This window comes from Candoia aspera, chromosome 1 (assembly GCF_035149785.1).
Source record: "Candoia aspera isolate rCanAsp1 chromosome 1, rCanAsp1.hap2, whole genome shotgun sequence".
NCBI classification, from domain to species: Eukaryota; Metazoa; Chordata; class Lepidosauria; order Squamata; family Boidae; genus Candoia; species Candoia aspera.
In genome coordinates this window covers 117,402,779-117,474,867 of record NC_086153.1, presented here as the reverse complement: position 1 = coordinate 117,474,867, position 72,089 = coordinate 117,402,779, and positions in this window count along the sequence as shown.

Genomic DNA, 72,089 nt, shown 5'->3' with positions numbered 1-72,089 from the left:
TTGTGATAGCTCTAACAAATTAAAAGCAATTGTTAACTGATCTTCCAGTGTGGCTACTAGTGACAGAGAAATACGCTATGAACTGATGCTTAAAATATAAAAAAGCATCAAAATGAATCCATCGTCAAATAAAATGCATAGGTCTTGCACGTTTTCTTAGATTTGTTAAGCATTGTATTTTATGTTTGACTATAATAGCAATACTATGGTACTTCATTAAAAAAAGTCCCTATGCTTATTTTTTAAAATATTTTATTACTAGAATTGTATTCAGCCCAAATTACAATGCTTTAAAACTGTGGGAAATTAGGGACAATAAGAGTTTGGCTAAAGCATCTGATTAGATTTCAGTATTTCAGGACTGAACTTGCCAATATGGGAAACAAGAGAGTATGATAATAAATTGTTGGCCATTTTCAAAGTGATTTTTTTTTTAACGCTAGAAACTTTATACAAGATGAAAAGCAAACAAACAGCAGTAAATGGAGAATTTTCCTTAAACGATCTCTATTCATAGCCAATGCTACTACTTCCTTACATGGCTGTGCAGTAAAAATAACACACAGCAGCTGCACCCAAAAAAAGCAGAGGAGGAGGAATAGGAGAAAAAGACTTGCTTAGCACACATGGTCAAGTTGTACAGAGCTCAGAATTTCCATTCGTTTTCTGGAAGACGTTCATTTTTTTATAAACAGCGGGGAAAATATGGAAATTCAATAAATTTTATTGGTGCAACTTAACTTTGACTTTCAAAGTGGAAGAGAGTAATGTAGGGTAAAGGAGCTTGTCCAAAAAGGAAATGCACCGCGCAGGACATGTTGGAATGAACTAACATCACACCTCTTCCTTACTATAAGAAGAAAATAAGTCCTCGACTGTTCCAGGACATCTGGCAATTCAATCGCTGAACCATCTGTATTGAGGTCAGCCTGGTATAAATGTTTTGCTCCTGAATTTGGTTAAATTTTCAGACTTTGATTTTGAATACATACAGAGCAAGGTATCATTAATATCTGTAAACACAGATCAGTATATCTGAGCAGTATTGTTGACCTATCCAGGACATTGAAAAATTAAAGATGAACAATTCCAGCCATTTCCTGAAAATCGTAGTTACTTAAAAAGAGAAAAACACTACAGGGAGCAAATATTGTTCATTAATTCTCAAGGGGAGTTTAAATGATCATTGTTATGCTATATTGTAGTATTTCAACCTAATAATCATCTAATGGGCTGAGATACAGTCCTCCTTTTATTCAAACAGAAAGTACTTCTGCTGGCTTCTAATGGAGGGAGGTAACCTTTTTTTCTGGTGATAGTTCCTCAGCCTCACGGAGGCCTGACCTTTTGGTGGGGAAGGAGACTTCAGAAATGTAGGAGGAATAGCGTTGGTATCTATCAGGATTCAAGTAGGGTGCACAACTCTCTTTACTACTTTTCTTGCACCCTCCTCAGATACAACGACAGGGAAGAAGCTACAGTCTCTGAAGAGCTCCACTGAGGAGTAACTTTAACCCACAGCACTCCTGGCATACACAGTAAATATATGAAAATATATATGGAGCAGAACGCCTTCTTGGAGCCCCAACATGTGCATTCCAGAGATGTTAGCTATTTGTTCTAGTCTATCAAAGCATGTATGCATGGTAACATTCTTTGAGGTTTCTGTGTGTTGCATTGCCTAGCAAGTATCAAGGCAAACCAGTCGATTGTGAACAAGAGTCAGCATGCAAATGCTCAAAAAGAGCAAATGCTCAAAAAGTAACACTGGTGGGCCATTACACATATCCTTTTTGAGTGGTGACTAGGCCATGACTGAGAAGGAGTTCCATTGAATTCAGCATGGTGCTTTAAAGGAGATTGTTTAGTGACACTGGATGGAAAACTGCTTCCTGAAAAAAAATCCTCTCAGCTCTTTTGCCGTCTTCTCTAGCCTGTTTCCTCACTATGCCAGTATCAAAGCTTGTCTGCTCTCATCTTTTAAATGAACTTGCTTCAAAATGCTGGCAGAAGTTTCAGTCATCCATTTCAGAGTCTTGCTTGGTTATTTTTAATCCTTCTGAAGCCTGGGAAATCAGAAATATAACTACTTTGAACAGACAAAAGAGCCAACTATAGCACAGGCTCTGAATTTGATTAGATAAAACAACAAAGAGGTTCTGTTAGGGCAGAGGCAGGAAGAACTGAGGTGGGTGGCAATATCTGTAATAACTCAAGGGAAATGTAGCCTCAAAGCACTCAAAAGTGGGTGTAAAAATAACATAAGCAATAGGCAACTTTCCCACATCTTGAGGTCCCTCTTCAGTCTAAAAAAATTCTTTGCTCTCACTCACTCACTCACTTTTGTTTGGGTACCTTTAAAGTATAATAAACAGCAGATGAATGAAAGTTTCTTCTGAAGATCTTTGGGAAGAGATTCTCACCAGTGTTCTGAAATCCATGTCTTAGGAAACAAGAATTTTTTTACAAGAGCACTTTTGGAACTGAAGTTCCAGAATCAAGATTATGTACAAGTTGTCACATGATTTAAATTGAATCAACCATTTAAAATTTGATATTTGCTTAGATATATGGAACAGGCAATATCTGGGTTTCAGGCCCATCATAGCTGAAGAATTTTTGGCTGATGAAAGCCAGTTGAAGAGAAGAATATCAGAGTGTCATGACCATGGTGGAGTTCTCATCTAGGAATATCTTGCCCTTTTCAGTGCTGGATTGGGAATCTTACTCTCATGCCAACTGATTAATCTGAGGAGGACTTTTGAGACCTACATAGGTAGTTCTTTAATTGTTGGAGAAGTTCTTTAACAGTGGGGAAGGTATATCTCTTTTTGCTACTGAATTACAACTTCCAGCAGCCTCAGTCAGCATGTTGGATGGTGAGGGATGCTGTGATGTTCAGCGACATCTAGAAGACAAAACTGTAGATATTTTTCTTTCACATTTGTTGATAGTTTAACGGGATCAAAGCTGAGTTTAATTTCTAAACTTCCCCCCCCCCCGCTAAGTGTGATTAGGAAAAATTGTGGCTGTCCACAAAGACATTTTAGATCTCTTTTTGATGGCTTTTATTCTGCGATTAATGTCCACCAATAGCTAACAATAACACAAAAATTACTTTTCTGTAAAAACTGTCAACTTCTGCAAACCTCAATGTTCAGCTGAGCAGCAAGACTGCTACCTTCTGAACACTAACTGAGGAGTAAGTTCTACTGAATGCCTTGCCCCTTATTTCTGAGCCCACACATACAGGATTGTGCTACCAGGGCAACCTTTCTACCTCAGGTGACTGGAAAAACAGTAAAATGGTGTACTCCTAGGCATATTTAAAAATAAACAGCAAGGATAATAGAAAAAATAAAGAATATCTACTATGCTAGGGGGTGGAACTGGGTAGAAAGAAGAGAATATATATTTTGAAGTGCTTGTTGTATTATCACCACACATCTTCAGTGCAAAAACAGTACTGTATTTGCCAGGACAGTATATTCCTGGGAGCTTGCTTAATCATTCTACAGTTTTCCTGATCTCTGTTGTAACTGGTACTAAATGACTTTCTATTAATACGTCTTGGTATATTAAGAAAAAAAAGTCAGAGTTTACTTCCGGCTTTATGGAGAGATGCCAAACTCAGTTGATTCCAATTCTTTCCCTCTCTCCTAACTAGTTTTACTTGAACTATCCCTTGTTCCCATTATTTTTTTCTTGAAACAGGGACTAAGTGTGATATTCTTATAAGGATCATACCTATGTTTTTAGGAGAAATCCAAATTAACGATTAAATAGCAATAGCAGGCATGGGGTACAAAAGTACAGTACTATGAATCACTGAAAATGGGAGATACTTTTCAATAGTCCCATGAAAGAGCATAAAAAGCATAAAACAAGGTGAATTATTTGGGCTATTTAATTTCCTTCCTTTCTCCCTTCCCTTCTTCCATGCTTTTAAAGATTTTTCTCCATATGATCAGTATTAATTCAGATTGCTTAGAACATTTGTCAGGTTTAATTGATTATACATTGCTTTATTGAAATTCCTTGAGCTATATCCCCAAATAGTTCTGTAATTTGCTCCAAAGCATAGAAAAACGTACATATGATTCTTATGCTTTTAAAAGTTGGGTTTTCTGGCCATTTGATATTTGATCTGACTCAGATACAGATTTCCCAGGACGTGCCTTTGAAAAATTAAGCATTCCTCACCATTGAAGACTCTGCACCTTTGAAGCTTTCTGGAGCACTGCTTTTGCTGAGTTGATGGATAAGGATAAATACCCTACACTTTTGTATGAAAATATGCACAGTAATTATTGTGGCCCTGATTGGCTGTCTGACTCATCCCTGGTGGTTTGGATGGCATGTGTGGGATTGTGTTTTGGACAGAGTACTCCAGAATAGTAACACTCCATCAAAAAATGCAGCAGCCCACCTGTACTGCAAATGGTTGCATAAGGTAAAACATATGTTGTCCAGCAGACCAAGTGCAGGGGGAAAGGCAAGGGCCATAACATGGCATGTGTGAGGATCTGTTTCTCTCCCCAGCTCTCTAGGATGATTTATTCATTACTAAATCATGTTTGATTTTATTTGATGCCAACAAAATCACTGCAACCAGATATTGTGGGAATAACACTAGAGGATATTTGATCTGAATAGAAAAATTATAATAGCAGGCATAATTTATAATGAAAAGCTAATGTTGCTTCTCCTTCTAATGTGTGATGTGGTTCAAAGTTTTAGACCTGATTTTTATTAACACAAAGTCGTCTCTGCACAATGCAGAGAAGATCTTCAAATGTGAGGGGTAGAAACGTTTCATTTTTTAAATTGCCACCTTTCCTCACAGTGATATGCAAGGTGTCCCATTTTCATCCTGTCAGAGCTGAAGGTTTGAATCTGGTAACTTTAGTTTAACTCTGACATTCATATATTTTGCACTAGCTTTCATATATACTGCAAACAAAATAACAACAACAACAACAACCACCACCACCTTTAATCTATTCATCCTAAATTACTAACAGAAAAGAAAAGCTTATAAAGCAGGAAAAGATTATCTTTTTAGACTTCCAAAATATACTCTAAAGTTTAGTGGCCACATCTTCCTAGAAAGGAAATATGGCATCGTATTTCTGGGAAAACTCTATATGCAGCAGGTAAACTCTTACAACTATTTTTTAAAAACCTATATTGGTTTTTGGTTCTCACCTTTAAAGCCCTACATGGCATGGGGCCAGGTTACCTGAGGGACCGCCTCTTCCCCATTACATCAGCCCGTCCCACCCAATTGTGCAGAGAGGGCATGCTGCGGACCCCGTCTCTAAGACAACTTTGGTTGGTGGGGTCCAGGAAGCGGGCCTTCTCTGCAGTAGCTCCCGCCTGTGGAACATGTTGCCCCCAAGGGTGAGATTGGCCCCTTTGCTCCTGGCCTTTCAGAGGAGTCTGAAGACCTGGTTCTGCCGCCTTGCTTGGGGCGGAGAGGGGAATAGATCTACATGGGGATGGCTGCTATAGACCACTCCTCCCACACTTGGACTGCTTTAGATTCTTGTGCCACTTGGACTTTTTTATTTTTTACTCTTATTTATATTATTTATTATTGTAATTTTATATTGTGGATTTTATGATCATTGTTTTAATTGATTACTGTAAACCGCCTGGAGTCCCCCGAAGGGAGGAGATGGGCGGGGACAAATTGGATAAATAAATAAATAAAATAAAATAAAATAAATATTCCCCAGTGTGAATGGATTGTAATTCAGTTTAGAGCATAATCCAACCGTCCTGATAAGATGCAATGAAGTGCAGTCACATTTTTCTTCCTGTAATTATCCCATGAAAGAACATTGGCTGCCATGGAGGTTAGCAGTGTTTCCTAATAGTACTAGTGAGACCACTGATCTAACCCTGGGTTTTGCAAGCAGCTTTGCACCTCTACTTATATTGGCTGGGCCACATGCACCAGTGGTTAGAATTTTATTAAAGGTCCCTGCTGAAGCACCTGCTGACCCAAAGGACTGTGTTGCATAAATGCCAATGTACTTTACAGTACCATTGTAGTACCAGGGATGTGCTGCATATCCCTGATCAAATTCCAAATATCTTCGGATAAAGAACCCCATGTAGCACAGCTACAAAGGATCTCAGCTGGAGACCTGGATCAATATCCTGTTTTAGCATAAGACAGTTTCACATATGTTCACATATTTACATTTACATTTCCATTTTATTTGTTTGTAAGGTTATATAGAGAATGTTTGAACAGGGACAACATCACAAAGTCCCATTATGTCCATTACTCAAGAATAATCCCCTTTTATATATATCCACGCAATATCTCACTCTCTGGAATATACTAGGATCACCATACACCTAATCCTTTTTTTCCTTCTATATTAAGAGAGGAATATACGTTAGCTGCAAGTACATAAGCCATGCACAATGCAAAGCACATCATGTTTGATTAGAAGGAACTTAAACTGAAACCCTTGCTGGGACTGGAATCTGGAACTAAAAACGTTGGAGAAGGATTGAGGTTCTTCAAGAATAAGTGAGAGAGTAAGTAAATTGGGCCAATTAAACCACTAAATGAAAAATCAGGAAGGACATTCACTCATAAAGCCCATTTGTGGCTGATGTAGTAATGCTTTAAATGTATAGGAAGCAAACAAGAGGAGCTTGATTGCTTACCACAGGAAGGCAACTTGGTTTTAATAGGTGTATCTGAGACCTGGCAGAACGATGCTTATGCAACCACTGAAGGATACAATTTGTTCTGGAGGTACAGAAAGAGTGAAAGAGAGAAGTGGTGGGGAGAGGGGATGGTGGGAAATCAATATAGGAGAAATGCACCAGAAGGCCATTGATGAACATAGGAAGAAAGGGATCTGTTTTCTGGCAATTGCAGAACGGACAAACTATTTGGCTGCCTACAAAGAGAGGATGCTAGAGATTTACAGGGCACTCCCATCCCTCCCACAACTTTTGGGTGGCTTGCTTTGAACCTCCTCTGCTTTACTGGGCAGCCTCCCATACCCCTGTACATGATCTGCAAGTTCAGTGCCTGATCTTGGGTGCCCAGTAAAGCAGGAGAGGCCACTTTATCATGCAGAGTCCCCATCCCAAGGATCAGCTGTTTTGCAGGTGGGAAGGTACTAGTTTTTGACCAGTGGTTCAACTCATGGGCTCGCCCACCTATCAAACCCATCTGCTAATTGTGATTGGTGGATGGTTTCTTGGTGACTGGTAACTTCAGGAAAAGGGGAGGGCAGGAGGGCCAGAGGGTTTAACTTAACATTTCCTGCACACCCTAAATGGGAACTTTGGTTGTTCAAGGATGGGCAGACAGTCCTTTAATTGAGCTGTTAAAGTTTAACTCCTCAAGCTTATGAACAGAAGGTGAGTACTGTGAATGCATGTTTTGGTGTGAGAAAAGACAACAAAGAGGGTATTATGGTACTTTTTAGTTGTCTGAAGGGGTCAGGTTCCATTTTCCATCATCCCAGAGACAAGACACAGAATCATGGGTTTACCTTACAGAAAGGTGGATTCAAAGTGACTTTTAGGAAAAGCTCCTAATAGTAAGAGCAGTTTGACAGTGGAGGGACACTGTTGGTGCTGTATTGTTGGATGTGTTCAAGCAGAGGCCATTGCAGCAATCTGTTGTGGATTTCTTAGTTTGGATTCCTGCACTGAAGAGTGGGTTGGACTGCATAGCCTGAATAATCCCTTCCAACTCTCTTCTGATAAACCCTTGATGAAATTTTTGTAGTGCTTAGGAACAATGGTATACTTTTTTTTGGTGTCTTTGAGTCAGTGTTGACTCCTGGGGACTGATTGGACAAGTCCCTGCAGTTTTCTTGGCAAGGTTCTTCAGAAGTGGTTTGCCCTTGCCTCCTTCCTAGGGCTGAAAGAGAAGGACTGGCTCAAGGTCGCCCAGCTGGCTTTGTGCCTAAGGCAGGACTGGAACTCACGGTCTCCCGGTTTCTAGCCTGATGCCTTAACTACTACACCAGACTGGCTCTCTAATAGTATTATAGAGCTCTAAAGTATACAGCTCTATAATATTAACACAGTAAAACATGAAATGGCTCTTTAGTTTCTGCCCATTTAGTTTACTTTAAGCTAAACATTTGCCAGTTTTAATATTATTCCTATTGATCTGTATATCTTATAATTTCTGATGTTCTTGTTCCGACTTGTCACACACTGCCCTTGTGTAGAAAAACTGGATTGCTGAGGATTATTCTCACATACATTTTCTTCTAATACTGTGACATGAAAAAAATTGTATTAGAAAACTCAAAACTATCTCTTCCCTTGAATGCTCACATACACATATGTTGTCTAAAGACTGATGCATGTTTGAATGTTTTATCAGTGAGTAATGGTATTAATTAATGTTATTAATAAGGGATGCGGTGGTGCTGCGGGTTAAACTGCTGAGCTTGCCAATTGGAAGGTCAGCGGTTCGAATCCGCGTGACAGAGTGAGCTCCCGTTGCTAGTCCCAGCTCCTGCCAACCTAGCAGTTCAAAAACATGCAAATGTGAGTAGATTAATAGGTACCGCTTCGGCGGGCAGGTAACGGCGTTCCGTTCAGTCATGCCGGCCACATGACCACGGAAGTGTCTACGGACAAACGCCGGCTCTTCGGCTTTGAAACAGAGATGAGCACCGCCCCCTAGAGTCGGACATGACTGGACTTAATGTCAAGGGAAACCTTTACCTTTACCTTTACCTAATGTTATTAATATTGTTACGTTTTCTCACCCCCTCCCCATAAAGTTGAATATTTCCAGTTTCACTGCGAAGCTCATCTACCACTATGCTAAATGGAAATGTCCTATAGGAATATGTCATTGTATTGAGCCAAGAAGCCAGCAGTATGAACGCACATATGGTATTGTTTGTACTCTGAAGTACGAAAGAACAAAACAAGTTAACAAATACAGATGGTTAAAATCAATAAGGGTGTTTAACAAAAACAAACAAAAATAGTTGTATGTAAACCAAACCCATTTGCCTTTTGCTCCTTTTGACCAGCAGAAAAGTACTGTTTTCTGAAGCTACAGCAGCTGCTTTCTTGTGGCAAATGTCCTGTGCGGGGGTCCTTCTGGGTGTTCAAGTCTCCACAGATGCTGATGGTTGTTCCTTCTTTTATTCTTACTTGCCTAATGATTTAATTTTTAAAAAAAGGCTGGATGCATCTTGGATCTGTGATTAATGGTTTGTACAGGACAAGAGAACTAGATTAGAGAAGTTTGAAAAAACACATTTCATCAGTGACTATAGTTTACAATTCATTTTTCAGTGAATTATATGTAATTTTTCACTACACTTTATAATCTACTGTGCAGTCCAAAGAGCTCCAAACAGTTTTCACAGAGTCTCTAGGATATCTCCATTACGTGAGGACATTTTCCCACCTTTATTTTAACAGGCTGAAAACCAACAGTGTAAGTCAGACTTCCCACTATCTCATGGGTACAAAGAAAGCATGGAGTGGGAGTCCATACTGTATTTTGTAACTTCACCATGCAGTTTTGGAGCATATGTGACTCCTGTTATTGAAAAGAAAAAAGAACACAACCAAGGGCTACCCTGGATCAGACTAAAGATCTGTTTAGCTCATCATTGTGTTTTCTATACTGAGTAACAAAATATCTAGAGGGAACTCACAAGCAAGGCGTAAGTGGAAAAGGCCTTCCTTCAGGTACTTCTCAGCGACTGATAGTCAAACAGATGGTCTTGATCTTTTTGCCACAAACAAAAAATAATTCCAGCTATTGGCTATGCAAGTGATTTCTTCTTTTAAAAGAAACTGGCTACCTGCCAGTCTGTGCACTGATGATTGTTAACAGCTCTTTTTGGATCAAGAGATATAGGAAAAAGAAATACTGATTTCTGAAATGATCATTTCTCCTTTTTAAATGTGATCATTGTGTGGTGCTCCATGGCCAAGATCTGGTTAAAGTTCTGCCTTGTCAACTACATGTGCATTATCCTCCAGACTGTAAATTGCTGGCATGCTAATGCTTTAGGTTAAAGGAACAATGGCCCAATTTAAGACTGAGCCTTGGGAAATTCCACTAAGGTAAGATTTAAGAAACACACATACCCACCCACCCCATACATACAGTGTTATGTTAGATGTCTATGATAATATATTTACATTCATACCCCACTGTAAGAAGAAAATTTAGAATAAATTGTCAAACCTGTATTGTCCATCTTAAGCAAAGATTGGGTTTCTAAGATTTATATAAACTTAATGTTCTGTTTGGTCCTAAGCCTGGGAAATCTGTAAACCAATATCTAGTAGCAATGTCATACTGTTCCAGAAGGCTTAAAAGAAAAATGTAGAAATAAATATCAGGGATTTTTTTTTATTGAGACATTAATCATATCACTTTGGGGTTAATCTCTTGAGCTGCACTGGGGTGGATGAGGTAATATTTGCACATGTTGAGGATAAGATAGAATAGAAATGGATGGGTGGGAGAATGGGATAGTAACATACCGTGAAGATTATGAGCCTGTTGGCTGAAGTCAGTATGAGCTGTGACTGACTAGTAATGTGTGAAAATGCCAGATTAGAATGGTTTTAATAGAGAATGTGATGCCCTTGGCGACTCCGGTTTTGCGTAGACTGTGCTGCAAAGAGGAGTGCTTGCAGAAATACTATGATAAGTAATTGAGGGTTTGATATAATGCTGAAAAACACTTACGGAGCCAGCACATATAAGGGATAAACTTTCAGCCTTGTCTCTATTGATTTACTTAGGAGTGTCAGCAAAAGTCCATGGAAGTGAGATGAAGATAAAGTGCCGTTAATCCAGTTTGCATGCATGTGGTACCGTGTTCCACCATTACAACATCATCTGTTCTTGATATTATGGAAACTGTGCATTTGCTTCAATGCACAGTTTAGCTCTATTAAACTCACATATCCTAAAGTGCTGATTTCACTGATGAACATTTAGCAAGCTGCAGTTCAACCAGATACTTGGCTATAATTTGCTTTGGGCTGAGGTCAACATTCAGTGGGTGTGCAAATATAACTGACAAAAAGGAATTTTGACTTTTAGATATGAAGGAGCAAATCCCATTTTCTTTTTAATGTCACGTCCTTCAAAACTGCTAATTCATTAGATGACAGTTACTGCTACTACAATGACTACTCATTGGTGTGTACCCATTAGAAAGTAACTTACAGATGTCAAATTTATGGACAAAGACTGACATTCCAGGACAATGCTTATCGGAAACACAGGAATGTGAATGACTTCTCAGATAATATTTCAAAATATACTCCACATTTACTTAGAGTTATAAAGAAGTAACTGAAAAAAAAAATTGGCGGGCCCTTTTTTGTGTGTGTGTTTGAGGTATCGCTGCTTTGTGATGGAGGAATAAGATATGTGATTTCAAAAAATACTTTGAGATATGTCTGTGTAGTTTGATTGCAAGAGTAGAAGGCATACATGTAACCACCTGGCATGAGCAAGCAGATACTAGTTCAGCGCATCCAGGTGCTTCCCAGCAGTGTAAACAATGCCTGTGGTCAAGCTCTCCTCATATTATAAATATGATACCTGAAACAGCATCTCTACTAGATTCTATCATATTGGCTGTATCTGATATTCTGTATAGGACTGGGTGAGAGGTAGCTCATAATCTGTTCAGACTTTTCTCTTCTGTGGGGACAGAGGACTTTATTCAATAGATGGATGGATTCCAGAGACCTCTTTGAAGTTCTTGTGGAATTATTCCACAGCATTTGCCAACTGTCCTGCTGAGGCTCAAGTCTCTGGCTGGAACAAAAAGATGACTCAGATGACCAAACTGCAAAGTTGTATCAGGCCCTTAGTATTCCATCCCAGCTGTGGAATTTCCTCTAAAAGGCCTTAGACTTGCCCTATCAGTACTTGCATTTAATTGGTTGTTGAATAATTTTTTTTCAATGCAGCCCTTAATTGAGATCAAGGGAGAATCTACATTGGAGTCTTCATTTGTTTAAAAGGTGCTACAGTACATGTGCATATGCATATGCCTTTCTCATATGCATTTACTGTTTTGTGGTTGCACAATGGTGCAGAACCTGTTGCAGTCCATGCTGCCAAGCGTGCTGTATTTTGAGTGTGGGAGTAACCGGCAGAGTTTGAAAGATCAGATATGCTTTATAATTTGTATTTACAGCTGGATCACATGCCATATGGCATAAATATAGTGTTACGATTGTGGACGAAGTAGAAGATTATGCAGTCATTTCAGGCTCCTTAAAAATATTCCAGTAAATATATAGAAATTGCTGCATGCAGAAATACTTAACGTAGATAAATGAATGAATAAATAACACAAAACAGTCTGTGGATTGGCACATTAATTGGAATGAGGGTTGATATACTAATAAGGCATGCTCTGGATGGCCACAACTAAGGATAATAAGATCCCATGCAAATGGAGCTTCTTGTTTTCTTTCTGTAACAGTAGCTGCTACTTACTAGCTTGGGAGTTGCTTTGAAAAACCACCCAAGTTGCCATACCAGCTCTGGAGATGACACCCATTCCTTTTTCATCCAAGTGCAAATGAGGCAGTGGATATTTTGAGCTGGTGCCAGTATGGCAAAGCACTGACGGAAGCTTAATTAACAGACTGAATCCAGACAAGGCAGAAATAGTTCATGGGCTGTTCATTTGCTCAGCTAATTGGTATTAAATCTGTTTTAAATCAGGGAATTGCACTTTCTGAAAGAACCAGGTTAGTATTTGGGGAGTGGTTTTAAATCCACCATATGGCTTGAAGCCTCAAAGCATCTTTTGTCAGCTTTAGTTGATACAGTAGCTGTGATCAGACATAGCCTTTTGAGAATTATCCTGGTAAGGTTCTCAGCCCAATGACGGAAATTTGTTTTATAACAATTTGAAAATTGTTCAGGGCAGTGAGCATATTCGTTCATAGGTAATGTTCCATGGATCCCAGTCATCCCATAAATGCTTTGCCATCTGCAGTGGCCCCAGTTCAAAGTTCTGTCACTAACTTTTGAAATTCTAAATTGCTTAGCCAGATTACCTGAAGATTGATACTGCTCCTTCCTTAAGCTTTTCATGGAGGCCCTTTTCCAGGTTGGGCTAGCTAAAAAAATAAGACAGGTAGCTACTAGGGAGAGGTCTTGTAAGTTGCGACACCCTGGTTATGTAACACGCTTTCCAAAGAGACTTCCAGGATATGGCCTTTTTATTATCAGATCTAAGATTTTCCCCTGAATTTTCTAAGCTTGTTAATTATGTATTTAGTGCATTTTTAAAAATCTTAGCATTAATTATTTTTTGTCCTATGTTGGTTTTAGGCTGGTTTTTAAAAATGTTTGTGTCAATTTCTGCAAGTTGTGAAACATAAGAAAATAATTATTTATCGCATGAAGCAGATTGTGAAAATTCCACATGGAATAGTGTGATAGAATCTATCATGTGTAATTTCAGATCGAAATGGTTTTATTTTCCAATACTTTTTCCTAGCTCCAGATGCAGCTCCTCGTGCTTCAGCTCTTTATATCTTCTTCAGCTCTTTACATCTTATTGACTACTAGGGTCTTCGTTTCTGCTCTGCTTTTCTTTCATCAGAATAATTATATTCTTATTTTCTCTTCTTCAGCCCAATTCCCACAGGAGGAATAGAGTACCTGCTCCTTTTCCTTACCTTGAGGACAGTAAGGTCAGAGATAATGGCTTTTTATCAATCAGAAGGAGTCTGGTAGCACCTTTTCTGACTAACACATTTAATTAAAAGGCATACACTTTTGTCAGCTGCAGTTCACTTCATCATATGCAGTCTGATACTTTTAATGGCTTGGGTCTATTCTCACAGGTATGCTATGCTAAAAACAGACCATAATGAATTAACTAAAACACTTCAAGCAGGGCTGTTGCACTATTTCCCCTTCAGCTTTAAATATATACTTCAATCAATATATGAACTACCAAATGTAACTTTCAAGCTGAAGTGTTTCATTTTCAAATTCTCTTCAGTAGGGTGACTTCTGTAGATCATTCTAATGTAACATTTCATGATGCTACCAATGATTAATTGGTATTCATTGCCATTAAAAGGTATTGTGTCTTCATTAGGATTTGAACTTCCTTCATTTAACATATTTTTCTTCCAAGATAATACTGATAAATGATGGTTATTCTTGTAGCTTTTACTATTTGTTTGTCTCTTTGTTTACTTTGTGCTGTCATTGGTAGAATAAAGATTACTTGACTTAATGCTTATTGAAATCAAAATCAGTAGTGTGCCGGGTAACATGAGATTTGCATAATAAAGGTTTTTTTTTAAAAGCTTGACTCAAGTGAGTGAAAGATTAGGAAGGCAGTTTCGACCCCTCAAAATTTATCTAAATATACTGCAGTCTGTCCTTCAGAGTTGCAGAGATTTCTTGAAGGATGTAATTTAAAGCAATTACAAATGTTACATATAGCATTTTACTATCTGAGTAAACCAAGTAACTAGGAGCTGGCCATTGAAACTTATTCTGGTGATGAAACAATATTCTTCATTTCACCTGAGGCCATCAAAACAGCCTTGGGGGGATCTGGGGCAGGTGTCATGGCATGCACAGAAATGCCCTATGGAGAGGCATAAGAGTAGCCAGCATGTTCTGCTCCCTTTATCCTTCCATCAAGTGGCTGAAGCAGTCTTTCTCTGTCTTCCTAAAAGTTTCTCTGCTTGAACAAAGCTCCTATTTGCAGGGATTCAGGTTTTTATCGTTTTTAATATTTGTGTACTGCTGTCCTTCTGCCACAATTTCACGTGCCTATTTCTAAGGTCTTAATATAAAAATATAAATAATCATGAAATATGTCGATCTTAGTTAGGTACTTATGTTTAATTACAGCTCTAATAGGACTGCTACGTAATACAACATTTACCCAAATTACTACTTAGGTTGATATCTAGGAGAACCAGTAAATACAGTTCTCTTTGTAAATGAAAAGACTATAAGGGGGAAAAAAGACTTCTTGATTTTTGTCATAGGGAATCAGGTCTGCCAACAAAAAGTTTCCACATTGAACTTCTGAATTTGTGAATGTATTGATAAGTAGTTTTAGAGTTTCAGAGTTCTTCCTTTTATTTGTCTTGTGGAAGAGGTGATGTATATACATGGATCATCTAATCCATTGACGTAGGCAGGGATCTTCCTAGAAGGCAAATGCTGGCATAGATAAATGACAGGAGTTATAGCTCAAATAATACACTAAAAATCTGATTAGAATAATAGAATCAGGTAATCTCATGGACTGCGATTATCAGTAAAGTTTAAGATCATGATAAATGGCAAGATGAGGATCAGCATAATCAAAATAGTTTGTTGTTGTTGTTGTTTATTCATTTAGTCGCTTCCAACTCTTTGTGACTTCATGGACCAGCCCACACCAGAGCTTCCTGTCAGTCGTCAACACCCCCAGCTCCCCCAGGGACGAGTCTGTCACCTCTAGAATATCATCCATCCACCTTGCCCTTGGTCAGCCCCTCTTCCTTTTGCCTTCCACTCTCCCTAGAAGATCAGCATCTTCTCCAGGGTGTCCTGTCTTCTCATTATGTGGCCAAAGTATTTCATTTTTGCCTTTAATACCATTCCCTCAAGTGAGCAGTCTGGCTTTATTTCCTGGAGCATGGACTGGTTTGATCTTCTTGCAGTCCAAGGCACTCTCAGAATTTTCCTCCAACACCACAGTTCCAAAGCATCTATCTTCCTTCTCTCAGCCTTCCTTATGGTCCAGCTCTCGCAGCCATATGTTACTACGGGGAACACCATTGCTTTAACTATGCGGACCTTTGTTGTCAGTGTATTTCTCTGCTCTTAACTATTTTATTGAGATTTGTCATTGCTCTTCTCCCAAGGATTAAGCGTCTTCTGATTTCCTGACTGCAGTCAGCATCTGCAGTAATCTTCGCACCTAGGAATACAAAGTCTTTCACTGCTTCTACATTTTCTCCCTCTATTTGCCAGTTATCAATCAAGCTGGTTGCCATAATCTTGGTTTTTTTGAGGTTTAGCTGCAAGCCAGCTTTTGCACTTTCTTCTTTCACCTTCATCATAAGGCTCCTCAATTCCTCTTCGCTTTCAGCCATCAAAGTGGTATCATCTGCATATCTGAGATTGTTAATGTTTCTTCCAGCGATTTTAACTCCAGCCTTGGATTCCTCAAGCCCAGCATGTCACATGATGTGTTCTGTGTACAAGTTGAATAGGTAGGGTCAGAGTATACAGCCCTGCCGTACTCCTTTCCCAATCTTAAACCAGTCCGTTGTTCCGTGGTCTGTTCTTACTGTTGCTACTTGGTCGTTATACAGATTCTTCAGGAGGCAGACAAGATGACTTGGTATCCCCATACCACTAAGAACTTGCCACAATTTGTTATGGTCCACACAGTCAAAGGCTTTAGAATAGTCAATAAAACAGAAATAGATGTTTTTCTGAAACTCCCTGGCTTTTTCCATTATCCATCGGATATTGGCAATTTGGTCCCTAGTTCCTCTGCCTTTTCTAAACCCAGCTTGTACATCTGGCAATTCTCGCTCCATGAATTGCTGAAGTCTACCTTGCAGGATCTTGAGCATTACATTACTGGCATGTGAAATGAGTGCCACTGTTCGATAGTTTGAACATTCTTTAGTGTTTCCCTTTTTTGGTATTGGGATATAAGTTGATTTTTTCCAATCTGATGGCCATTCTTGTGTTTTCCAAATTTGCTGGCATATAGCCTGCATTACCTTGACAGCATCATCTTGCAAGATTTTGAACAGTTCAGCTGGGATGCCGTCGTCTCCTGCTGCCTTGTTATTAGCAATGCTTCTTAAGGCCCATTCAACCTCACTCTTCAGGATGTCTGGCTCTAGCTCACTGACCACACCGTCAAAGCTATCCCCGATATTGTTGTCCTTCCTATACAGGTCTTCCGTATATTCTTGCCACCTTTTCTTGATCTCTCCTTCTTCTGTTAGGTCCTTGCCATCTTTGTTTTTGATCATACCCATTTTTGCCTGGAATTTACCTCCGATGTTTCTAATTGTCTGGAAGAGGTCTCTTGTCCTTCCTATTCTATTGTCTTCTTCCACTTCCATGCATTGCTTGTTGAAAAATAATTCCTTATCTCTTCTGGCTACCCTCTGGAATTCTGCATTTAATTGGGCATATCTCCCCCTATCACGGTTGCCTTTTGCTTTCCTTCTTTCTTGAGCTACTTCTAGTGTCTCAGCAGACAGCCATTTTGCCTTCTTGGTTTTCTCTTTCTTTGGGATGTATTTTGTTGCCGCTTCTTGAACAATGTTGCGAACTTCTGTCCAGAGTTCTTCTGGGACCCTATCTACTAAGTCCAGTCCCTTAAATCTATTCTTCACCTCCACTGCATATTCCTTAGGAATATTAGTGAGCTCATATCTAGCTGATCTGTGGGTCTTTCCCTAATCTCTTTAGTCTGATCCTAAATTGTGCAAGAAGAAGTTCGTGATCTGAACTACAGTCAGCTCCAGGCCTTGTTTTTACCGACTGTACAGATGTCCGCCACCTTTGGCTGCAAAGGATGTAGTCAATCTGGTTTCGGTGTTGTCCATCTGGGGAAGTCGATGTATAAAGCTGTCTCTTAGGTTGCTGGAAGAGAGTGTTTGTTATGCAGAGTGAATTGTCTTGGCAAAATTCTATCAGCCTATGTCCTGCTTCATTTTGTTCTCCCAGGCCATACTTACCTGTAATTCCAGGTGTCATTTGACTGCCCACCTTAGCATTCCAGTCTCCCGTGATGAAAATAACATCTCTTTTAGGCGTGTTGTCCAGTAGGTGCTGCAGATCCTCATAGAACTGCTCTACTTCAGCTTCTTCAGCATCTGTGGTTGGGGCATATATTTGGATCACTGTGATGTTAGATGGCTTGCCCTGAATTCGAATTGAGATCATTCTGTCGTTTTTTGGATTGTATCCGAGCACTGCTTTAGCCACTTTACTATTAATTATGAAGGCTACTCCATTTCTTCTGTGGTCCTCTTGTCCACAGTAGTAGATCTGGTGGTCATTTGATGTGAAGTGGCCCATTCCAGTCCATTTCAGTTCACTGACGCCCAGAATGTCTATCTTTAATCTTGACATCTCACCAATAACCACATCCAATTTGCCCTGGCTCATAGATCTTACATTCCAGGTTCCAATGGTGTGTTGATCCTTCCAACATCGGATTCGCCGTTCACCACCAGCACCGTTGGCCGCTAGCCGTCCTTTCGGCTTTGAGCTAGCTGCGTCATCACGTCTGGGGCTAGTTGAACTCATCCTCTGTTCCTCCCCAGTAGCATTTTGACCATCTTCCGACCTGGGAGTCTCATCTTCCGATGGTATACCGACATATCTCCGGTTGTGCTGATCCATTTAGTTTTCACGGCAAGAATACTGGGGTGGGTTGCCATTACCTTCCCCAGGGATCGCATTTAGTCTGACCTCTCTGTCATGACCTTCCCGTCTTGGGTGGCCCTTCACAGTTTAGCTCATGGCATCATTGAGGTGCTCAAGCTCCAGCACCACGACAAGGTAACGATCCTTTGCTGAAGCAAAATAGTTTACCTGAAGATTTTTTTTTAAAGCTTATTCAAGGTATATGTTTAAGGATGCATTGTTATCTGCATCCCGTCTGACTGATGGAAGGTTTCAGGAGTGCTGGAGTTTACTAAACATTTAATTTACTTGAAGGGAGATCACTGGAGACTGATGGTGTTTCTTAAATATAAGGCTTATTGGTATATATGCACAGGCCCGCTATTCAGTTCCATGTTCTACACATACTCTAAGTAGTCAGCTTGGTTAGCCCCTGCCCCTTAGGAGTTTGGGAAAAAAGGCACATCTTCTCTGATCTTCACAGCTTACCCTACCCTCCTAACTTTTGAAAACCTATTAACAGAGCCTTTTAATTCTTCTGTGCCCATGTTTTTAATTCTTCTTTGTCAGGCATGATCTCAGGGTATACAAGGTAATGTCCTACTCCTAGAAATCTGATTCAAGAATGACCAAATTGTAGAGTCCTCTGCTATTATTTACCAACCTTCCAACAATCTTTAAGTCTGCAGTGCTGATCAGGGTTACGGAGAAATAAGCCCCACTGCAATCAATTTAACTTATCAATTTAACATATGAATAAACAAGGCAGAATCAATGAGATTTAAAAATGTTTCCCATATGGCATTAAATCATTCCCAGGGTATATACTGCAGGATCAGAAAGAGATGCAAGAGTTATGTGGAGTATCTACTATCACCTAATAAAGGTATGTCAAAAATTCAAACCAATTGATGGGATTGATTGGTTTGATTAATAGATGATGGTAATTCTCAGAAGCCATCCCCTCAGACAAGCAAAAGTACCATTTTTTTAGGGGCCAGGGTCTGAATCTTAACAGGTCAACCACTGGACATGTGCAATTATATTTTATTTTCCTCTGCACAAACAATTAATTAAAAAGGATCTAGAATGCAGTATTCTCAAAAGTAAAGCCAATCAGATTAGGACTTTGTTTCTAGTATATGTGCATGAAATTGCCGCCTGAATGCCAATCCACGTTTAGTGGTAACAGATGAATTGCTCATTTTTAGTGGGTATCAGATGGCATAATCTTATGTAACATTCCTTTTCTCACTACATTATTCCATATTTCAATGTACAGCTGGTGACCTGTGCTAAACAAATGTTTAGGTTGATGCAGTAGTTTCCCAAAGTGTGCTGAGTGCAGTTAAGCTGCAGAGCTCTTCTGCTGTAATAAAAAATGCCCACCCACTCTGTTGCTTGTACAGAGGAAAATAAAATATAATTGCACATGATTGGCTTTTGAAGTATGCAAGATCTGGTTTAGAATAGCTCTCTTCACTTCTCCTGGCAACTTGTGCATTTGTATGGCAAAGTGGGATCTCCTACTACTTCGCTGCACTATCCTGCCACCTGTTTTTGCAGATGGCAGGAGAATAGAGACCACTGTATTTAAGTATAGATCTTCCACAAGAATGCTAAACCCATGCTTACAAATAGCTTGAAAAAGAGATTGACAGACATATGGTGGACCATGTGATGAAACAGGGGCTCTTCCCACCCACAGTGCCTGTCAGCTCTTTTCCTGGCTGTGGCAAGGTGTCAACTTTTTCTCCATTGGCTGTCCAATCACATGGGTTAGCTCCATGTCATTGAGACCTGGGGGGAAAACAGCCCTCTCTCTCCATTTCTCCTGTTAAAAGAAATCCAATCTCATGGATCAGCTAGCAGTTGGAGTATTGGTGAGGAAGTCTGCTTCTACACCACTTCTCTTGCTCCTCTTCTGAGCCCTTGCAGAGAGGTGGGAGCAGTTCTTTCATTACCCAGTTCTGATCCCATGTATCATGGGTTTGGAAACCCAGCAGGTCCAGGGGAAGAGCCAAGCTGTAAAAAATTGGACTCCATTGCTGCCAAAAGCAGAACGGCCTTGGAAAACAGTGCCCACTGCACCAGCCCAAGTGGCCAATAGAAGCTGGGCAGGTTCTGGTTCCCAATGTGTCATATTCAGCTTCATGTTAAGCAGGCATCATAAATCATTTGTAATGCAAGATTTGCATCAGATGAAGGAAGCAAACACTACTCCTAAACTGGAACTAAAGATGAATGTAGGCTGTTCTCACAATAGGATGGGGATGAGACAAAGATGATATCATGAAAACCATTAATGAGACATCTTCATGCCACAGACACTGGGCCGTGAGGATGAGACCACTGTCTCACTTTCCAAGTAATTTTTAAAGTGTAAAATGTAGTTTGGGATTTTTTGTTGATTTTACTGTTAGTAAACAGGGAGGAGGAGGAGGGGGAGGAATGAAATAGACTACATGTAATCACTCAGCTAGGAAAAGGGCATCATTTGTGTGGGGATCTATTCAGTTGGAAAACAAGAGAAGTCACATGTCTGTAGCGGTCTTAAACTCCTGACAGCTGCAAAAAACATTACAGTTCCTGTAAAGTACATTTCCAGGGAAGACTTTAACAATCTTCTACCCTACTTTTAACCAACAAACAATTAGTTTTAGCAAATGGTCTAGGCAATTGCTGGAATCCCATATGATTTCTATTCAAGAAAGACAAAAATCTTATTCAAACCAGATCTGTAAGCTCGACACAAGACTTAAAAGGATGACTCTGAAGTAGTCTCTATCCTTCATTTTCTAAAAATGAAACAAACATGGTCATATTTATTTGAAAAAAAGTTCCCCTTCTTTTTTGTCTGTCATCTGGAAATGAAAAGTTGAGCCTGGACATGCCCTTCATTCTAAAAATCATAATTCATTTTGTCTTTATGAATCTACTGTCTCTCCACTGGTAATCCACTGATTATCTTATACCATGTTGTAGCTCTACTTTAATACTAGCTGATTTTTATTGTAACTTATTAACAAAACTATGTACCCAGGGATGGAAGAGCATGCTAAAATGCAAGATACACTGATTTTAGGTACGCATTTTCATTCTTCAAAATCAATACAGGAACAAAGATTATTATTTAAAAAATACACAGGCTGTTTTTATAGAGTATCAAAGATCTGTTTTGATTTCTTTTGCACAGCAAGCTTAAAAACATAGTTCCTTCCTTTGCTACATATTTTACAATCTAAGGAAGGGGAAAATACATAGTGCTTAGGTCTGAGAAAAAAATGACACTTGACTTTTCTATTCTCATATGAAAGGGACCTGTGAATCTATTATTTGGCTGGCTGTAGCATTTAAAGTGTTTGTTTTTAAGACTGCAGTTATAGGGCTACTGTATCCAGGCTACAGATCTCCAGGCTGGCAGTAGATGGCAGCAAAGGGTTTTTTCAGCATCTGTTTTATGCCATGTACTGGTTGTCCAGTTTCACAGCCCACATATTAAAGCCCTGCAGATCAGAATGCACAAGTACTTTAGGCAACCTATTATAGCAAACTTCCTAAACTTCTTTTCAAAACCTGGCAAGATTTGGACAAGGAGTAAACTAGAGTAGCCATAAAACAGTCAGTTACAGCTGAACAAAGTCTTAATGCCATGAATCAGACCATAGCATTTCATCAGTGTTGGAAGGGCTAGGCAGAAGCAGCAACCAGGATTCCAATCAGCAGTCTGACATCAGAGTTTCAAGAGGAGGTACAAGTCTAGAAGTTAAGGAATCAGTGAAACATACACAAGATGTTCTTGATACCAAAGAAAGACAAATCCTTCAGAGCAACCTTATTTTATTTGTTTATTTATTTACATTAGATTTATATGGCCGTCCATCTTGTTGTAGTGACTCTGGGCATCTAACAACCGATAAAGATACCATACAAATAATAAAAAACAACCAATATATAAAACCTTTCATGCTCCCCAAGGTAAAAACAAATTGGCAATGCCCCAAGCACCAGTCTCCTAAGCCTCACCCAGGTATACCTGAAGCTGTTACAAAGCAGAGGAAGGATCTTTCTCTCTCTCCCTCTCTCCCTCCATCCATTCATTTCCAGCTAGCAATTTCAACTGTGAAAAAAAAATGGTTAAGAAATGGATGTTACATGGAACTGTTGATGAAGAAGCAAGTTTTGGAAGACCAAGAAAAGTCTTTGCTGGAACCCACAAATCATTGCAAATGACCTGCTGAAAAGTGTAGCTGACACTAGAATGTTTGTGCACAAATCCACAGTACTGCATTACTTATTCAACAATGATCTGCAGAGTTGTATTCCAAACTTAGGACAAAAGTCATTGTTTAAAGTATGCAAACAAAAACCTCGATAAGCTTGAAATGTTTGGAACAAAGTAGTTTGGAGTGAGGAATCAAAAACTGAACTGTTTGGCCACAACCTCACAAGATACATCTGGAGAAAAAAAAGTGTGAAGCATTTGAAGAAAATAATACCTTACCAACTGTTAAGCATAGGGCTGGATCTATTATATTTTGTGGCTGTGGTGCAGGAAATATCATGTTTGTAGAATGAATGGTAGACTCAACTGAATATCAACATATCCAAAAAGCTAATCTCCCTCAGTCAGTGAAGACATTGAAGCTGAAAATAGACTGAATACTTTAGCAACACAATTATCTGAAAGGTACCTCCAAATCATCTATGAAGTACTTACTGGAAAGAAAAATAAAGCTTTGGAATTGCGTTCATATTCTCCAGACTTGAATATTACTGAAATTCTGTGGGAGATCTCAAACATATGACGTATGCAATGTTACCTAAGAACATTTCTGATCTAGAAAAGTTTTGCAAGTAAGAGTGGGAAAAAAATCCACAAGCTGTAATAGACTCTGAGCTGGCTGTAGGGCTGGTTTATTTTAGTGGGGATTGAATCATGACTTGGGAGGCCAAGAAAAATTTAATGGAGTTACTATATGTACATGGTTTCATAGCAATTACTTTTTGTTTCTGATTCTGATATGCTTGCACTGTTACTGCAGATATGACCTTCAAGATATAAATTGCCATTGTGTCTTTGGTTTGGAACAACAGTGATCTTTAGGGGATTAATTGAAGCATTGACCAGAGAAACATTTGAACTATCTATACTTGTTCTTAGGTAATAGGCCGAGAAGTCTGACTATCTGATCTAAAATTAATACTTAACTTTAACTTTTAATTTAACTTTAAGTCTTGAGTGGAGGTCATGATGGGCAGTAGAGGTCAATTATCTATTGACCATTTTGGAAAACTGCAACTTGGAAAGACTGGAAACCTTATATGGACTTTCTGCTGAAAGGAGAAAGAAATGAAATGATGATTTATGGATTTGAAGATTACATGGACTAAATGATGGACTGAAGGGACTTGTATAACATCTAAGAGGGAAGAGGGATAATAAGATTGTAATTATCTATTGAAAAGAAGGTTGGAAGTCATTCATATATTCCTTAGCTTTAGTTTTTTCTCTCTCTTTTACTTCTTGCACTTTTTTATTTCTTTATTTCTCTCTTTCTTTCATTTTTTCTTTTGATTTTTTCTTTTATTCTACCAAAAAAGTCTTAATAAATATAAATTAAAAAAAAAGAAAATTGCAACTTGGAGTGGCAAAAAAGGTGAAGATGTAAATTAACAAATGAAATGACATGAAATACAAATAGATATATTGGGTGTCTTTGAAACTAACAGAAAAGGGAAGGTTGTGAGAGATCCAAATAAAGGTGGTCTGATTGTGGAGTGGAATTGATAAATACATGCAGGAAAGTGATGGTGTAGGTCTAATTATGAACAAAAGGGCTAAAGTGTGTGTCAGAAATATGAATTTGTATCATTTAGGTTGTTATGGACATATATTCAAGTAGAAATCCATCAACTGGCTGCATGTTAAGCTTCAGTGAAAGGTGATATTGGAAGAGTCAGGAATGAGTTTGGGGAATAATTATACAACATTCTGAGCTATGCAGTCCAGGAGAAAACATATTTAATTCAGTGACATCAGTTGTTGGGAAACAACAGAACAAGACTACAGAAAAAGTGATCCAGCTATTTGGGGACCCCAGAATAAGTAATAATGGTGACTGGTCAGTATCAGCTTAGAAATTTATGGTTCAAGCAAAATGCATTCATTTATACACCAGGAAAAGGAATGAATAAAAAAGCATGAACTTGCTGATTAAAAATTGAACTGATGAATGATGCAAGGGTGACCCAAGGTACTGAAAGCCTACAGACATTTTTTCATAGGCTCAAGAGCAGAGAAAAGAAAGGAAATAAAAGAGAGTGAAACTGAACAAACTGCAGGAAGAGAAAGTATGGGTTCTGTAAGAAAAAAAAGATTGGGGAATAGATTAATCCTCCAACCAAATGAAGGGAAAGTAGACCTAAGGGAAGAATAGGTCAAAGCTTTTTGGAACAGAGTAAAAAGAATTGTTCTGCAGACGGCCACAGAAATGTGTGCATTTACGGTAAGAAGAAGAATGAGAAAGGATGCTTGGTGGAATCATGAAGTAAAGGGACTGCAGATGAGAATAAAGATACACTGTATGAATGAGAATGATTGCTGAAAAAAAAGGTGCTGTATAATATGCACAGAGAGGACAAGACAAATACTTCCAAGGAATGTAATCAAAGGATTAAGATTAAACAAGGCAGAGAAAATGCAGAGTGATTTTGATGGAAACAAAAAATTGTTTGGGAAGTAGATGGAGTGAATTCATTCCAAGTGCATAGAATTAAAAATAGAAATGATGAAATGATTTGGATTGAAACTGAAGTGAGAAAATGCTAGAAAGTATATTTTAAAGATTTGAACGGGAATGATAGTGATATGTCGTAGAGTGGAATTGAAATGGATACAACAAAGATTAGTGTGCAAGGAAAAAATGATGAAAAAGAAGACTTAAATGTGAGAATGTCAAAAAGTGCTAAGGCGACTGGAATAGATGGTGTAACTGAATAAATGTTAAAATATGGGTGTGGTTTGCCTATAGAGTGGATGTGCACCTTAATTAATATGCGCTGAAGGCTGTATCCATGCCTGATGTGTGGAAAAATGCTGTCACTGTTCTCCAATGTCAAGCAAAGGTAGCAAAAGTGAAGGCAAAAGCTACAGGGGGATTTGTTTTTAAAGCGTGCCTTGGAAGGGGTTTGGCAGAATCCTGATCCTGCATAGATCTTATGTCAAATAGATTAATTTGTAATAAATTGCTGTAGAATTTTGGTTCAGCCAGACATTTTATTCCATTTCAATTTTTGTTTTATGCAAATCAGGCCCTATTAGACTCACACATGTTGCTTATGTCTTCTCTGATATAATTATCTTGGAGAAAATTTAAACCTTATAGCAGTAGAGGCAATTTTATGGGCAACATCAGTTCTGTAGTGTTCCTAGTACATATACCATACCATTTATGTATTTTAAATATCCAATGTGAACACTGGTATCAGCAAACACACTAGGTCTGTCAGGTTTCTTGCCGATGCTTCCTTTCATGCTGGCTTTTTCATTACCTTGGACAGTTATCTGCATGTGGAAAATTGGATGTATTAATTCTTGAAATATTCCAAATAGGCTCCACACTAGTAGTCCCATGTATTTTAATGTGACAAGCATTCCATTTTGTTGGGAATGCATACCATTCAGCAAGAGACATCTGAGATTTAAATGGAGGAGTAGCCATTTAAAATATTCCTTAAAATCAGGAAATGATACATCCAGGAAGTACTCATTCTATCCATCCCACATCATGGAAAACAATGCTTTGATAAAATTGTCTTCCATTTCATTAAAATAGTTTGATTCCCCTAGCTTTTGATCTACAGGAAATAATGTTTGGACAGGTGCTTATGTTGCAGCCTTTCTTCTCAGCTGCGGCATCCCACAAGAGTGCCATTTTGCACCATCTATATAATTTTCAAGAGATATATTTTTAAAATGTCCTCATCTCAAGAGGATAGGGACCAAGTTGAGCTACTAATTTTCACCCCTGATCATCTGCAAGGGATCCCAGCAGCCACCATGTTATTAACATTGGTTTTCTGAACAATCAGCAGGGGGTGCTCCTGCAGCAAGATTGCCTGCCTTGCTCCAACACTCGCCCATGATCACCTCAAGGCATGAAAGAGGCCGGAAGTACTGGCTTATAAAATATTAACTACAGTGCTCCGACAGGCAAGCAGGCTTACATCTGTGGATACTTTAGGTGTAAGACAAGTAATGGGAGAAGGTGAGACCTTCAAAGCGTCTTGTAACTCAAGTAGGCCTGTATTACAGAATCACAGAAGGCAGCAAGGGATTACGATAAGCTGTGTTTGGGCTATAAGACTGAGTCTCTGTTCTTGTGGGTCTTGTTTGGTGGTGCCAGGAAAGCCTTTGGTGAACATTCCTTTTTCAGGTCTAAGTACGCAACAGAACTCTGCTGGGAATTCTCCCACTTTCTCTGCTGTGGGAGGGGAAAGCTGAGCCAGTGAATTATACTCTGGCTTTCTCAAGCTACACGCATCATAGAGACAGATGTACAAAAGGGTGCATAACCAGGTGATTTTCAGGGATAGAATGGTCTGGAGAAATATAGCGGATTAAACTAGATTTAGTTATATTTCCTTTTCCTTTCTCTTACTTCCTGCCTTTAATTTCTTTGGCTTCCTAGTTCATACTCCTTTTCTGTGCTTTGTAGAATGCTTCTTACCCTGAAAGGGAATAGTATGATGGGTATGTACAGTAGGTATGTTTGAGTATTTATATATATAAAACTCAAGAGTGAAACACAACTAAGCTATGAAAATACACGGAGATGTGTTTGCTGGGCTCCTATATCCTTCATGGCTGTCTTGGAGCATTTGCATGTGAGGAACGTTCTACACATGATATGCTTCATATAAAAGATGTTCATGATGACAAATATACTCATTAGGAAATGATGGCTGTTGCTTCTCATGCTTTTAGAACTGCATTGTTGAGGGAAGAAAGTTACAGTTCCTTATTCAGGTCTGATGTTAGGTTAACTGACATATTTGCCAAACTTCTTTGAGGTTGTGAGGATTTTCACTACCATTCGTGAACACTAACAGCGTTCTGGATGTCAATGCAAAATAGTTGCTGTGGCACCTCAGTAGCATTCAAGGGAAGGTAATAAGCAAGGAACATACAAAGCAGAGCTGAAAACTGAACTCCAAAGCATAAAACGGCTCCTCTAAATCCACAGAGTTCTGGCAAAATTTCCAATTCACAGAGAAAATGGAAATACAGTAAACATTTTAAAAATCATAGAAGGCAAACTTTTTCTCTCCCTTTCTCTGTTGATCTACACAAATCCATCTCTTTATCAGATCACATGCTCTCCATGACAACTAACTCACAGACTGAAATATGTTTCCCCTCTAAGTCTTTCCCCACCTGCATCAAACCTGAAATGAATGTGCCACAGTTATCACTTTTATCTGCCGAGTTCCTGTGATGTTGCCTTCTTCTCATCCCCAGCCCAGCTCAAGAGAGCCTCAAGTTGTCCTTAGCTGTCCTGGTGCTCAGCTAGTTTCTTTCCCCCTTAAGCAGATAACAAGTCATGGCAGTTTCACTGTGGGTCCACTGTGACATGTCTCTATGATCATTTTGGTGGTGGCATTCTCAGCTGGCCCATCAAGAGATTGATCCCTTGGTACCTTTTGGTTACTTTAGGCCAGCCTTTCTCAACCTTTTGACCCTGGAGGAACCCTTGAAATGTTTTTCAGGCTTTGGGAAACCCCTGCACTTTCAGGCTCAAATATAGGGCAGAAGTTACAAAATTATTATATTCATTTCATGGGTAGGCCTGTATATACACATTAACGGTGTTCTTAAAGTGTTATCATAAAGGAATAGGTATGACCCATTAATTAAACATTAATTTGAGAAGCAGGTCACAGGGCCATCATTCTTTTTTTATTGAAGTTTTATTAGTTTTTTCAAAGTATAATTAAAATACATACTATAGAATATAGAACAGATAGAATACAAAACTAAAAAGAAACAAGAAAAACTAAAACAGTGCAGAAATATATAGAAAAACATAAAAGATGAGTGACTACCAACCTTCTTCAACACAGATATAAAAGCATGTTAAAAGAAGTTAATCTCTTACTATTAATTAAACATTTAGTAACATTATTTCTCTAAAATCAAACCATTTAATCATCAAAACCCAAAATGAGAACTTCATTGTTTTCAGATACAAGTAAATAGTTCAAAAGCAGTTTCCAAGTAGAAACAAATCCAGTCACAATATTTTCTTTTATCAATGCTGTCAATTTAGTCATTTGTGCCAATTCAGTTAGTTTAACCATCCATTCTTCCCCTGTGGGAATTTGTGTATCCTTCCATCTTTGAGCATATAAAAGTCTTGCTGCTGTTATCATACGTAAGAACAGAGTCCCATGCTGCTTCTCAAACTGTTGGTCCATCAGACCCAAGAGAAACAGTTCTGGTTTCATTTGTATATCCACTTTGAGAATCTTTTGAATAATAATGCATGTTTGATTCTAGAATTTCTTAGGTTTTCCACAAGACCACCATAAATGATAGAAAGTTCCTTCACCCTGTAAACATTTCCAACAAACATTTGATACCCCACTGTACATTTTTGACAACTTAATAGGTGTTAAATACAAGTGCTACATCATTTTATAAAAATTCTCATTCTTGTGCAGTAGGCACCATGGCCACAATAATCTAGTTAGCATCCAATTGACAACTGCTGGAAAACATTCTCCCTGTATGCAGATGTGTGCACAAAAACTTCTGTTCACAATTCCTCCCTCTAATCCCTCCCTTTAATCATACATCTGTAACTTGAGATAACATGACATGGATCCAATAATGAAAAGTGATACCATCATAAATTGGTTCTTCCCTAAACCACCGTGAAACTCCATAATCTGGTTTATGCGGTTGGTTGGGTTTTGGCCTAGCATAATGAAGAAGCTCATCCTGAATAAGAAACATTAGGTGACAATCTGGCTCACTCTCTGGAAGTTGTGAGCCTGCAGAACTCTTATGTATTCTCTGGTAAATAAATATAAAGTGTTGGTAGCAAGAAACATTTCTTAGAAGAAGGATTTTAAAAAAAACTTCTCTTCTGCAGAAAGCCATAAAGCTTGCAGAACACTTACAATGCCACACACGGACACACACATTCTCAGAATGCTCTGGGATACCAAAACAAAAAACAAAAAACAAAAACCTTGTTTTCTTGGTTGGTCTTTCAGTAAAAGATGCTTCTTATGTGGCTCAAGTTACTTCTTTTAGTAAAACTCAACAGTCAAATTAGTTTGATTCTGCAGCTTCAAGACATCTTTTAATAATTCAACTAACTGATTTATTAGGTTCTAGGATATTTGAGGTTGGATTGAACAGGAAATACTCTACAAAAATATATCAACATACCCATAGATCTTTTGTGTAATGGGAAACTTGATTTTGATTAGGATTAAGATACAAATGTAGACCTTGGGTGTCATTTTTCTTTTTTCTCTTATCAGTTGCTCTATAATTTCCTTCATGAATTATTTCATATGCCTCTGCCCAGCGCTGTAACAGAGTTGTACTGTATTTCCATTAAAACTTAGGCACATGTAAATAAACAGATAATTCCAATAAATACATAAATAAAAGCAAATGCAGAACCTCTTCTCTTTGCATCAGTGAAATCATATCCATGTTTATTCTTTCTATCAAGGAGCACACCTATTAATTCAAGCTCTCTGCTTCTAGTGTGGTACTTGAAACATTTGGAAAAAGTGCTTTGCAGCTGTAATCATACATATATATACAACAGTGGAAAGATCCGCATATACCTACAGCGGAAGAATGGATTACTAAATTAATGGGTTTGGCCCAAATGGCGAAGCTAACAGCTTTCATAAGAGAGAATACTTTTCTCCGGATTCATCGCTACTTGGCAACCACTTTTAGACTACTTGCATGTGATGGAAAAAAATGAAGCTTTAATTGTGGGTTTTAGTGACTAAATGGTTTGCTTCGAAAGAAACAATATTAATATGGTTTAATTACAGGTAGGAGATTATATCTCAAATTGTACTTATATCTATTGGAGAAATCGGAAACCATCTTTCGTTTCCTCACTTTTATAGTTTCTTCTTTGTTCTTTAGCTCTCTTTTCTTGCTTTCCTATATTTTTATATTGTATTTTAACTATATATGTTGAAATTGAATAAAGTGCTTATTAAAAAATTTTTTAAAAAAGGAAAAAGTGCTTTGCGACATGAGTGTGCGTGAACAAACCCCCTCTTTTTGAATTGCTAAGGCAGCCATGTCTTTTTCTAGCCTTGCTCCACGAAGTGAAGAGGCTATGCCTACTGTATATACTCATGCAGAGACAGCCAGAAGCAGCTTCTGAGGCAGCTGTCTCAGCCTTGCAAAATATGCAGCTGATTTAACAATGCACAAGGATTCAAAGCTTTGTTCAAGCTCTCGTGCATTGCAGAGCACCTCTTTTGAGGGCCTTTACACATAAACTCCCTTTAAGGAATATGCAACCTATTTTCTCCAGCACCAGGGTTCAGTTTCTGTTGATCTTTCACTTTCACTTTCTCTTCACAAAACTGATGCTATGTGAATATGAGGATACTGATGCTTTCTAATTATTCTTCTGGTAGCTTTCCTGGATCCATCTCAAATCCCTCCTTCAAATCTCCTGTGGGCATCTTTCCATAGAAAGGAGGCCAGAAAGGAGTGGGTTCTAGCTTTCTTGCAGAAGAGCAGAGTGTTGACACTTACTATGCTCCATATTAGGGTTCTGTTCCATGTTGTCAATTCCGTAGCTAAAGAAATAGGCACTGTACACAGAATCCACTAAATTCTCTTTTTGCAAAGAATCCCTTCCAAACAGGAGCCTTCTGGCTTCAGCATGAAGCTAAATATGCTATGCTTTCTGTGTAGGCTTCGATGGGGTGGCAAAATCTTAATAGTGTGCTACATCTGAACAATGTACATCAACTTTTGCCAAAATTTGACAGAAACATATAATATGCTTGTTCGCATAGTGGAGTCAATATATGATCTGCTTGTTCAAAAATTGTTGGGATCGATACCAGATCACCTTTGGGGGTTTGAGGCAGTACGACAGAGAGTTTTCCAGTTCACAGTTGCTTCTAAGTATGCATAGGACACATAGTGAGGCACAGTGTACCCTTTGTTTCAAAACATGAGCCCAAGGCATTCACCACCTAAGTGCAAAAGTGGAGGGCATTAGAAAGGTCATGTGCTTTTTCGTTCCCAATAGCATTGCAGATCACAGCTCTAGTGACTGTTCAGTTTGTTTGACTTTAGCCCAAGACTCTCTCTCTGAGTCTTAATTCTTCTTCTTATTTATTTCTTAAGTAATTGGATATGATGTCTTTTTTAAAAAAGAAGCAGCCATCTTGCTAATCTCAGAGGGGAAATAGAAATCTCAGGGGGGAAATAGAGATGAGGACACTCTAAGCCAGCATTTCTCAACCTCTGCAACTTTAAGATGGGTGGACTTAACAAATGCTGGCTGGGGAATTCTGGGAGTTGAAGTCCACCCATCTTAAAGTTGCAGAGGTTGAGAAACACTGCTCTAAGCTCATTGTCTCCTTAGTCCTTTGCACATCCTCTAATTAATTATACATTTCCAGATTCATCAAAACCCCCAATCTGGTCAATTTCATCATCCCATCATCATTTTTATAATGCCATTAAATCTTGCCAGTTTATTTTTCCCTAGTGGTATAAGCAGCATGCACCTTCCTCTAGCAGTATCCCACACCTGAAAATGATGGTCCCACTACTTTTATACATTATGTTCAGCAGCCCTTGGAAGTGACAATTGCTCTAAGTCACATCATAAAAAATTATTTTTTTTTAAAAAAGAAAGAAAATAGAATTAGGGAAATGGGTTGTAGAATGCACCACATGCTCCCTGAGTGAGGCAGCTGTCATGCTGGTAGGATGTGATACCTGCGTGGATCCACTTTGTGGATACCAAATGCATCTGTGGCATTTTGCATGAAATTGGTTTGAAATTTGTCACAGTTGCAGAGGACATCAAAAAGATCAAGGATGCCAAACTTCAAGCTTTCTTAAAATCTAGCATTTTACAATAAACAATAGAATGTTGTGTTTTGTGAAGATGCCTTTTCCCTTTAATTGCTCTTTTCTTTCATTGTGGAATTAACAGTGTTTAAAAGGGCTACTAAAGTGCCTTTTAGCCAGATATTTTAGCTAGATAGACCTGCTTCAGCAAACTTTCTGAAGCTTTGTCACTGCAAATAGAGCAGACAGCACTTTATCTGCTGTCTCTGGGAGATGGTGATGGTGGGAGATGGCTGGCTAATGCAAGACCCAGAATGGTGAGAGTGATTAAGGGGCTACTTTCCCCCTCATTACACAGTGATTAATCCAGTTCTGAAACTACAGTCAAATTAAGGAACTTCGCTATCATCTCCCCCCAGTATCACCATTTACCTTCTTATCCAATGGCATCCATGGAATATCTCTTCTGCATGGGTTCTTGGCCAGAAAACTGGACCACGTGGATTCTCCTGATCATATTGGTGGTGTCAGACTTCCGGCTATTGAATGCTGTAGAGTCTGCACTACGGTCTTCTTTACCCTACATATCACATTTACTTGGTCTAGAACTTAACACTTAACTGTGATATTCAGAACAGTTCCAGGACCTGCTTTTTAAGAAACATTTCTCTTTAGGGTATTTAGGAAATTACTCTTCTTTAGATTTCATAAGACCTGAGGGCATACATATGATTCAGTGAACTCTAACAGTTGGAGTTTAAATATGCTCTGGTGACAGCTGACTTTGTACAGTCAGAAAAAAAGAAAAGTGACCAAAAAAAAAAGACGTGTTACTAACAATTCAATCAGATGGACAGGAAAATGGCATTAGAACATGAGAAATGTGAAAGGTCAGGATGAACTAGCTCAGAGATCTCCTGTGGCTGCTTTGTAATATGTATTGTCATAGAGTATTTTTAATTAAGCAATGAGCATTTCTTCAATGGCAAAATTAAAATTTTAAATTTCAGGCTGTTTTGGATTTAGTTAACATGAAAGGTAGCATGATGGTACTGCTTAACATTCTTCTTTATTAATTGACTTTTACATTCATTTAGGGGGAAGTATTAGAAGGTGCGCTTTAAAAAGGTGCCTTGATTGCCTGCTTTAAATGGAAATGGTGTGGTTATCCATATGCTGGGTATAATGTTTGCAAAACAATACCACAATAGGTAGTTGAAACAAGAATATTGGTATCCAGCCAAGATGTACTGTTAAAAGATGCCCAAATTATAATCTTATGAATTAATGCAACAACAATAATGAATTTAAACTAGGATCAATATAATTTTCTTTTTTTCTTTTTTCAGTTGAGTGGGGTTTGCAAGTATGTTCTCCACACATATGTATACATGTATTTTAATAATCTGGGGCATTAAACTTACCTAGGTATTTAGCATATTCTGAAATATGCCCTAAATTTCCAGATTAAGGCAGAATTTCTCAGTAAAGGTCACTTATGAATGCTGAGGTCCTATCCTGTCCCCATTGCTTAGTTTTGTTTAGCATCGTATCTTCCAAGTGCTTTTTGTATTTAAGGAAAAAAGAATTTGGAGCAGGGCCTGGTCAAGACATTTTGTTGCTGAATAAAACAGCAAATGGTGGGCCAATACTGAGACCCTCTTCCAGAAGAGAAAGATGGGGATAATGAGGTGCACATGGAACATGGATGCAAGATGTCTGGATCCCACATGTACTCATCCTCATCCAGATGTTTTGACTTTATTGACAAAACAATTCAATAGAAACTACATGGTTTCTTAGAGACTGGAAGGATGATAGAGGAGCAACTTAGAAAATTAATACAAACAGGAAACCCACAATACCTTGGTGTGGAGTAGGGGAATGCATGCCCAAATTTAGGGGGGGAAAAGTGTGTGTAGGAAATTTATATTGAAGACATTGAGCTTTGCGAGGAGAGTTGAGCATTGTCTTCTTTTTATTTTTTAAAGCTGCACATAAATTTGCAGGCGTGTGTGTTCTTTTGTCTTCTGTCTATGAAATTACAACAGCAGTTAGCAAATTTTACAAAGATGCTCTAGGAATGTGAGAATGCATTGTATATACCGTATTTTCCAAGAGTGCTAGCAGTAACCCACTAAGTGCTCATAATGAAGGGTACACATTGTGCAGTCAGATTCTGTCTTTCAGAAGGATGTATCACATTTGCTCAGAGTACAGATAAAGCTGGCAGTCCAATGCAAATTTTCCATAGAAACAAGTGCATCGACCAGGGTTTCTCAACCAGGGTTCCGTGGAACCCAAGGGTTCTGCGAGAGGTCACTGGGGGTTCCCTGGGAGATCATGATTTATTTAAAAAATTATTTCAAATCTGGGCAACTTCACATTAAAGAGGTAAGATTCATTCTTTATTTTCAGTTTAAGAACACTGTTAGTGCATGTATACAGGCCTACCCATGAAATGAATACCATAATTTTGTATATTTGAGCCTGAATGTGCAAGAGTTTCCTGAGGCCTGAAATATATTTCAAAGGTTCCTCCAGGGTCAAAAGGTTGAGAAAGGCTGGCGTAGACCTTGGTGGGACTCATTACTGGGTAGATAGGTTTAGGATTGGATTGTAAAGCTTTCGGAACATTTGCAGATCTGCAGTAAGACATGAAAAACAATTACACTTGTATTTACATGGATGGATTGTGCCTTATATTGCTGCTTGCCCACCCACCCCCCATATACTTCTGTGCTGGACCTTCCTTGCCACATATTTTATCACCATTACAAGTAAACAATACATTCTTACTTTAGTTGTCATCATGATGTAGCCATGACTACATTCTGTGTGACCACACCTATAAGAACGTAACAATGCAATGAAGTCAGTTATTAATTAAGGAGAAAAAGAAGGGGTTCAGAAAACGGGAATGCCACAAGTATAAATTCTGGGAGTTGATGTCCACCTATCTTCAAGTTGCCAAGGTTGAGAAACATTGCCCTAACCTCATTAAAGTACATGCCAAGATTCCTAGTGATTCCTGTTTTCTAACATTGCTACCTTGAAGCACTGACAAACCGGAATAAGGCTGATGTGCAGTACATGAGTCCCCAAAAAGAAGATAATTAAAATCTTCATGATTAGAATTGCCTTCTTGAACACTTCCTAATCAAGGAACCATCAAAGAAGAAACCACACTCCCACCAAGACTGGCAGGGCAAACTACTGTACATTAAAAAGAAACAGCGAACCCCGCCCTCCCTTGCCCCGATGATGTTACTTAGCCTAGTAATGAAACATCCGCAAGAAAACAATAAAACTCAGAGACCACCAAGAACCCAATGATACATTGTTTGTATTATTTGTTGCTCATTTTATACTTCAGGGAGTGTGGGTTATAAAAAATATAGCAGATTCATAAGTAACATATGTAAAACATATATGCATAAACTCCAATTCAGATAAACAGAGGTTCTGCTCAAGTGGACAACCCTTTCCCCAATTTGTTTGTTGAATCAGAGGTCAAATTTTGCAATATGGTTGCCCTCTAAAAAGAGAAATGAATATCTGTGAACCTTTTCATGATCAAAATAGAATAAGGGATGGATAAATAACATTGCTGTGATTGGAACTTTGGCTTTGATAGATGACCAGAACCTTGGGCTTAGACATCTCTAAAAACTTGCTCCAGTCTGCTCTGCCTGAGCCAGTCTCCTGTGCCTAGGCCTGAAATTTTAAAACAATATTGCAACCCCACCCCACCTCCACCTCTAAATAGCTCATGACCATGCGTGGGATCACGATTCCATGGTTTACAACTTCTGTTGTGATCTAATATATGCAAAGCAAGTGCAGTTCCAGTGACTGACAGCAGAGGCACTAGGAACACTGAATTCAATTCCTGTATTATGACAGAACCCTTCTGTTCTTCCTTAGTGCTCAATTGGGTATAAGTCTCTCTCTCACACAACTGAAAACATTACAACTCCAGCCAGGATATTTTGTAGATTATTTTTGCCAGATGGTGGGGGAAGGGAGAAGAAGAAACCACAAGTCATACTTCCTGGAAAATCGCATTTCAATTTTAGAAGTATGTCTACTTCATCTTAAACGTGTGGGACTGACTTTAGTTATATTGTGGTGATGGAAAAAGTATTCTGCACATGCTTGAAGAGACTATAGTTTTATTATAATTATTACATATCAAGCAGAGCTGAGCCTAGGCTTTGAAAAGACTTTGGAACTGATCCTTGGGTGCTCAGCAACAAATGAAGTAACAGAGGCTGCACAGAAGTTTTCCATTCCAAATAGAAAACAAGCTGAAGGCATATGATGCATTTCAGCAGCAGAACAGAAAGCAATCAGGCTGTGAAAAATGCCTGGCGTGATCAGGGAAGCATATTTCAGCTTCTGTGCTCTGAAAGAAAAAAACGTTAATCTGCTTCTTAAAAAAACAGATACGCATATCTGCAGTTCTGTAGATAAATATATGGCAGAAAGACACAAGGAGGCAGAAAGACTTCAAAGTGTTGGCACCAGTTTTCTGAGAAAACTTTTCCAGGAAAGGTCATCACCACATAGTTGTGTATGCTTTATTGTGTTATGTGTTATGTGCTATGTTCATGTTTATTTTTTACAGAGGTGGGAATTTACAGTTAAAGGAGAACTATATATTCTACCCTGTGTTCTTTGGAGGAATGGTGTGATAAAATATAATGATTAAATATATATATATTTATCAGCACATTACATACTGCTGTGACTAACAAACTATTCCTCTGGATTCAGTAGTTAAGCAGCTTCGCTGATGGGGTGACCACGTACTTGGAATTATATTGCCAGATTGACAGTAGAGATGAAAAACAGAGGAAAAGTTTACCAACATTTTGCCCACATTTCTTCTTAGTAATGAATGTGACATCATTGGTGACAAACCTCATCTAGAAAATTCAAGCCCTAATTCTCTCCCCAGGACTGGATATACACCAATATTATGTGATATGGCATTAGCAAACAAATTCAAAAGAAAACACTTCTTTAAAAAAGCATGACCATATGACAATAATTCTGCATTAATTTGGGGACAAGGCCATACTGTATACACCTGTCTATATTTCTAACAACATTTTTCAGCAGTACTTCTATTGGCTTTGTTTCTTCAAATAACCTGATGTTTAGAACTGATATTAATTGGTCTGGAAGCCTTTATTGAGCCCTCAGTGGAAATTATGTGGATTTGTTAAATCAGTTTTTAGCACCTTATAAACCATCTAATCTTTCAATTATCATTTGTTAGTGATAATGTAAGAAAGAAATTAAGGGGATAGTTGAATTTGTATTTTAAAACAGGGTAGTTAGACACATTGTACAGTGCTGTAATTATATAATATGAAGTTAGAAATCAGTTCATTAATATGTACAGGTGCTCTTAGTTTAGCGACTGCCTTGTTTAGTGACCATTTACAGTTATGGTGATGAAAAGTAACTTTGACCAATCCTCGCATTTATGACCTTTGCAGGTTTGTAAAGCAAAGGAAAGCTGAAGTAAGGTCATAAACGCAGGTGTGGTTTCACTTAGTGACCGCTTCCTTAATGATCAAGCTGTCAGTCCCTAGTGTGGTCACTCAGCGAGGACTACCCATATCAGCTTAGCCTTCCCCAGCCTAGCGTTCACCAAATGTCTTGCAACTTCTCAAGTTTCTAGTCAGGAAGGCCAATGGCTTTGTTGAGTGGGAATTCTGAGACTTGCATCCCAGAAAAGAAATTCCAATCTCAGATTCTCATAGGAAGCATGTTCAGTTTGCATGGTATCCCAGTCAAAATAATAGCACTATGCATTATATTCCTCATAAACAATATGGCTACTAATAATTTTTTAAAAGTTGCAGCATAATTTTACAGATCTTTTGAAACTGAAGACAAAACTGGTTTAAGACATGCAAATCTGACCTTTTTTTTTATGGCCACTTCATTCTAAACTAATATATTTCTACTTATTGCAAATAGAGGTAAGATAATGAACTAATATTTTTTTAGGATTGTGTGTTACTCTCTTGGCATCTAAGAACAAATTATGATGGTGAGTATCAGTAGGACTGAAAGTTTTGAAAGAAAACTAAGAATTTGAGAGGACTGAATTACATTTCACCATAAAGATTGTTTGTCCAGCTATGCAGCAGCACTTGGCCAATTTTGGCTGTCTCAAAGTGAAACATGGTTGAACCTGGGTTAGTACAAGGATGGGAAACCACCATCAAAAACCAGGGCTGCAGAAAGACTGGAAGGTTAAAAAAATCATGGAAGAAGGCAATGACAAAGCCTTCTCTCCTATTGGCAAAAAATGTATATGAACACTAGGAATCCAAGCTTGTCTCAAAAAATGGTTTTATCTTTATAAAGATCGCTTAATGTCTTCTCAACTTCACATGTACAGTAATACATGGCATATATAAGGATCAGGCAACCCTTCTTGTTGCAAAGGGGTGTACTGTTTGTTTGTTTGTTTAATTTGGTCTCAGGTCTGCAGAAGGGAGTCTGCCAAAGATATGGTGGTGTCACTGAGTGGGCGGGGCTAAAAATTATCCCTGCCTTCTTGGGGTCGGGCCATCTAAACAATGAAATTAGATGGATTTTGTGCATGTACAGTAAGGCTTATGGGGTGTCCACGGGCTGTGGTAAAAAAATCAAGATGGCGGCCATGATGGTGCAATTACGCACCTGTAATGCATATAAAAAACAGGCAGGGCTTTTGCCACTGCTTTGACTGTTTTTACTTTACTCTGTTGACACCCCTTGTCATCATAATGCAATGCAAAGGTAGGCTTGTATTGAGTGACTAAGGCTGCTGGCTTTTGGCCAGAGAGAAAGGTGGTTGAATGAGAGAGAGATTGGTTTCAATGGCAGAGGCTTGGGATTTCACACAGAAGACACCAGCTTGTAAGTGGCAGAGACTTTGTTTTTTTAAATTTTATAAGCCCCCACCCCTGCCAATTGACCCCGCATGGCAAATTCACATAATGAAATAACAGTTTCCTGTGTTTTTGGAAAGCTTTAGAGGAATGAGAAGCTGAGAATGTAAGAGGTTAGGCTGGTATGTATGTATATCTCAGTGGACATTAACGATGCTCCTGATTTATAATCTCCTGTTGATTATGAAAGCAACAGGAACGCAATTAAAGAAGAGAACTCATCAGAAAACTGACACATTCTTTTCCCCACACAGCAAATCAAAGGATGCTATCGTCGCAGGAGAGGGTGCTTTTGTATTTCACATCATTAAGCACCATAGTTGGATCACATCAGTGGATTACCCGTCTCTCTTGTGGAAGAAACTTCTCTTATTCTAAAGCAGTCTGGAAATTTTAAAGGCTCTTGACAAGGACAAAAACAATGACCAATGCTGTATTTGCATTGCACTCAGCTGACTTCTACCATCAACACATTTGAAGAATTCCTGTGGCTGTGCTAGAAACGATCACAATCATGATTCAGTAAAACTGCATACAAGTATTTCCAGGAATCGTTCTGTACGGTGGCTTGACATCAGAATTAATCCAGGTTCAGAATGCACCTAATTAGAATGCCAATACAATTGCTGAATACTGAAAAAAAAAACTCTTGGGACAAAAAGAAGGTCTGTGCTGTATCATGCACAAGATCTGGAGGCTTTGTTAAAGTGTCAAAACATGTGTTGTGACATCATGACACAAGCTCCACTCCTTATGTAAGTGCATGTGATATTGCACTCCACATACAAAAGGAGCAGAGCTTGCACTGTGATGCTGTGACATGTTTTATCAGTTGTCCTCTCCCCCAGATGGCCAGGTTTTGAGAATTGTAAAGGCATTGAGAAATGAAATGGGCCTGTAAGATGCCAATTCCTGAGAATTTCCCCCCGATTTAAGGATCAAAATTATCTTAGACTGTTTCCAAGACCCTGGCAAGGGGTTCACTTGGTGCAAAGTACTGCATAAAAATAGAAATTCAGGTATTAATACTTCTTTACATTCTTTATAAAATTCCCCTGACAGTCCATCATAGCCAGGAGAGTTTCCATTTTGAATAGTGTTAAAGACTTTGGAGACTTCTGAAATGGGAAAAGGAGATCCCATAAATTGTATATTCTCTGGAGCTAATTCTGGGAATGTTAATCTATTAAAATATTGATTAATTTTGATGGGATGGAATATTTGAGGAATATAACGTGGCATTGCAACTCCAGAGGATTGTGGATGAAACGGATTATCTGGACCCCTTTCAGTCAGGTTTCAGGCCAGGATATGGGACAGAAACTACATTGGTTGCACTTATGGATGATCTCTGGTGGGAGCGGGATGGAGCCAGTGCTTCCATTCTTGCTCTTCTTGACCTCTCAGCAGCTTTCGATACCATCGACCATGGTATCCTTTTGGGGAGGCTCAGGGAGTTGGGGGTGGGCGGTGTGGTTCTGTGCTGATTCACCTCCTTCCTCCAGGGCCGATACCAATCGCTGGTGATAGGGAGCGAGAGATCCGACCCTTGATCCCTCTATTGTGGGGTGCTGCAGGGTTCGGTTCTCTCCCCTCTCCTATTTAACATCTACATGAAATCGCTGGATGAGATCATCTGTCACCATGGGATGAGGTATCATCAGTATGCTGATGATACCCAATTATACATCTCCATCCCAGGTGGGGTAGGTGATGCAGTGACTGCCCTTTCTTGGTGCCTGGGGGCTGTGGGAGTCTGGATGGGGAACAACAGGCTTCAGCTGAACCCTGGTGAGACAGAGTGGTGTGGATTGACAGCTCCTTGGCTTCCAGGAAATTGTCATCTTTAGTTCTGGATGGGGTTGCACTGCCTCAGTAGACTTGGTGCGTAATCTGGGGGTTCTTCTGGACTCTCGACTTCTGCTCAAAGAGCAGGTGGCAGTTGTGGCCAGGAGGGCCTTTGCGCAACTTCGGGTTGTGCACCAGTTATGCCTGTTCCTGGAATGAGAAGCCCTCCGAACAGTCACTCATGCCCTGGTCATCTCCCATATAGACTACTGCAATGCGCTCTACATGGGGCCACCCTTGAAGAGTATCCAGAAGCTTCAGCTGGTCCAGAATGCAGCCACGCGGGCCATTTTTGGTGCCCCTGGGTCGGCACATGTAACACCTCTGCTGCATGAGCTGCACTGTTTGCCAGTTTGTTTCCAGGTGCAATTTAAGGTGCTGGTTATCACCTTTAAAGCCCTACATGGCATGGGGCCAGGTTACCTGAGGGACTGTCTCATCCCCATCACATCAACCTGCCCCACCTGATCATCCAGAGAAGGCATGTTACGGACTCCGTCTATAAGAGAACTTCTTCTGGTGGGCTCCAGGAAACGGACCTTTTTTGCAGTGGCCCCCGCCCTTTGGAACATCTTGCCCCTGGAGATGAGGCAAGCCCCTTCACTCCTGACCTTCCGGAAGGCCCTGAAGACCTGGTTCTGCTGTCTCACTTGGGGTGGGAAAGTGGGTAATCATTCTTGGGGGTTGCTCGCACGCTAGAGCCCCTCCCACCAGCTTGGAATTTTATAGCCTATTGGATTTTATATTTATTTATTGCATTTTATATTTGTAATGTGCTTGATTTTTATGGGATTTTAACATTTATTGTTGTAGCTTGATTTTATTGTAAGCCGCCCAGAGTCCCTCTTTTGGAGGAGATGGCCGGTAATAAAATTTGAAAAATAAATAAATAAATGTTGGGAAAAAAGTTTGAATTCTTTACTTATATCTTTAGTTTTAGTCACTATTTGGCCACTCACTAATACATTTTCACATATTGATTTGGCCAAAATAGGAATTGTTAGTTGTAGTTTATCTAAATACATTTTCTATACAAATTTTACCTAAATGAGAACCTCTCAAGAAAAATGATGTTATAATGAGTATTTTAAAATGCATTATAGTACTTAAACCTTCTTCCAACGTGTGCCCCCCTTTCAGCCATCAAATTTTGGCCACACAGCCTGGGAATTCTAGAAGCTGCAATACGAGCATAGCTGGAACAAAACAGATTAAAAAAGAATTTTTGAGCCCGGAAATAAAGATAAAGTTTCCTTCAAATCGAACTCAACTTCTGGTGACTCCACAAACACATTCATGTAATTTTCTCAGTGGCAATATAAACCAGTTTGTCACTGCCTTCTTCCAGGCTGTTTTTCAACTTTCCAGTCTAGTCCACAGTCTTGGTATTTCTTAGCAGTTTCCCATCCAAATACTAGTTGGGTTCAATCCTGCTTAGCTTTCCAGGATCAGCTGTTGCCAGAGAGCTGCTGCCACCTAGCTGAACTTGGGCCAACAACTGAATGCAAAAGTTGGAAAAATACCAACTTTGAAAAATAATTGTTTTTCATCAGGCCAGTTTGCATCTGAATTCACAAAATTCAGACTACTCCAGCATATCCAACCCAGATAATTTTTCTCACTTTGTAGATTTTGCTCAGTTGATTTTAAAAGATTAATTCTTTGACAATGGTAATGGCTTTGCAAACTTAGCAGAATATTTTGGTCTCAGCAGCATGCAACTTTTTCTGTGGAATGGTGATGATATGTCTATTATTCTCTAAAATGAAGGTAATTTCAGTACCTTCCTCCACATGTCTCCACATGTGGTTCATTGCATGCTTCTTTCATATGCGCTGAGAGACAGATGCCTTCTAGAGATTATTCAAAAGTTGGCTGAATCCAGACTGATCATGGTGCAATCTAAATCTAACACAAGCTGCTAAGTCATTGGCATGACACAGTTCAAGAAGGGGCGTTCCCTTCTGGCTGGTGGAATGAACCAATCAGAGGGCTTCCTGGCAAATCCCTTCTGGGGAAATCATGAGCTGCCTTCTACTATTTTTTCCAGAGGCACCCTTACTCCTATCTCTTGCAACAAATCTGCAAATGAACTCTTTTCTCCTGGGGAATCTTTGGAAATACTGTTAAGATAAGGCAAAGCATTTCATTCAACTGCTTGCTGGGAAAAGAAAAAAAAGTATACAGTACATCTTAATTTGTTCTTCCCAACTATCAAATGGGAAGGCAGGTGATGCTCTTGTGCATAGTAGCGTGATCTGAGGCAGATACCACTCTAGCAAGCATATGCACCCTCAAGCACCCTTGAAGAGTATCTGGAAGCTTCAGCTGGTCCAGAATGCGGCCACGCGGGCTATTTTTGGCTCCCCTAGAAGGGCGCATATAACACCTTTGCTATGCGAGCTGCATTGGATACCAGTTTGCTTCCGGGTCCAATTCAAGGTGTTGGTTATCACCTTTAAAGCCCTACATGGCATGGGACCGGGTTACCTGCGGGACCGCCTCTTCCCCGTATCATCAGCCCGTCCCACCCGCTCATGCAGAGAGGGCATGCTGTGGACCCTGTCAATAAGAGAATTCCATCTGGCGGGGTCCAGGAGGCGGGCTTTCTCGGCAGTAGCGCCCACCGTTTGGAACATCTTGCCCCGGAGGTGAGGTTAGCCCCATCGCTCCTGGCCTTCCAGAGGAAGTTGAAGACCTGGCTCTGCCACCGGGCTTGGGGCAGGGAGGAGAATCACCATACTTGGGGTTGGCTAGTGTCAGGGCCAGCCTCGCTTCGCAATAAGACACAGACTCACTTAATGGGTATTAAGGATTTCTGGTTTATTGGAATGATAGCTGACAGAACGAAAAACGGGAACGGGGTAGGTGGTGTGGAGGTGCCCCTTTTATACCCTCCTGTATTGCCCCGGGCTTCCCCACCCTTCTTTGACCCGATCCCTCTTGATGGGACCCTTGATGGCTGCCTGGGCGTTTTCCCGGTGTCTTTTTTTGTCTCCCCGCGACGGTTGTGTCCTCCGGGGCACCAGGTGTGTCTTATCTTCGTTCCTCTGACGTCCTTCTTTTCAGCTGCCTAATTTTTATTGTATATTTATTCTATATTGTAAACCGCCCAGAGTCCCTCCGGTCAGAGGAGATGGGCGGTGACAAATTTGATAAACAAACAAACAAGTAAATAAATATTTATTGTCAATACATGCATGGCTGTATACTTTACACATTATAAGGTCTTATGCTGAAAGTACATATTTTCCCTGTGTGAAACACAAACATGAAGTAAGCAAATATAAGAAAGGGCAATTCTGATTATATAAGCAAAATACAAAGAGGCTTAAGGAAGAAGGCTAAACTGGGCTTCATTTCCTACTACTATATTACTCGGTAGTAGTAGTGACCTTGGAGCCTTCCCTGAATCAGCAAGAGAGACCACCTGTGATGAGTAAAAGAATGACTCGGGGAGAACAGATCTGACCTCCAGATGCAAGACAGATTTGCATCTAGAAAAGTAAAACAACAGCAACAATGAGCTGTCATGGAAGAGGAAATAAAGGTGGGAAGGAAGAGATAAAGCTGGAGAATAGCCAATTCACTCCCCATGGACAATTAACCTTATAGCCCATCTTTAAGATCTTGGGGAAAAAGAAATCCCTTCTGAAGTGTGGCTTTGGCCAGGCCTATCTGAGAACGGGAGAAGCAGGAATTCCTTCTTCCTCCTCCTATCTGGAGATCCAGCGGTAGAATGAATGTGCTATCCCTCTTCTAGTCAAGAAGCCAGCTATAGCTTTCTCCTTCCCATCTCAGTTGAGGACAGGAGAGAGAGGACAATCTGCTAATATTAATGGCTAGTTCTGGAAAGCTATAATTGAGGAAGTCATACTTGAGAGCTTGTACTACTCCTGTTGACACTTTGCAGGCCCCTCTGAAAGACACATGAAGAAATAGATCCTAGTTTCATCCCGTCAGTTCTCTTTAGTCCTGTTCTACGTAAATTCTGTTGTGAAGCTTTTGTTCTTCTATTTTTTTGTCATCTGTTCACTGTTATCTGTGTAGATGCCCCGATTCAGCTCTAGTCACAGCCAGCTACTTGAAAAGAACAATCAGGAGCTCTTCAGATGCCAATGTGTATCTTTACTGATGGCAACAGCTTCATCCATTCCATTCAGTAGGGGCAGCTAGCTCTTTTCCTTCTAGCTGCCAACTCTGACACCTGGTGCAAAGACATCCAAGCTTTAGACTGGTGACTTCTTTCATTAGGGATTCTCTGGTCCATGCTTAACATGAACTGCTCTTTCTAAACTGTTGTGCTAATAAACCTCAGAACAATAATATAAAATGCAACTATTGGCTCTATTTAACAGGAAAGAGATTAAATTTGCTTTGTTTCTGTAAAACATTATGCAACAGTAAATACTAATCTTACATTTTTGAGGAAATAATATTCAAATTATTGGCTGGCAAGGCAGTACTATCTGTGCCATATCTTTATAACTGTGCAATGCAAGCCTAAGCATCTTTACTCAAAAGTAAGTCTCAACTCAAGTTCCTTGGGCTTTTTCCCCTTTGTGGTTGTTCTGCTGATTTTAAGGTGCTACAGTTTTGTGGTTAAGTCATTTAAATTCAGTTTTTTACTCTTCGGGGTTTACTACTGTTATACCATAAGGTGGGTAATATAGTACATAAAGATAAAGAGCGAAGGGACAATCTGAATAAAATATTGGCATGTGTTTAGCAGAAGTCATTGGGGATTCTTTATCATGCCTTTTAGAAAATGAGGACCTGTTGCTGTTTTGTTTGGGACTCATTCTGGAGCATTAGTATTACCCTCAGCAATAGCATGAGGAAAATACTTTGGTGGGGAGGGGAAAGGAGGGATTCCTCCAAGAGTCTAGGAGGAATTTCAAGGAGGAATGAGTTTTAAGATGTTTAGCTCCTTAGAGAAAAATCATTCTATGTTTCACACCGACTTTCCTATCTTAAAGATGCATTTCTTGGAAGTAAATCCTACTGTTTTGGTACAGTTAATTTTCAAATCACCTGCCTGGGAGTAAAAATCCACTTAAATTTTGTAGCTATGACAAGTTCCTTTCTGTCAACCAGGTATCCTGCCATGAGAGTGAGGGGTTGCCTTTATTCTTATTGGCTGGCAGGGGACAGAATGCTGTGTTCTAATAGGGAACATGTATGGAAGGTGACCAGCAATTCTCTCTGGCTTCCTTCCTACCACCATTATTTTGCCTAAGGAAGTGGAAATAAAGGAATGACACTGCCAAAGACAGTATCATATAAAATGGGTCTCCAATGATAGTGAAATGATAGTGACAGCCTCATCTTTCATCTCAGATACTCTATATCTCAGTTGTGTGTGTGTGTGTGTGTGTGGGCATTTGGGACTGGAGATGCCACATTGCAGTTCAGTGATGGAGGCTGTTCTTTCCATACAGAAGGTTTAATCAATGCCATCTTGAAAAACATTTCCAGCCCGAAACCCTGGAGGACTCCTGGAGCAGGTGGGCCAATGATCTTGTTCTGCTCAGTGCAGCTTTGGATGACCCCAAGGATGCCATATCATATCCTCACTGAGCCCAAGAGGAAATGGGAAAACACAGCACTCAGAACCCACCGCATCCGTGTGAACCCTACCAAAGCCCACCAGTCAGAGCTTTTGTTTTATACAGAAGTAGTGAATTAACTAACAAGGATAGGGGCGCACTTTCAGCACACTTCTGTATTACAACACACACACACACACCCCTGGAACACTGGGAGTGCCAGGGGAGTCCCAGGTGGGTGGGTCAATGTACATTTATAGATAGGCAGACTCCAGGATTGAAGTCAGGATAATGGGGGAGAAGAGCCCACCTACAATCCTGGTTGAAGCAATCAGTAAATGTGTGGCACTAGTCAACAGCCATCTGCATAAAGGCAGTGAGCCCATTTTTATTCCATCCCTCTGGCAACTAGGTGACCTTTTCCCATTTTTAAAGCCTTCATCATTTACCTCAGTGGAGATGCATGACCTATGGAAGGAGTGGCTCCTTTTATATTTGTAGACAGTAACTCTTCATTTTCAGAATGGGGAAATTAATTATGTGTATATGAAGTGTAGGCTAAACTCTAGTTTGGGGCTCAAGGCTTAATGGTTTCATTTAGACTTTGAGCATTTTAGAATCAGTTCTTGATATGACTGATCTTACACAGTCATCTGGTTTGGGGAGCTGAGTTGACTTATTCCTGACTATGCTCGGGCTTATTAGAAACTGCAGCAAATCTGGTATTTTCCTTTTAATTGTTAATGCCTTTGCAGATCTTGTTGGCAATCTGTTTTCTCACTGGCAAGACCTCTGCTTCACCCTGCCTTCTAGCTCCTGGGATCAAGCCATCTATTATTTCCTCTTCACCCCTCCTGGAGCTTCAGGGTATGTTTCTGGAAGTTGTCTCCTCCAGTTTGCATTGTTCAGAACTTACTGCCTTGCTCTCCCAATTCAACCACTGTAGCAACATGCAAACATGGTCTTAACAGGCTGGGAACTTGCCAGCTTGTAGAATTGCTGCCATGCTATCATTAGATCTTCACAGTTCAGGGTGGCTTTTAAATGCAACAGACGAATAGCAGCAGGGATCTGGGAAGGCTTGGGAGAATTTCAGTATTTTTGTTTACACTTTGTTTTACTAACCTCCCCTATAGAGCTTCCCACTGCAGCATCCTCTCAGTTTCTCTTCCAAACCACAGGCAAATGCACACAAATACATATACTGAAAAACATCTGTGTGTGTGCTAGCAATTTACTTGATTTCCTTTTGGTGTGGTGTGAAGGGGAAGGGATTTTTTGCCACTCCACTGTAGCCCACAGAGCTGGTCATTGATTGGATGGCATTCTCTGCTCTCTTCTATGCTTCCATTGAAGAGAGAGAAAGTGAGCCGTGATTGGCTGACCATGTTCTCTCCCTGTTCTCTGATGTTTCCAGGTCAACTGAAGTGAAGGTGATTATGGTTCAGTTTTGAACTTCCCTGGGAGAGACTGGGGAGCGGTGATGCCAGAGTTGTGGAAATTTCCTTGGAGGGACACACAATTGACTTTTCTTTTGTAGTATTACTGTTTTTATTGGTTCTATTCCTCTTCCTTACAAAGACTGACAAGAAAAAGATTGATTCACTTGAACAGGTTGTTTTTTAAAGGCTTTAAAACATAGGTGGGGAGACAACGTTCCCTTTACACTACATTTATAATGGATCCTTTGTGCCCTAAAATGAAAACAGTAAAGTGGTTGGTTTTTAAGGCTTTTTGACTCCAAGTTGTTTCCCTTTAATGTGAATAGAAACAAACATATTAAATCTAGACCATTGAAACATATAATCCCCCCAGGAAAAAAAACACCAAAAAACAAACAAGCAAACAAACAAACAAAACTCCTATTCATCAGTTGGAAGTAAATGAGGATAGCAAAGCAGCTTTTGTTTCATAATTCCAGAAGTGGCCAAGCATTTACAGCTCTTTCAGTCAAATTCCTCTACAACCTCATTCCTGGAAAACACATCTCTCATCTCCCCCCCAGATGATTTTCATTTTTTAAAACATTCACATCCAATAAACTGCACTAAACATAGTATGAGAAAGAAAAGGGGGCAGGAAATGGCTCTCCTGCATGGCTATTACATCCTATTGCTTGTGAGTTGCTTTGATATGAATTTCGACTATGAAAATATGATGTATATAGCATCAGAATTCAGTCTAAAGCTACTAGGTGGGAGACAGAGTGTGACTTTATTGTTACGGCCAAAAGCTGCCAGGCGTTGACAGCTCTGCAAAGTCGCCAACTTCAAACTTGAAAAGGAAAAGTTCAGACTGATAAGTTGTTTTTTGATTGACAACTTCAACCACAACTGCAAGTATTGAAAACAGTTGGGTAAATGGAGAGGAGAGGGAAGTGTCATTTCAGTAGAAATACTGGGAATTTTAGAAGGATTTATAGACTGATACAGCTCCCACACCTACGAAAAACAGGTGTGTAGTTTAGAACAAACTGAAGAATGGAAAAGGACATGGGTCATGGTGATTTCTCCAATTATAGTGTTATTAGCCCGATGGAAGCTCCCATAGGAAAAATAATAATGAAGATGCTCTAGCTGGAGGTTGGCATTATTAGATGTAATGTTCTACAAATTGTAAATCATCAACTTTGAAGCTTCACTAGTTCCCCTCTTCCCCAAAATGAGAGCCTAAGAAAAGAAAAACAATTGAACAAACAAGACATTTTAAGAAGGACTACAGTGAAAAATACAGCCCAAGAGGGATCTTGGGTTGTGCAATCAGATTAACTTCTGGCACTGTTAAAGACAAATCTACTATGAGACAATGAAAGAAATTTAGTCAAAACTAGCAATTGCAGATGGACTGAAGTGTTGTAATTGCCTCACATGCTATATCTGCCCAAATATTACCCATAAAGAAATAATCAATTCATGGTGTGCCATAATCAGACTGTGTGCATCATACGTTTTATGGTATGTCACAGAATATCACATTTTAATTTTTTTACTGCCCCCGTTCAGAATGCTGCATCATTGTTGAGATGAAAAACATAATATACACTGGCAAAATGTAAAAAAAAAACGAATACCCTAGAGCTACATCAAAATGCTAAGATTTATCTACTGGATAAGAGAGGGGGAAACCCCACCCCCCCGCACAATTTATGGATACACTATTCGTTGCCTGAAATGGACATGAGCAAAATCCTCATGGAATATTAAAACCTGATAGGTTGTCCTTTTCTAGCTTCTTCAGAGTAACTCATCAGCTCTGTGTACTATCAACCATTGCTGAAGCCACACCTGGGAAGAATACTTCCTGATAGGCCCTTTATGAAACTACATCTGCTCAGGCTGTCAGTGAAAGACTAAAGTCTCATGTTACACTCTTAACGTGGGGGTGAAGATTGCCAAACAGCCTGTTACATCTCAGTCATCCTAAGTATTATTTAGCAATTGGACAGTAGATCACATTTAACATCTACAGAACACATCTTCATAGCTTAAGTTGCCATAACAATGTGGTTGTGTTTGTGTGCATCTGTTTGTTGTCTTTGCTATCATATAACTGGCTTTTTTTTTAGTAAGTAATACTGTTTATAGGCAGTTTGGTATAGAAATGATGTGATAATAGGAATTTAAAGTATTCCAAAAGTAACTTCCAGAATACTTATGGAATTAAAAGTATTCCATAAGTAGCTTCCAGGAAGTAGGCCTGGGAAAAAAACCACAAAAAACTAACCATGTTTTCTGTATGATTGCAATAAGAATTAAACCGATTTTTTTACTAACTTCAATAGCCAACAGTATAATATTACAGAGATTCAACTAACAATGTTACTTTAGTTATTAAACTTTGGAGTGACATGGATTTTTCTTTGCAAATAATCATATTTTTCAGCACTGCAGACACCAAGTCAGAGGCCACATGAAAATATTTAAATTAAAGCTCTGTGACTCTTTGACACATATGGATTGGGTATGTGCTGTTTGTTTCTATTTGTTTGTTTTCAGACAAATATTATTTGAGATTTCTTGCAAATTTTAAAGAATTTAATTGCTACTACTTAACCCTACCACTTGGTTCTAAGCTATGAATGTTGCTGAATTTAGTGATTGCAGGAGTGAGGGGACAAGTTAAAAAATGGGAATTTAGGCAGCTGATTGCTCTAATTTAGGACCATAGTCTTGGCAATACCTCCCCAAATCCAGGAAACTGGGAGTTAAACTGATTCCTTCCATTGGTTTTCCAAGGCTGGTGATGAGCAGGTCATGAAAACATAAATGTTTCATTAAAGTCACAGGAGTCCTGAAAAACTTCTACAGTGCTTTTGTCTCTATACTGGGCAAACTGCTTCTAGAACAATAAACCATTTCACATTGTGTCTGTAAAAAAACATTGTACTGCAACTACTTTAAAAGAGGATATGGGCTTTCAAATGAACTTTTATTGTGAATTTATCCTGAATAATTTGTGGGATTTTAAACCCTCCTGTACTTTTCTGTGTCTTTTCCCCGTTATTAATGTCTAAGTAACATCCATTAAAGAGGAAAAGTCAGAATGGCTGGACAATACTGTGAACTGCCCAGAGTCCCCCTTTCTTGGGGGAGATGTTTGAAACATACATACATACATACATACATACATAAAATGAACTGGCCATGCTAGGAATTCTGAGTTTGGGACTGGAAGCACCCATTGTATATATTTTAGTTTTAATTAATCTCTTATTTTTGACTTTTTATATTTTTAATTGTCTGTTTACATATATTGTGTTGTTCATATATACTGGGTTGTTGTGGGGAAAATAGGGGGAGGAAGGAGTACTAGGTATGTTTACTGCCTTGAGTTACATTATTTATAAAAAAATAATAAAGGCGGGATAAAAATTTTATACACACACACACACACACACACACTTTTTATTTGATTGTACGCCAGCCAGTCACTTCTTGTGAAATGGGCAGCTGTATAAATTTGATTGATGATAGGGGGTATGAGTGTGTGAATTAGCTCCTTTTTTTAATTTGAATTGTCAATTCAGTTCAGAAAATCAAATTAACTCGATTTGATGTTTCAAAGTGATTTGATTGAGAAAACTGATTTAATTTGACGAAAAGAAGGCATCCAATTCAATTAGATAAATAGATCTACATGGTTTTGTCTGAATGTTGCCTTTCTTTAATTAAACAGAACAGAAAAATAAAAATAAATAGAAAGGGAAGGAAAAAAAGAAAAAAGAAACCAAACAATAACCATTATATATAATCTACATTTGTAAGGAACTTGCTTATAAATTGCAAGTAACATCAGGACTTTTGGCTCTGATCTAAAGTGCAAATCTCTGAATCAAAGCTTTGGACAGCTTTAAGTGAGAATGTTATTTAGAAGTGGATAGGGAACATTCTGGGACATTGGTATGTGGGAGCCCCCACAATACATCCATAAAATTCCAAGCATGCCCATTAGCTAAGGGTACCACATTTGATCTGCCTAAATCCAGATGACCACTAGATGTCACGAAAGAGCTACATAATAGATATAAAAGATGTCTTGCTGCTAAGGTCCCTTGCTTATAGGACTGGCTTCAAACCTAAATTTCCTGGGGAATGTTTTTGAGTAGTTCTCTTGTCAGGTACATGAAATGTGAATTATAAAGTACTTTGTGCCATGCAGAGGGCTGAATAACTGCTCAGTAACCCATATGTTATGCAGATATTTCTATCAACATTTAAACTGATGATATGTCCTTCTTTGGGCTTTTTGAATTTTCTGAGTAGAAAAAATACATTGGGAAGAAGATTATGAAAAAAGGATTCCAAAATTTACTTTCTACTTTCGGTGTAATTTAACCATTAGACATGTTGTAATTGGTCCTGCCAAATGTAATTTTCTTAAATAAATTCAGCAGGAGCCAAAATATGAAGCAGTAATGTTGAATTGCCAGTATTTTAAGCTTCAGATATGTTTTAAATAACATATCTGTTGTATTTAAATAACTGAAATTCCACCGATTTGGTTGAGAAGCCACAGTAATACTTCCAAATAGAGGCAGATTTTAAGAGCGAACTCTTTGTGTGGCTAAAAGTGTTTTCCAAAATGTGATTAAACTGATTTAAATAAAAGTATAGTACAGTCCGTCTTTTATTTAGTTAGACATTTCTGGAGGCTTTTCAGCTGAGGGGGACCTTTTCCTGCTTATGATTTGCACACTAAACATGTTTTTTTAAATGTTCTTTTAATTAGCATTGTGTCCAATTCATCAGAAATCATTTCAGTGTTATGCCGTAAAGCCTATCATGTTCTGGTTAGCACATCAAACATCCGGTATAAAGTAAGGATAAGTTCTGTGGATTTCATTAGTATTTACTGATTCCACTTACGTGACATGTTTCCATCAGAATTACTTTCTGGTTTTGGAATGAGCAAAAGAGCACATAATATATTCATACTTTGATTGGAAAGCTTTAGGCATCTGAAATGTGGGAAACGGTGAGATAGTATCTGCTTTCATATAAGACAAAGTTAAAAGGTTTGTTCATCCGTCCATCCATCCATCCATCCATATCTCCATATCCTTTCTTTCCTTCAGGGGTCTGAGGCAGCATATTCAGTACTTCTCCAAATTTATTATCAGAACAAGCCTATGAAATAGTTTGGGTGTAGCAACAAGCCCAAAGTCAACCCATGCGCTTCTGTAGACTTGAATTTAGTTCTCTCCCATCCTAATCCATCACTTTAGCCACTATACCATACTGGACTTTACGAATGGTTCTTAAATAAACTCTTCCCTTTTTTTTTCATAACCCCTGATTCACTTGAAAGAAGATTTACCTCTAACTGATTACACAGGAAGAGAAAGCCACAAATGCTGCCAAGTATCCGCACAATAATGTGCCTTGCAAATGCATAGAAGTGGGGTTTGGATTCATATCCCCACCCACGGTGTGATATTCATCTGAGTCCTACTGAATGGTTAGGAACACAGGGCTACCCTTGAAGAGTATCTGGAAGCTATAGCTGATCCAAAATGCAGCCATGCAGGCAGTTTTTGGTGCCTCAAGATCAGCACACATTACTCCCTTGCTCCGCGAGCTGTATTGGGTGCCAGTTTGCTTCTGGGTCCAATTCAAGGTGTTGGTTATCACCTTTAAAGCCCTACATGGCATGGGTCTAGGTTAGCTAAGGGACCATCTCATCCCTGTTACATCAACCCATCCCACTCGGTCATGCAGAGAGGGCATGCTACGGACCCCATCTGCAAGAGAATTCCATCTGGCGGGGTCCAGGAGGCGGGCCTTCTCTGCAGCAGCTCTTGCCCTTTGGAACATCCTTCCCCTGGAAATGAGGTTGGCCTCCTCTCTTCTGGACTTCAGGAAATGGCTGAAGACCTGGTTTTGTCATCATGCCTGGAGTGGGGAGAGGAAGAGCCACTCTTGGGGCTTCTTGGTTCCCTAGTCCTGCCAGGACCGGTTCTGGTCCCCTTTGGGTGGAATTAGATCTGCCATCACTTGTATTTTATTGTATTTTATATGCATATTTATTGATATTATTCTGATTTTATTGTATTTTATACTGTTTTATTGTGAACCGCCCAGGGTCCCCCAAGCAGGGGAGATGGGCAGTAATAAAAATATGACAAATAAATAAATAAATAAATAAATAAATAAATAAATAAATAAATAAATAAATAGTGAATAGGCATGCATATCTCTAGATATTTGTGTTGCCTCTAATTTCAGCTAGCTCATGACCAGTTGTGATATCGTTAAAAGAGAGAAATCAGGAATCTGAATGTGGAAGTTGTTAAGATAGTTGTAACCCATAAACTCAACTCTTAAGTCAATCCTATTATGCTGAGGAGCAATGAAATAGTAAACATGTAGTAACAGAATGATTTAGAGAAGAGAAGGATGGCAAGAAAACAAGACGAATGATAGTGGGACTGAAAGGGTATGACAGATGGAGAGACAACCAGAGAGGCAGTTATAAAGGCAAGATAGTTAAGATATACCCTCCAGTTGAATATATGATTTTTGATGGAGGCTTCTGGGGGAGGTATGGTGAACTGAAGATGGCTCTGCAAAAGCAGAGCTGATGACCACGGCGAAGACCAAGGAACCGTTCAGTAGACCTGTTCCTTGCAACCTCTCCAGATAAGGAGAGGACAGGAGATTGCCCACACGTGCTCTGGACTGCTGCTCCTCACAAGGAGATTGCAGGACAGCAGTTTTCCATGGGTCTGAGCGCTGGCAGACAACAGGATCAGCCATCTTGCTCCCAACTGCGGCAGAGCCTTTTAAAGGACACTAAGTTTGCAAACCTCACTTTCTAATCACTTTTGGTAATTGCCTATTAACTATTCTAAGGCTATTAGAGACCTTTGGAATGACAGGTTTGGAAAGTCTTCATCAGGTGAGTTTATCTTCAACTCTGAATAAAAGAAAATATTATTACAAACTTAACATAAAGAATTTCAAATAAACAGCAAAAAGCTAAATTAAGATTTTGATCTAAGAAAATTATAAACAGATAAATTTGGAATATTGACTTTTACTATAAGATTTTGGAATTAACTATAAAATATAAACAACTTCTTGTGGGAAACAGACTTATTTTGGTTATCCTGGCAATTACAAGTCATAACAAAAGATAGCTGATGGTTTTAGAAACTGGATGCTAGAGGGGACTAAAGTTTTTAAGCAGAAGAAAAAAAACCCCAAGCCTGATGTCAATTAATACTGGGACTTACGAAATGATACAAACTGTTATAACATCAGAAATATTAAAGGAAATCTCTGAAGAATGGAGCCAGAAGTTAGTAACTACAATATCAACGCTGTCAGTAAAGCTGTCTGCTTCTATGGATAGACTATGTCCAACAGACGTTAATGAAGGAATGACAGAAGTGGAACAAATTTTATCTGATATGATAATGTACAGAATGTGGAACTACAATGAGAATGACAGGCCAAGAGAATGTTTTGGAAAAGGACTGAATATAATAAAGAAACTGGCTGAAGTTTTAAAAATTAAAAGGGAAATACAAATGATAAACCAAGAGAATGATCTGGAAAATGTTTTCTTATTCGATCTACAAAAGAGGCTTGTTAAAGCCTTGAAGAAATCTGTGTGATGGGATAAAGAAGAATTGAAGAGAAATCAAATCCTACTGAAATATTTGATTGAATTAAAGATTAAGACTGTTAGAAGTAAAAGGAAGAAATATAAAGTTGGTTTATTTGATCAAAGTTAAAATAAGCTATTTTTTGCAACGTTCTGGCAGCCCCTCATGGACTTTTTGCTGACACCAGGATTGAAAAGTTGATGTTTTATGGATTTGCTTATAGATAAGGGATGGGTTATGGGATGAAGAGATATCTGTTAAACCTTATAGGGGGGTGAAGAATTATTAAATTTGTCTGTACTTGCTGTGGTGAAGGTTGGAAGTCACTTCTGTATATATTTCTTTTCTTTTTCTTTATTATATTCTCTCTTTTCTTTTTCTTCTTTTTCTTTTTTCCTGCACTTTTTCTTCTTTCTTTCCATTATCTTCTCTTTCTCTAAGTTTACTTTGCAATAGTTTTTACTATTGAAATTAAAATTCTTAATACAATTATATAAATAAATAAATAAATAAATAAAAAGAAAGAAAATAACTTCTGGTGAATCCACCCATGCAGCTGCATGTGCTGCTTAGGATTTTTTTCTCTTTTAAAGACATTTCCTGATGCAGCCAATATCCCTGGAATTCCCTGGTGATCCCCTATCCCAGTCCTAATCAAGGCAAACTCTGCTCAGCCTCTGATATCAGCCTCAATCAGCTAGGTGTTGCCACCTGCTGAGGTATTGAGCTTAGATAGCTAATGATAGAAATATTGGAATGTGCAAAATCAGTATATTAGATGGGTGGTGATAAAAATTTGATAAATACTCACTGGCCCCAGTTGTTACACTCCATATACAAATACAGTGAGTGTTTCAAATATTGAAGTATTATAATTTTGGTGGATTCTAGGAAAACATCTCTCACTCCAAATCCTGTCATTGATTTACATGAAGGGTGGAACCTGTGGTTCTCCGGATATTGTTGAATTACAGTTGCCAGCATCTTTGCCAAGGGGCAAAGCCACATCTGGAGGGCCAAAGATTCTTAGTTTCTTTTATCCTGTCAAGTATTTTTAAGGAAACTTTACTATTTGTTGTAGCTTGTTTGGTGGTGAAACATGTAATTTTGGCCAAGGTTTGTAGTGGCCTGGACCTGTGGATAACACAAATGACTAGATCATAAATATTTCCCCTTAATCAATAACTTGTGGGCCTTCGGTGGATCCTTCTTTATTCTTCTAGTTTGGATTAGTGACTGTTCCTCAAATTACAGTACTTTTAAGGGAGCCACATGGTTTGTATATGCCAAAGCTGTCACTATGACTTGTTGCATTTGGCTAGCCAGCTCGGTGGCAGTAACAGATGTGCAAAAAAGGATCTTTGATACGTGTTTGAAAGGTTAATTTTTTTTTATAACCACCTTCTTCAAAATAACATCTAGAACTCCAGATGAATGCTTTATGGAATGATAAAAGTAGATTATAATATATTTATAACAAGTATAGCTCGATGGTTTCCTATTATGGAAAGGATAAAAGAACTAAAATCAATAAATCTACACATCATAAATGTAGCTACAGTCTGCAACATTGGGAAAATTATTAGCAGAACCTCATGATGTCTGGATGTTATAGCTTGTAAATTTCTCCATACATATGTGTGTAGTTATGTACATACTTGCTATTCATTCCCCTGCTAGAATTCCATTCAAACACTCCATAGAATGTGCATTTGATTCTCCTTTCATTTTATAGAAAGACAGATAGACAGACAGACAACAGGATCATCTGAATACATGGCTTTCTGGTATTATGCTATTTTTAAAAATCATCTGAAATGGACCTCTCTTCCCAAAGAGCTACAGGCAGAGAACAACAATTACCAATTTCCAAATTCTTCACGTGTTGGTGAATAGGATTATTGGCTGGTTAAAATCAAGGCAGGGGATGAATGCCTGTTTGCATGCCATATTTTTGGCATCCCATTTGTTGATGGTGGAGGTCCTGTGATGATTTTCCACAACTGAGTACAATCACAGCATAACGTTCTCCCTCTCTAAAGTTAGTATGAGCCACCCACAAGCTTGCAGGAAAGGATCAAAAGCAGCTCCATGGTATTCTTTTTAATTCTGTGTCAGGGTCTTCATGTGGCTGCTGAAAATGGTTTTTGTCTAAATTTCCGCATGACATTGTCATGTACCAATTCCTGGCACTGGACTGGACAAGCAGCTGTTCTGTCTTACCTAGGAGCTTGGCAGTAAAAAAACTGAACACAAAATGGATGCTTATGAATCATGATATATTAATATAACCATAATTGGCCATGGGAAAGTACTGGGAAATAAACATCTGGTTTTCTGGAGTTCGGTGGAAAATTAGCTAGCACTTCCAAGCATAGTTCATATTGCTAATTTTTTTTAGATAGGCTAAGTTTATATATACACGTGAACTTAGCTGCTCTGAAATGGAAGAAAAGAAATAAGAATGACAATCATACAAAACAAGGGATAGAAGAAGGGAAATTATGGGTAAAAATGAAATGAAATAATTTTCATGCTCAGAGGCCAGCATATTGTTTTTAATAGTTGTCAAAGGAATGATCAGCCTTTTACATTTTCTGTTGTTAAACAATACATTAAATTAGTTACTGTTAGGGACATAAGCTTTTATCAGGCAATTAAAGTGATGGTTTGGTGATGCAGTCAGTTCCCCAAACTAGAGCAAGCTGGACAAAATGGGGATGGATGAGGTTTTAAAAGTTAAGCAGGAGTGATAAATCTAAAGGAATTCCAAGTTGCACACTTTCTCTCTCTTACAGAACTACCTTTAAAGGCTTTTAATATTTTCAGAAATGCAACTAATATTACCTGAGGAGGCTTAAACAGGCTTTGAGATGTCATTTAGCTTTCCTATCTACAAGATACTGGAAGAGAAGCATTTTTAAAAGATACTAATTTTACTAGGTACTGTATTTATTTTTATACTTAAAGCACCTGATACAAGAAAAGGTTTCTGTTTCAAACTTAGTATTCTATAACAGCAAATTAGATTTAGTAAACAAACTGTAGTTTATATATAAATACAAGTTTTGGGAACATTAGCTTAATCTTCTTCAGCAAAGGATCGTTACCTTGTCGTGGTGCTGGAGCTTGAGCACCTCAATGATGCCATGAGCTAAACCGTGAAGGGCCACCCAAGACGGGAAGGTCATGACAAAGAGGTCAGACTAAATGCGATCCCTGGGGAAGGTAATGGCAACCCACCCCAGTATTCTTGCCGTGAAAACTAAATGGATCAGTACAACCAGAGATATGTCGGTATACCATCGGAAGATGAGACCCCCAGGTCGGAAGATGGTCAAAATGCTACTGGGGAGGAACAGAGGATGAGTTCAACTAGCCCCAGACGTGATGACGCAGCTAGCTCAAAGCCGAAAGGACAGCTAGCGGCCGACGGTGCTGGTGGTGAACAGCGAATCCGATGTTCTAAGGATCAACACACCATTGGAACCTGGAATGTAAGATCTATGAGCCAGGGCAAATTGGATGTGGTTATTGGTGAGATGTCAAGATTAAAGATAGACATTCTGGGCGTCAGTGAACTGAAATGGACTGGAATGGGCCACTTCACATCAAATGACCACCAGATCTACTACTGCGGACAAGAGGACCACAGAAGAAATGGAGTAGCCTTCATAATTAATAGTAAAGTGGCTAAAGCAGTGCTTGGATACAACCCAAAAAATGATAGAATGATCTCAATTCGAATTCAGGGCAAGCCATCTAACATCACAGTGATCCAAATATACGCCCCAACCACAAATGCTGAAGAAGCTGAAGTAGAGCAGTTCTATGAGTATCTGCAGCACCTACTGGACAACACGCCTAAAAGAGATGTTATTTTCATCACAGGAGACTGGAATGCTAAGGTGGGCAGTCAAATGACACCTCGAATTACAGGTAAGTATGGCCTGGGAGAACAAAACGAAGCAGGACACAGGCTGATAGAATTTTGCCAAGACAATTCACTCTGCATAACAAACACTCTCTTCCAACAACCTAAGAGACGGCTTTATACATGGACTTCACCAGATGGACAACACCGAAATCAGATTGATTACATCCTTTGCAGCCAAAGGTGGCGGACATCTGTACAGTCGGTAAAAACAAGGCCTGGAGCTGACTGTAGTTCAGATCACGAACTTCTTCTTGCACAATTTAGGATCAGACTAAAGAGATTAGGGAAGACCCACAGATCAGCTAGATATGAGCTCACTAATATTCCTAAGGAATATGCAGTGGAGGTGAAGAATAGATTTAAGGGACTGGACTTAGTAGATAGGGTCCCAGAAGAACTCTGGACAGAAGTTGGCAGCATTGTTCAGGAGGCGGCAACAAAATACATCCCAAAGAAAGAGAAAACCAAGAAGGCAAAATGGCTGTCTGCTGAGACACTAGAAGTAGCCCAAGAAAGAAGGAAAGCAAAAGGCAACAGTGATAGGGGGAGATATGCCCAATTAAATGCAAAATTCCAGAGGTTAGCCAGAAGAGATAAGGAATTATTTTTAAACAAGCAATGCGCGGAAGTGGAAGAAGACAATAGAATAGGAAGGACAAGAGACCTCTTCCAGAAAATTAGAAACACTGGAGGTAAATTCCAGGCAAAAATGGGTATGATCAAAAACAAAGATGGCAAGGACCTAACAGAAGAAGAAGAGATCAAGAAAAGGTGGCAAGAATATACAGAAAACCTGTATAGGAAGGATAACAATATCGGGGATAGCTTTGACAGTGTGGTCGGTGAGCTAGAGCCAGACATCCTGAAGAGTGAGGTTGAGTGGGCCTTAAGAAGCATTGCTAATAACAAGGCAACAGGAGACGACGGCATCCCAGCTGAACTGTTCAAAATCTTGCAAGATGATGCTGTCAAGGTAATGCATGCTATATGCCAGCAAATTTGGAAAACACAAGAATGGCCATCAGACTGGAAAAAATCAACTTATATCCCCATACCAAAAAAGGGAAACACTAAAGAATGTTCAAACTATCGAACAGTGGCACTCATTTCACATGCCAGTAAGGTAATGCTCAAGATCCTGCAAGGTAGACTTCAGCAGTTCATGGAGCGAGAATTGCCAGACGTACAAGCTGGGTTTAGAAAAGGCAGAGGAACTAGAGACCAAATTGCCAATATCCGCTGGATAATGGAAAAGGCCAGGGAGTTTCAGAAAAACATCTATTTCTGTTTTATTGACTATTCTAAAGCCTTTGACTGTGTGGACCATAACAAATTGTGGCAAGTTCTTAGTGGTATGGGGATACCAAGTCATCTTGTATGCCTCCTGCAGAATCTGTATAATGACCAAGTAGCAACAGTAAGAACAGACCACGGAACAACAGACTGGTTTAAGATTGGGAAAGGAGTACGGCAGGGCTGTATACTCTCACCCTACCTATTCAACTTGTATGCAGAACACATCATGCGACAAGCTGGGCTTGAGGAATCCAAGGCTGGAGTTAAAATTGCTGGAAGAAACATTAACAATCTCAGATATGCAGATGATACCACTTTGATGGCTGAAAGCGAAGAGGAACTGAGGAGCCTTATGATGAAGGTGAAAGAAGAAAGTGCAAAAGCTGGTTTGCAGCTAAACCTCAAAAAAACCAAGATTATGGCAACCAGCTTGATTGATAACTGGCAAATAGAGGGAGAAAACGTAGAAGCAGTGAAAGACTTTGTATTCCTAGGTGCAAAGATGACTGCAGATGCTGACTGCAGTCAGGAAATCAGAAGACGCTTAATCCTTGGAAGAAGAGCAATGACAAATCTCGATAAAATAGTTAAGAGCAGAGACATCACACTGACAACAAAGGCCCGCATAGTTAAAGCAATGGTGTTCCCTGTAGTAACATATGGCTGTGAGAGCTGGATCATAAGGAAGGCTGAGCGAAGGAAGATCGATGCTTTTGAACTGTGGTGTTGGAGGAAAATTCCGAGAGTGCCTTGGACTGCAAGAAGATCCAACCAGTCCATCCTCCAGGAAATAAAGCCAGACTGCTCACTTGAGGGAATGATATTAAAGGCAAAACTGAAATACTTTGGCCACATCATGAGAAGACAGGACACCCTGGAGAAGATGCTGATGCTAGGGAGAGTGGAAGGCAAAAGGAAGAGGGGCCGACCAAGGGCAAGGTGGACGGATGATATTCTAGAGGTGACGGACTCGTCCCTGGGGGAGCTGGGGGTGTTGACGACCGACAGGAGGCTCTGGCGTGGGCTGGTCCATGAAGTCACGAAGAGTCGGAAGCGACTAAACGAATAAACAACAAGCTTAATCTTTTCCCATCTCCTCTTTCTTTAACAAGGTGCAAACATTAAAATAGGATAGGAATCTATGTCCTGTATGCTATGCAGAGAGGAAATACTGCCCATTAAAAGTAGGAATAAATTAATTTACATTAATTAAATTTGCATCTGTTAGCATCTATTGCATTTAGAATAGCCCCTCTATTTTTGTTGGATTAGGTTCTTAGCAATTTTCTCTCTGAGAGCCTTTAATTGCCCTTGAATTGGAATCGGACTATAGAGACATCAATGAGGGCTCCTGAAATTTTTGAATGCTTTGCTCATAATCTGCACAGACATGACCTTGCTTAGATCAGTTCTTTAGGGCTGGAAATCATTACTCTTTTGTACATGCAAATCCTAATTCCTTTGTAAAGTTAAGATACAGTTTATTTATTTGTTGAATTTATATCCCACCAGTCTAATGATTCTTGGAGGTATACAATATGTTCAAGGAAAAGATTGAAGACATGCATGGTAAGAGTAAAACAATAAGCTAAAAAGGAAATTTAATCATTTATTTATTTGATTAGTATAGCCATAATCATAATCATAATATAATCATAACATTAACCTGCATATACCATAACAGTAAAAAATCAAAGATAGTGTAACAAAGCATCATTGGAATGTTCTCTGTGGAAGCTCAGATTTTAACAACCTTCTGAAGGCATCAAGAAGGGGGCTAACTTGAATTCTGTGGGCATATAGTTCAGGACATTTAGAAAAATGTGAAAAGAGATGGTGATTAGAGAGAATTTAAAAAAGAATGTGCCTCCTTATTAAGGCTGGATATATCTGTCTTGGACAGAATTTTATTTCTACTTAGGATGTCTACAGAAGATGGGTGATGGGTTGCCTTCTGGATGGGACACACACAAATAACTAATCATGGACTAGTAGTGGCAGGACCAAGGAGGTGTTTGGGCTTCTAGCCATCCTCATGAGGAAACCTTATGATAGGAATGTAAAATAAAGCCACTATAAACAAAAGATAATGCCTTTGCTGCCCGCTTACGGGACTGCAGGTAGACAAAGGCTAGAAGTGTTCACCGCAACGGAAAAGTAGAGAGGAGCTTCGTCAAAGAGCAGAAAGACAAGTTATGCCCTTTTAACTTTCCTCAGCCACTCCTGTTCTGAATGCCTTGATAATTACTCTAATTTTGAATTCATAATGAGAAAGTGCAAATCTCTGTACTGCTACCCATGCCTTGGTGGAAGAATGTGTATACGTATACATATGGCTCCTCTATGACAGCCAGTGTGACATAGTAGTCAAGAGGCTGGATTAGGAGCAGAGAAATCCAGGTTCTAGTCTTCCCTTAGGCACAGAAATCAGCTGGGTACCTTTGGGTCATCATTTGCTCATAACCCTAGACTGGGAAGTCAAAAAATATTTACTGTATGTAAACCTGCACCAGACCTGTGTGGGGTGTGTGAATGTATCGGTGTGTGTGTGTGTGTGTGTGTGTGTGAGTATTCCCAATGCATTGTATCTGTGTATTCAGTTTTACATTTGTATTTTAATGATGGTTAGAACTAATCTCTAATTGGACCGTGTCACCGGAATTCTGGAAAGCCAATTTCTGATTGGTTCTTCATCCAGATGAATTTGTAATTGGTCTGATATGAAGAAGTTCCAAAGGAGCCAATTTCAATTATCAATACAAGAGCTCAATCAGTTCCTCTCAGCTGTCTGTGAGCTGCCAAGGAGTGTGGACTGAGCAGATCTGAAGATGCCAATCACAGTTGCTGGCAAAGTGTCTGGGTACCAGATAATTATACCACAGCCTAATAACCTGGAAGCTCATCACCACTGGATTGGCACTGGCCCAAAAAGCCTGCATCAGTAAATCAGATTGCTTGTCATAGATACAACATGAGGCAAATTTTGTAGGAAGGTATTCAATCAGGATGAAAATAGTTTTTAAAATACAGTCAATCTATCCCCATGGAGCATTGTTTCAGAAACCAGAGAAGTATGAATATGGAAAATTAATATACCTCCCTACAATTTCATAATGACAAAATAAAACTGTCCAAATAATTGCTGAGTAAAAATATGACAGGCCACAGCTGTATGATATCCAATTATGTTAATATTTTCATATGGGATCTCATGACATTAAACAGTCAAAATTCATGGAGATGTTCTGGCACAATTTCAGTTGAATGTTCCTAGTTTTTCACCTTGAACATAGAAGACTGCTATTATATACAGTACTACTATATGCAAACACACAATATGCCACTATGTGCAATAATAATAATAATAATATTATGGAACCCATTCAATCATTAGTCTTACAATACATGAAAAGGATAATTTAAAAAAACACTGGAGAGTGCCCAGTGTTATGGAAGGCACTAGTGACTATCCATCAGTCTTGCAGCAAACTGCTAGAGGCCTATTTAGTTTAGCATTCTGAGTAGCCAAAAGTCTACAAGAAGCTTACAAGCACACATGGCATTACAAAACCTTGTGGAATGGCAAAAACTGCCTGTGATTTTACCCTAACCCTAACCCTAACCCTAACCCTAACCCTAACTTCATGGATATTTAAAGAACGAAAGAAAAAAAAAATCTGAATTATCCTAATTCCCCATCTTAAGAAACTGCACCTAACTCCTTCAATATAAATTTGTTGGATGATGTGAATATTCAGTATTGCTTATCATTCTAATCTTTTATCTGCTCACCAGATTTTGAACCGATGTATTGTATCTCAAGGCAAGTGGAGTAAATGCCTCTGAAGAAAGATGAACACAAAATTTACTGCAGATTTTGGAAAAATGAGTATTAAATTATACCTAACATGCATTTAGAAGGGACGCGGTGGCGCTGCGGGTTAAACCGCTGAGCTGTCGATCGGAAGGTCGGCGGTTCGAAACCGCGCGGCGGGGTGAGCTCCCGTTGTTAATCCCAGCTCCTGCTCACCTAGCAGTTCGAAAACATGCAAATGTGAGTAGATCAATAGGTACCGCTTTGGCGGGAAGGTAACGGCGTTCCGAGTCGTCATGCTGGCCACATGACCCGGAAGTGTCTATGACAACGCCGGCTCCAAGGCTTAGAAACGGAGATGAGCACCGCCCCCTAGAGTCGGATTCGACTGGACTTTACGTCAAGGGAAACCTTTACCTTTACTTAACATGCATTTAAGGAATTGATGTTTTAATGCTGTTTCTTGATTATTTGTTTGATGTATCTCTTCTTTTTCTTTTTAAAACTATTTATTATGTGGGTGTGAATACTATTTTATAGTGGAAAGCAAAGACATGCATCATTTTAAACAACAAAATATGCAGAACAAGGCCAAAGATTTCATTTCTGTGCCACATGCTAACCAGAATCAGCAGTGAAAAAGAAAAATGTGAAGAAAGCATCAGTGTTACAAAAGATCAATGTTAATATACTGTTAATAGATTATTGTTCACTAATTTCAGAATCACAGATCTGGTTTATGAATCTAGTTGCTTTTTTTGTATTATGTATTCTATATAATTGGGTATGTGTTTGAATATGGGTATATTGTGCCCTGCCAAACAGAGTGCAGATGGCTGTGAAATTCACACAAGGATTTCTAAAGACAGGGAGGTAATTGTGAATGTAAGCATTAATGTACCATTAAACAGTATTTGCGGGGAAGAGATACAGGCCTCACCCTCACAACAACAAAAACAAAACATTCAAATAAACCGAAAGAACACACACTTAACAACCCCTGAATTCTGGAGTGAAGCCCCTGAAAAGCGATTTTTCTCCCCTTGTTCATCAAAAGGGAATCATCATCAATAGCATTGGAATTTTAGGGGCACAAAGAATATGAAGAACAACTGATAGAAAACCTTCAACAGAAAAAGAGAACAAGCAATACTCTTAGTCAGCCCTTCTCAACCTTTTGACCCTGGAGGAACCCAGAAATATTTTTCAGGCCTTGGGGAACCCCTGCACATTCAGGCTCAAATATAGGCCAGAAGTTACAAAATTGTTCTATTTGTTTCGCATGTAGGCCTGTATATATGCATTAACAGTGTTCTTAAACTGAACATAAAGAATGAAACTTACCTCTTTAATTTGAAGTTCTCCAACTCTGAAATAATTTTTAAAATAAATTGTGATCTCCCAGGGAACCCCTAATGACCTCTCACGGAACCCTATGTTTCCACAGAACCTTGGTTGGATATTAGCTAATATCCAGCTAATGATAGTTAAGAGGAGAATATTCTCTTCCTTTTGGTTAATAGATTTTCTTTAATGATCCGAAGGATAGCCACATTTTGATACTGCTATTTGTTATTTACTATTATAGCTACTTTGTAGATGTCTTGGATATATCCTGTTGCATTTAAATTCCCTTTTTCTCTCTTCTATTTTTATTCCTGTAGGTATTCTTAGTCTTTGACTATAAATAAAGATTGATTATACACCTTGCAGTGCTCAGTTCTGTGACTTTCATGCCAATATTACACTTGGAGACTTGAGCCTGGGTATGAACATCATTGTTGTGCACTCATTCAGGAAGAGAAACCAACTACACAAATTGGTGTTTTAGTTTTTCTATTGCTGCAAATTTCAGTTTGGGATCTGCAACCCTTTTTAGTTTTGGCAAACATATGCAAGACAGTATGTGTATTTCCTGTTTGATCAAGGCAACTATGTATCACTTTGAGTAGAAATAAATATAATAAATAAGTGCATGAAAAGTTTTTGTATATTACAGATATAGAAAGAAGAAAATATTTCATTAATGTATGTTGTCTGTTTCCTGAAAATATTGACATGGTGCTACTGAAATAAATGTTTGGGCAGCAGTTCATGTACTTCCAATTGGTTCACAGAGACTGTTTGCAGTTGTGGGCGATTCTGGACAATCTAATGCAACAAAGCAAAAAGCAATCTGTAGATATTCTATGGTTCCATCTTTAAAAAATTGGTACTCTGTGTGTGTTTTAATGAAAAAAGTACAGGGAAATCACGGGGAGGTTTACAGCAGGAAGCATTATTGTGTGGGTTATTTCTAAACAAGACCGTCCAACTCCAGTGGACTCTGGGGGCATATTGTTGGATTCTCTAAGCTAACATGGCCATTGTTTTCCAGCCACATAGTTTACAAACTGACAGGGCAGCGTGGAAGACTACACTGCATTCCAAGTTAGAAAAAAACACAGGCATGGCACCAGATTCATGTTTCATGTATAATATAAAAAATTGGTCATCTCAAAGTTGTGTGAAAAAGGTCAACAACTTGGATCAGAATCATGGTCTAGGAAGTGAATAGCATTCTCTGGATCTTGATTTATTGGTTCTCCTCTCAAATACAGAGCGTTGTATACTAAAAATTATTTTTTAAAAAACTGCAGACATAATATCCCCGTGCTGATTCCAAAGAAGTATGCATAAAATTTCAGATGCATTGATGTAAAGTACTGGGACTTTGCTCCAGAATTATATGCACTTTCTTACTCTTACAGTTCTTTGACTATTAAGTTGAGGCTGGCTGACACATACTGCATTTTATCTTTTTAAAGCAGACCCATTCAGGACGTCAAGTTATCCAATCATTCATAATCTGAAAAGTTAGTAAACTGAACTTTTCCTATGAGAGAATTAGGATGAAAATTTAGATGCTACCTTTTAATAAGTGTTATTTTTGTCTATGCTTTTGCATTGTGAAGGCAGAATGGCGCATTTGGATTAAAAAAACAACAACAAACACCTTGGTATTTCAAGTGAGTAACTGAGATTCAATCTAAACTCAGCTCAGACATCAGCTTTTTGGGTGTCTTGAGGCATTTCTGTTTTTCAGTTCTGTCTTTGTAGAAGGAAAATCCCTCACATGGTCTTCACTGTGGCTGAAATCTTATGCATACTTAGAACACAAGAAGGCTGTAACTTGGATATTTGCTCTTGAATTAAATATGCTGTGATGGTGTGTGGGGATGACCTTGGGAGAGAGGAGGGACAACCTCAGACTGGACAACCAGCGTGTCAAAGATGGCTCAGCCCACAGAAGGAGAGGGGGAAGGGTGTGGGAAGCATTCCAGAAGGGACCCTCCCTGGTTTTCCAGAGAGTAAAAAGGAAGGAGGGGAGAAATACTTTCAGTCTTGCAAGATTCGGTTAATGTAACCTAACAATAAAGACAGAGCTAGTATGTTCTGGCTAGACTATGAGATGACCAGAGGGGAGTAGAATGGAATTCTTTATTTACAGTACAACTATATACAAATGGTGATTGTCCTTTATATAATAGTTCAGTTCAATTCAAACCCAACTGGGCAATGGCAGAGTTTTTGGCAAGACAGCGAAGCCAGGCTCAGCTGTAGGACACGGCAAGGTGGCGGGACTGGACTTGACTAGGAAACGTGGCAAAGTGGCCAGGCAGGGCTTGACTGCAAGCTGTAGCAAGGCGACTGGACAGAACTTGACGGGAGACCGTGGCAAGGTGGCAAGGCAGAACTCGGCAGGAGCTGGCAGCAAGGTGACTGGGCCAGGTGTGACTGAAGTTTGTGGCCAGGCAACACAATAGGACTCGGTGGGAGGTAGTGACAAGGCGACAGGACCAGCCTTGGATGGAGGACACAGCAAGACTGCAAGGCAAAACTCGGCTATGGATCGCAACAAGGTGACAAGGCTAGGCTCGACTGGACTCCATGGCAAGGTGGCAAGACTTGACTTAGCTGGGCTTCATGGCAGGGCAGAAGGGCTCGACTCAAGTGGGCTGGGTGACAAGACAGCAAGGCAGGACTCGACTGGATTTTGTGGCGAAGCGACAAGACAAGGCTCAGCTGAGGCATGCAGCAAGGTAGCAAGGCAAGGATCGGGAGGCTGGGAAGGCTCTGGTTCCGTAGCAGCTACAGGGTAGGCCTCTGAGAATGGTTCCAGCTTTTCTTCTCTGTGAGAAGCTGTTAGCTCAGTAGAATGTTTGTCTCCAGCAGTCCAGTCCTTGTGCTGGCTCCTTTTTAAGCTGTTCCCTTCGGGCCGTTTTTCCTCTGGAGCCAATCAAGCTTCCTTTTGCTTGGCATGTTTTTTGGTTCGCCTTTCCCTAGCGCTGATTGGCAGCTTTGAATCCAGCTCCTGATTTTGCCCAATCAGCTGTTCTAGACTTTCCCACTCTGCTGAGTCACTCTTAGTTTCGATTTCCCCGTTTTGCCTTGCATGGGTTTCAATTTCCCCTTCCTCAGCCTCAGAGTCAGACTCAGCTCTTACATAGTACTCCTGGTTGAACTTCTTGTCTTGAGTACCTCACAGGGCTAACATAAGCACAGAAGAGAACTGGCTGTAAACATACAGTAAAAGAAATTATTACTCCTGCTCTTTCTAACATTTATGTTGCAATCCTACACACTCACATCTGATAATAAGCCTCATTGAACTCTTCTGAGTAGAGATAGGATTGCAGTACAGATTGGCCACTAGTGCAAAGGTCATAGACGTACTGAAATCCTTGGTTTCAGTCCTTGGCAGTCTAAGATAGAAGGAGGAGGCAAAGATGAAAGAAGCCAGAGACTCATCAGTACAGTAGTACAAACAAGATTTGAGGGCAAACAAGATTTGAGGGCAAGATTATGTAATTTAGGTCCAGGTGGAGAAACAGTCAGAAAGGCTGAGGGAAGGTGGCTGGACAAATTCTAAAGAGAATGTTGCATCAGGAAAAAAGGAGAAAAGTGAAATGCAGAAATACAGGAGTGGAAGAAACAGGTATACAGTAGAAGATGAATTTGTGCTAAACAGGACAAGATGAAAAGGAGGCTAAAAGGAGAGTACTGAACATATTTGCATACTGCATTCTGCACAGGAAATCACCTTGAAACTATCTCTGATCTGTATTCCACATTGCTTCTTTGAGGCCTGGAGAAATTTGCCACATGTATAGACACTATCATGTTATTGAGAGTTTCCATGGAACCTCTCAAAATTGCTAGCAGTGACTGGGAGATCCTGCATGAGATGATTATTATGGACAGTTTCCATACAATGTATTTTCTAGCTGGATGCTTTTTGCATATAAACTAGCTCCAAATACGGGAGAGAGGTTGAATGTTCTAAAACAAAGAACTGATACTGCTCAGAATTGATACAGATATTCAAAACATTCCCTGACTTGTGATGGAACCAAACTGTTTGAACTTACTTTTCTATGGACTTTAATGAACCCCAGACAACATGGTGCAATTGCTCTTATGTCATGTTTATGGGATTCTTTCAGGAAACTGGTGGACACTAAGAGAAGAGAATGCTGGATTATATAAGGCTTTGATCTGATCTGGCAGGGCTGTTCTTCGGTTCATGATTTGTTGTTGTTAATCTTTAGATCTACTTGGTTTCCCTAGAATATGGCGACTTCTTTCCCATAATCTTTTCAGAGGTGAGATAAGGCCCTCTTGGACATTTATGGTGAATCAGATGGCAGTTAGAGTCCACTAGCTGGTCATGGTCTCACTCATTCTTTTCTTCCTTGTGAGGTAATCTTTTCTTCTTCATCTCATTACCAACATCTGACCTGATGGAGCATGATGGTTTATCAGCCCCCAGGCTCACATTGTTAACATTGCAGATCTCTACAGAGACCTTGAGAATGATAGTAGCATATTCACAACAGGAGGAAACTGCCAACAGAAACAGTTCCTGAATTTGTTCCCAAACAGGATAATTAAAAGAAAAAAGAATTTCATTCAGACCACACACAAATCTTCTGGCTCGCATGTGGAGCCTCTAACATACCCTTGCTTTACCCTTGCTGTATAAACAGCAGGCACAGAGCTCTTTACATGGGCATACATATTATTGTTGCTTAAAGCTTTTTAACTCAGCAGTGATGTTTAAAAAAGAAGACTTCAAAAATTTCTTGACAGAAATATATGATCTTGAAGAAAATTAAGATAGCATAAATTACAGATCTTTCTTCAATTTCATAAATAATGCTCCTGAGTAAGATGCTGGAACATTTTTTTTTAAAAAGTATTCTTGTATCTTTTTAAAATAAATGTACAAACATATGGACTTAAATATTTTTATATGCATATGTGTCTGTTTTAGCAGAGGAAAATTTTAATTAACCCAAAATAATATGGCTGTAATCCCATGCACACATTTCTGAGTTTTTCACTTAATTATATGGCATGTATTTATTACTCAGTAAGCAGATTTGAGATCATACTTCGTAGCTATGTAACATGTAGAAATTTCAAGGCGGAATACCTAGTAAAAGGTTAATATTGATGAACTTGATTAAATTGTAAAAATGCTCCAAATTAACCATGACAAGAAAGACTGCTGTTGGCTGAAAACAAATGACTTCTATAAATTCCAGAGACAATGTAAAGACTCTTTTGGAGGTTTTCCTAAAGCTGCTTAATAGTCAAGCCCAACACCTTTAATAAAATCAAGGTGGCAGCCCATGAAAATATTTATTTCAGCCATAGAAGTACAGTAAATCTGATACTGTTGCTGAAAGATGCCCTTAGGCATCTGTACGAGCCTTCAGCAGACATGGCCATGGTGCTGGATCTGCAGGGGCCTTAGATCAGGGGCTGAAAACTCCTTATGGACAACTGGCATGGCTTTGATATTTTAAACCAGTTAGAAATGAAAGAAAGAAAGAAAGAAAGAAAAAGAAAGAAAGAAAGAAAGCTACACTCAACTATTTGCACAGGTCATGTGACAGAAGATACCATTTTAAAAAAAAACTTGTTTTTCTTGTAGAAAAATGGTATTTTTGCCCATAATATTTCAAAGCATGCTGTTCCATAAATTAACACTGAAGGCACATGAAGAGAACTGA